This window comes from Lasioglossum baleicum, chromosome 4 (genome assembly GCF_051020765.1).
Source record: "Lasioglossum baleicum chromosome 4, iyLasBale1, whole genome shotgun sequence".
Classification (NCBI taxonomy): Eukaryota; Metazoa; Arthropoda; class Insecta; order Hymenoptera; family Halictidae; genus Lasioglossum; species Lasioglossum baleicum.
In genome coordinates, this window is record NC_134932.1 from 11946902 (window position 1) to 12018990 (window position 72089).

General features: G+C 43.7%; 2 protein-coding genes across 5 annotated transcripts; one reads left to right on the forward strand and one right to left on the reverse strand.

Annotated features, from left to right (window-relative positions):
• Positions 1-10512: 10512 nt before the first annotated feature.
• LOC143208032 (uncharacterized) lies at positions 10513-21148 on the reverse strand. 4 transcript variants are annotated; one of them, XR_013008814.1, is made up of 4 exons: positions 20616-21137; positions 20496-20552; positions 13886-18527; positions 10513-12541 (listed from the first exon to the last, which is right to left on the reverse strand). XR_013008814.1 is itself a non-coding variant. In XM_076422051.1 (4 exons), exons 1-4 carry the CDS (start codon positions 20873-20875, stop codon positions 11442-11444), a joined length of 726 nt encoding a protein of 241 aa, XP_076278166.1. In that variant the 5' UTR covers positions 20876-21148; the 3' UTR covers positions 10513-11441. The 4 variants fall into 4 exon arrangements, 2 of the variants coding, with proteins under 2 accessions (XP_076278166.1, XP_076278167.1); XM_076422051.1 differs by having other exon boundaries at positions 10513-11571; positions 18249-18527; positions 20616-21148; XM_076422052.1 differs by having other exon boundaries at positions 18249-18527; positions 20616-21146.
• Positions 21149-52658: 31510 nt separating this feature from the next.
• On the forward strand, positions 52659-53773 carry LOC143208486 (uncharacterized). Its single transcript, XM_076422957.1, has 2 exons — positions 52659-52782; positions 52836-53773. The coding sequence occupies exons 1-2, from the start codon at positions 52659-52661 to the stop codon at positions 53645-53647; spliced, it is 936 nt and encodes a 311-aa protein (XP_076279072.1). The 3' UTR covers positions 53648-53773.
• Positions 53774-72089: the final 18316 nt, after the last annotated feature.

The following is a 72089-nucleotide window of genomic DNA, read 5'->3' on the forward strand; positions in this document are numbered from 1 at the left end:
ACGATTATTGAAATTATGAAGTTGCTTACACAGAAATTGATTCGATAAATTTCTTTATCCGAGCACATATTGTGATCAAAATTGCACAAAATCTAAATAAATAGTCTTGTCAGTTTTGTGAACTAAAACATTTTAGTCAATTTAGTGCTCGGTAGGTTCAGCGTTAGCCCGCTTTCACATACAATTCCAACGCTGTCGACCGCCAAAAACCGTTGGTAATTCCAATTACTGGACCGAAACGATCAAAAGCCACCCCATTTTCAAGTTGAAAGCGTCCTGCACTGTCTCCACTTCATTCCGCATCAACATCGACTAATCCCCGTTGATTCCGTCGGCGACGGCGATCATCCTCGCGATCATCACGCCGCGGGAGCTGACGGATCCGCAAGCCCGCAGAAACAGCCGAAGCTTTTAATCCCGGGTGTGTCAAAGAAAACGCGGAAATAGAGTTCGGGCTGGGAGGATGGCCGCTGTCAGCGTCGCGGCGTCGCCAGGGACGCGTCGCCATCCCCATATCCCATCAGCTCCCGGTTCGCCGACGTCCACCCCCGACATCCCCCACCCCCAACATCCACTCCTCGTTCACAAAAGGGGTTGATGGTGGCTCCGGATCATCCACGAACGCCGAACGCCGACAATACGCCGGAAATTTCACCCCCGAAACGCTCGCACCCCCGTTGATTTCCGCGGGGAGCACTCTCTCCTATTTTCTACCTCCTCACACCCCCCCGAACTGCTCTTTTGGGTACACCTTCGGCTGACGATGGCCGAAACTGTCGAAGGGTGCGTTTGTTCGACGCTGGTGAATTATTTTCGCGAGTTTGTTCACGGAGAATATGCCCGTCGTAGGTTTAGGGGAAATTGAAAAGGGGTGGTTGGAGATCGAGTCGGTATTTTGCGATTTTTAAGCAACCAGCGCGGAAGAAATTGTTTTAGTTAGAGGTTTCTGTTTTTCGTGGAATTTTATGTTTTGTGGATTAATTGAATCGAATCGTGCGAGGTTGGTGGAGGTTAGTAGATTTGTCAGAAAATACTTGGCGAAAAAGAATTTCTAGTTCTACTGTTAAACGAACCTGTCCAAGACAGAGCCGGCCCGGGAAATTAAGAAGTCACGAGGGGTCGAGGAAGAAATCAGTCAGTGCCTGTTCCAAGCACGATGACTTTGATTCTATCGGGCTCGCTTCCCGCCTATCTAAATCACTTATCGATATCTCCGTGATCGCAGTTTCCTTCAATATCCGAATGCCGTCGATCTTAATAATCGTAAGACGTTTTGGCCTCGTGTTCGCGGAGCAGGATTCCTATTATTCCTGTTTCCTTGAAGACTCTGTTCGAGATTTTTACATTTGAAAAACGCCGGGGGTGAGCAGAATAACCTCCCGTTTAGAATAATGAATCGGAATGAATGCATTATTCAAGCCTGACGTTCGGTAGCCATTTGGCCCGCGAGCGTTTAGGGGCGCATGGCCGCCAAGCATGGCCGCTGAAACTAAATCTGTAGACTCTCTTCTTCGATTCCATTCAAATAATAGCTTATTCTGAACGTTCATGTAAATAATATTATCTCTTTTAAATCGAAGTTGCTTGTTGGTTAATACTTAACCATTAGATTGCACACTGAAATAGTTCTAATTATGGTAGTTGTGGAAGAAATCACGAAGCAAGTGATTAATAAATATAACATGATGACTACTCTAGCCTATACTTTCTGAATTAGGAAGAAAACTTCAGGATTTCTGTGTTCCACGCATTCTTGTTAACATTTTTACACGTGGTTTGTGTAATGTTTCAGTACAACAGAACTCTATCAAGCATAGTAATCCGAGCCGGGAGTTCGTGACAGCATAATCATTGACTACAAACTGCTTGCAAATGGCGGACGAGGAGCGAGCGCATATTTCTCGCAGTATCATTCACACTTTGCGAAGCCATTAATATAGTACCCCAACATTACGAAATGAATATTGTGTAATGACAGAGCGCAAAACACATGCTAAAAGCACGCACTATAAAAATGATAATAAAGATACGTTTGGAAACCAGAAAATTGGAGTTGAGTTTCCAAATAGACGACACCGCACCGGCTCGATTAAGTAGCCGGAATTTCAGGCCGAAGAAAAGCAGAATATTGATAGCAAGTCGAATCGTATGTTCACGGTAAGCAGTTGATAATTACGGTTTAGTTGTCTGATTGACGAGATCATTATTATTAGAAACGGTATTTCTCTCTCTCGGGGGAAATGATATCGGCGATCCGTTTTGCGTGGAAGGAAATCTTAATGCAGGAGAGGAGATTGAGAGTAATGAGCATAGAATGATTGCTAGGAGTCAATAATTACAGTTTAGTGAACATGTTGCATGGATTATTATGGCCGGTGAAGCGGCCTGGCGAGGCGAGGACATTAATGAGCAATTACAGTCGGGGGAATTTAGAAAATTGAAAGTGCTGTCTTACTCGCGAGCGAAATGACTTATTGCCGGCAGGCGAGCTGGAATTTACTGAAACGCGATAGGGTATACCTATTTCGTGATCATTTTTAACTGTTGCTGCGAGCTATTTATTTCGCGGTTCTTTTACTTTTCGACTGATTCCTGAATCGATTGCACGTCCATCAAATCGTATCTGATGCTGAACGCTTAAATCCTTGCGCATTGTTTGGGAAAACGGCACACTTCTATTTTTCAGAATTATTTATCGTTGCAGCTGATGCTCAATTCTGGAACAAAATATATGTAGTTCTTTACTTGTTTGCAGTGCGTGTAACTTGCTGGTGCTAAATTAATTGATGTATTATATTTTTTAAGCACGAGTATTTTATATCAAATTAATCGCAAAATTCAGTGCTTTCCAATGATATACAGTTCAAAAGGAATGGTCACTGAATGAGGTTATAAAAGAATAACGAAACAAAAGGTCGCGAATTTAGTTGCCAACGTAATATTATATTTTAGAGAACAGTGCATAAAAATTAGTTCATAGATTAGTCTTATAAATGAAGAAGTTATGTCACGTAATTCTAAAAGAATTCTCATAGAGAAAGAATTTTTTCTGAATGGGGTAATCGTGTTATTAGAAATCGATAAGGGATGCAAAAGGTAGGAAATCTTCACAGACTTGTCGTCGCCTAAACTCTACACGCGTCCATGTTGGTAACACTTGCAACGGCGGCCGTGATGGCCGGCGAACTCGGTTCCGTCCGGGGGATGAAATACTTGATGATATTAAACATGAATAATGTAACGGCTCGGGGGCAAGGAACAGCGGCTGCCATAAAGCCTTCTAGAATACAACATACGCAAAATCACAACGTAACATCTGTCGAGTCTGTAAGACCTACGAGAGATCAGGTTCGCAAAAAATCTAAAAAAATGAATTCTAATTCTGTTTATGAAAGCTAGAAAACTCGTCTGGAAAATATGTTTTTATAGAACCTAGAAAATTGTAACTTGTAAGCGTCGAATAAATATTTCTATGAAAGTTGGAAGAGCCGTGCAGAGAGAATATATTGCGATTACACAAGAATTCTTCTAGAAAGTCACAATTTGTCCTGTCGATGGAAAATAAATTGTTGACGCGAGGCTACTTAATATTATCGAGGTTGGTAGGTCGACAAGAATGCGAAACTTCTCGCCGAGCAATCGGAACGAGGCTTATCGACGGGAATAACGACAGCGGAGTAAATTGGTCGAAACAAGAGGGCCCGGGAACCGGGAAAAAATCAGTGCCGGATGACTCGTCGGTTTCTGAACGAACCGGAATGACTAAGTGTGAATTCAATTAAGGGTTTGTTTTAAGCATCTATCAAACCTTGTTTACAGGCGAATCATTATTTACGTAACAAGATGAGATTGACAATTCCGTCTTGGTTAATTAATGACTCGGTGTCGGGTCATCGTAATTCGCGCGCTACCTTCGCTGAAATTAGCTTAATCAAATTAGATCTGCTGATCTACTCTATTCGCTTCTTCGCTCAATTAACTTTTTCTGGCTGCGCGAACAAGTTTATGCTCGGAATAAATTTAGGCTGGTCGAAAGAAACACTAATTTGACACACACCGATGGCTTTCCCACTCGAACACAGTGTCTCCAATCTCGCAAAAACCTCGTCACGTGGATCTTTGAAACTTGCAGTAGCCACTCGGTGTCCATTAAACCTCCGGGCTCCGGCACCGAAAGAATTATTCAGTACCGACGGTGCTCGCATAAACATCAACCCCTTCCTCGGGGGGGGGGGCAGATATCTGACCCTGTTCTCGGAGCCTAGAAGAGGAAGGTAAACGCAAAAGGAGAGAACGAGCATCGAGGGAAAACCAGCTGGCTGCTTGGGCAGCGTAGAAAATAGAAGCGAGAGATGATGGTCGGAGAGTGGAACCGCGTAGAAGAAAGAAGAAAGCTGGCAGACAGTCAGATTGCAGGCTGGGGCGAAGACCAGAAAGAGAGTGAGGAAGAGAGAGAAAGAGAAATGAATCTAGCAAAAGACGAAGAAGAGCAATTTCAGCGGCAGCGAGAACGTCAGCGGCAGCAGCAGGGGTTGCTGAAAGAGAGAGCCTGCGTACGAGGGAAGAGAAAACGCGGACGTCCAGGGAAGAAGGGAATCGACTTCGTACTGGAAGAGGAGCGAGAACCTTGGTCACGGTGATCGGTAGAGAGGGATGGCGGGACCATGAAGAGGTGGGGCGGAAAAGAGAGGAGAGAACGGGTGTACGGTGCACGGGCTCTCCGTCGCGATCATTAATCACATTCTCGTGTCACGGCTAGCACCGCGCCGCCAGGGGTACCATGGGTAAGGGTATACGCTCTTTCCAGTGGTATGAGACTACTAAAGGGAGGACCAGGATGCTGCCGCTCTTCTGATCATGAAGACGAGGGCAGCCGCCGCCGCCGCCGCCTGCTGCCTCCGCGCGGCACACCATCTCTTTCTCTCTCATTCCCTTTCGACCAACGCAACCGTCTAACATGTATACCGTTATCGTCTCCTTGCCTAGAGAGCCCCGGACCCGCTCTCTGTTGCTGATGATACGCCGCTGATCGAAGAGGTATCCGTTTCTTTATCGGGGGCTCTTTTGTCTTCGCAAGGTGATCGATGATCCCTACCGGCACGCAACTGACCTAGGTCCGGGTTTTCAGACTTTCGCAACTCGACGGAATCCGCCGAGTACCGATCTTGACAGAACTGCAGTTCAACTTCGCGGAGAAGACTCGAGTTTTGTTGCAATTGATCGTCAGGCTTTGGCTTCGATGGTGAACTCTTTTGGAAGGTTGCCTGTAGGACTTTCAATCCCGCAAAGTGGGATCCCGCAATCACGCAGGATCCCGCGTCATTTTCTAGTCTCGCATTTCTTAAACGGGTGATGCGAAATCCCGAAAATTTTGCGGAACTATGCGTGTAGTAAAAATTGTGCGAATTGTGTGATTGAAAATGGAATAAGTCTATTAATAACGAACGTATCTAGTAAAATCTGTTCAGGATCGTCGCACAGTGGTCCAAACGGCGGATTGAGGAGTGCATAAGTCTAAACGCTACTAATAAATAATCGATACGTTACATATATTCTATACACATTAAGTAAGTATAAAGAAGTCTAATAGAGTTCCGTAAGTTTATTCAAATATTTTTTCTGCTTAAAATAGCGCAGAGGAAACAACATATTTCAATTTAGAATGCCAGTTTCAATTTACAATGACAGGAAAGAGAAACTTGTTTCTTTTACAAAAGTATAACTTCCAGAAATGAAATTTACAACGAAAACAATAATAATAAAAATAAATAGAAAACAATATTTACATCAAATAATAAGCATTATAATTATTACTAAAACAATTATTACCTAAGTGAAGTTTTTGTATAAATTTAATTTTAAAGTTATGTTAAAAATTAATAGAAGCTTTTATAATAAACTTTTATATTAATTTTAAACGGGAACTACCAGTGGCGCATGTATTCTTGAGACCGATGAAAGCATAAACTACATATTCCATTCCTTATATTCCGAATATCATAAGTATTTCCTACAACAAACTTAAAAAAGAAAAATACTTCTTTAAGAAACACAATTTAAACATTTCCGAAAAATTGCTTAATTTTATTTTTATATCTTCCTAATGCTTCTGAATACGGCTATTATAATTAGAATCAATATTAACGTTCTAAACAATAAATTACAGGTAAAAAGGATGTCCTTTATTTCGATGCTATTTTTCATACTACTAATTACAACATTCGCCACGCTTAATAATGATTGATTTGAGAAGTAAAAATGTCAATTTTAACTTCTACAGACATGTGTGTTGATGTATCAAATAGTATTAAATGCCTACTCCATGTTTGGTTTTTTTATTTTTGCACTCCTAAATCGGCTGTTTGGATCATTGTGCGTCGTCACGAGTTTGACTCGATGTGCAAGGGGTTACTACGGTAGCAATCATCCCAGAATCAACCGGAGAAGGCTTGAAGAATTCAACATCTCCGACTCGAAAATTATTATGATTTGCCTGGCAACGATGGAACGCAGAAACGATTTCTTTAGGAACACACGCTCCGGCCAGGTCCACAGGAAAGTAGGAAATCGTCGTAGCGAACGCTACCGGGTAGCTTTCCCGTTAATAGAGTGCGACAGGAGTTCTGCCATTAACTTTCTAGTCCCGTCACGGCAATTTGCAAAGTACCTGCACGTGCGAATAAATCCTCCGGTGTGGCAGGAGTCGCGAGACGTCGCGCCGGGTGACTTATTTATGATCATCCTCTCGGCGGGGCCCGGGCTAAAGGGTTAACGGCGAAACAATGCGTTGGCCTGCGTTGTTTTGATGCGGTCAGAACCGAGGAGATCGTTGAAAGACTCCCCGAGAACCCTTTCCGACGTGTGCCAGTGGGGAAATGTCCAATGGAAAATTCGCAGTGGCACTTTCTCTTCGGAAAAGGAAATCACCGAGACGGTGGTTCCTTCGGCTACCTTCGAAATTATGCCTCGTGCATTATCTGCGGTCTGCTGCTGTGCGCGAGCATGAATAAAGATCATAAAGCTCAGTGTATGGATTTTCACAGTGGAGAATGAAAGGTTTGTAAATCGACGCGATTTCTTGAGCACACGAGGCATTCGCGAGGCGAAATGGGACTCGAAATCAATTCCGAACGAGCTGGAACGAGCACGATACGTCTCGAGCCCCCTAATTCCTTCTCGAGCACGATCTAAAAGCGATTCAAACGTCCCGAGTGACGAATCACTGAGCTTTTTCCGAAGAATCAGATAAGCCGGGCTCTATAAACGGTAAGTGCCGCGGAAACAATGTTTGCCGAGGTTCTTCGGGGAAAAAGAGCGAGGAGAAAAACACAGAGAGAAAGAGAACGAGTGAGGGAGAAAGGCTCTGACGTTAGCAGCACGCTAGCAGAACGACAATGGGGGAGGGGAAGTGTATAATTATTATTGGCAGCGTTACGGGGCGAAAGTTATCCTGGAAGAACGGCGAAAACGGTGTATGCGTGATTCCAGCCCCGACTCCTAATTACTTGCAGATAAATATCAAGCCGGGCCCCGCAAATGGCGTGCTCCTGCAGCGACGTCTGAGAGCTCGTCAGTCAAACCCGTCGACTATGCTCGGATGTTATCGTGCGCTGTAATAACCTTTGTATTACACTTACCGCGAACTATGATGCTCTCGAAACATCAGAACGAAAGAAATATGATCCGGCCTGTCAGTTCCCCGCCTAGACAGCGATTTGGACGCGCGCCTGATCCTGATCCTCGATCCTGATCCTCGAACCCGGCCCGATCCGGCCTGTCGAAGTTGCGTGCGCGACTGCCATGCTGATTGCGTACCTTGCTTATGCGATCTATCAGTTATTCTGACCGACCGGCTGATCGCTGCATTGTGATCGGTAATTGTTTGTCGACCGTGCGTTTCTAATGGTCTGTGTACCTACTCCAGTGTGTTTGCGGTCGTTCAGCTGGTTGAAATACTTTTTCTCGTGTTCTCGAGTACGGTAAATCACTTTGCATACACATCTTTTCGTTAACTGTTTATATTCTTTATCATGTTTTATACTTTTATATGTTCAAATTCGTCCGACATATTAGCGGAAGGTTTAACGGGTAGCAAGCCCCTTCGACGATCGAGAATTGTTGAAAACACGGCACGTACAGGTCGCGTTTCCTGCGGCGCGCAATCAGCCGCGTTTCGGAGCTACCGGGGACGGAGATAAGATCTCTTTTCCGGCTAACCGCGCATTAGATCGTCAGGGGGTGTGCCTGGTACACAACGACGAACTTCGAGAGAACAGGAGAGAGAGAGAAAGAGAGAGAGACGACAGATAGATACCAAGAAAGTGAATGAGAGAGAGAGAGAGAGGTTGTTGAAGAACAGCGTGCCCGATACTCCGCCGCCAGCACGTAAGATATTGTTCTCCCGATGAAATTAATAGTGGGCCCGTAAGCCCCGCCACGTAACATTAATCCTCGCGGTATTAGTGACACCCTGAAGAGCCCGCGGGCTCGGACGGCTCGAGGGGGTAGGACACGGACGGAACTCGAGGAGCCCAGAATCGTGAGAAGAAGACAACGAGAGATTCGGTGTTAGAAGGCTCGAGCCATCCGGAGAGCAGAAAGAGGGAGAAAGAGATCCTGAAGTGAGAGAGAGGGGGGAGATGCTGAAGAGAACGAGAAGAGCCCGGCAGGATATTACATTCGCGAGGCTGGCAGACCGAGCGGAAGAAGACGAGCAAACTCCCGTGGGGTGGGTGGAGAAGGGTGCAAGAGGGGATCGGTTGAAGAGACTCTTCAAGTTGTCCACGGGAAGGAAGATTTGTGCGGCTCTTCTCTTTCTCCGCCTCGCCCCGCCACCCCTTTCGCTCCGGTCCGTGGATCTGAAATAAATGGTTATCGTGGATTACCCCCGGATGCTGACACGTCATAATGGCGGGGATTCGCCTTAACCCACTGGCGCGTCATTGGAGAACGATATTTCTTCATCTGTCGGTCATTATCGCGCGATTAATGCCGCGGCGACCTTACCGCCGGCTTCCGTGTTTCTGCCGTGCGATCACCCCGCCGGCGATTTTGAATCTGGAATTGAATCTGGAAGGCTGGGACACTGTCTTCGAAATAGATAAACAATTATTTAATCGGCTTTACTCCACTCTATGCATTCATTTTTCGCTTAGTCAATAGGCACACTTCACAAATAAGTGAAGATTGTTTAAATTTAAATATACAGGGCGATTCTGGGAACTGGGACGTGTTATCATTTTTCTTCTGTTTTTACTTAAAAAACACCTCGAGAAAAACATAAATGCATTAAAGTTCAAAACGCATTAAAAACATTTCTTATGCGATCAAAAATAAAGGAGACATTCAGGTGGCTACATTTAGGTGGACCACATTGAATGGTCAAAGCTCTGCAGAATAATAGTACATTGAAATTTTTCCAGAAATGTTTTTGAGGCAGCAGCAATTTTAACAGCACCTAGCAGAGGTGGTAGAAAATTGTTACACGCTGAGGGAAACAGGGTAGCGAGGTCGAGCGTTATCCGGCTCGTCGAAGAAAGAAAAAGGCGTTCTCGTGGGGGCACGGTAGATATGCATCCAGCTTGTAAACGTTTTTTCTTCCCGCAGCCAGTACAAAGGTTAACGTGCAACCCGGTAGTACCAGGAGAACGCCAGGGATCACGACAGCTGATGGGGACAGAGCTCGAGGGACGATCAATAATATAATACCTCGTCGCCCCGGGTACCACCATGCTATCGCGCCATCAAACGCTCCGGCCTCCATGCACTCGGATCCGCTTATCGTCCGCCTTTTCGTGAACGTGTTTTGTATTTCTTTGCGCCTCGACCGTGAACGCTTTTGCCATCTTGTGACCTGAAAGGCCATTAACAAAAGAAACAAAATTAATATCAGAAGACAGTGAAAAACGAAATCTGTTCGCCGAGAGAAATCTTGATAAGAACAACGTGCAATCTGCAGTAAAGCAGCAGGAAATTATTTTTCCCTGGTGAATTCATCGAGTTTGAGAACGATTCAGACAGGAATTAGGATTTAGAGGGTTGAAACGTGGATTTAGGAAATTGTTCACCTATGTTGGAGCATTGTTTAGTTATTTAGTAGAATATATATTTGTGTAGAATGCACGAGTGGCCTCTTGACAGAGGTAGAATGATTCTAGCTGAGTGCAAGAGGTTGATACCCTTCTCCGTTAGGGGTTGAACCTCGGTTTCAAAATGCATCGTGCTGCCATCTAACGACGCAGGTTCTGAACTAAATACATTACCCTAGGAGATCTTTAAAATCATTTAATTCTATGGATTAGGTGAAGCTACGCATTACAGATTTGTGTAAATCAATATTTCCTTAAAGTATTGTAACGCAACTTGCTCTATTGTTTAAAGAAAACGGACATTTTGCTGCAAACTTTGTTGGTAACGTCGAAACCTGCATAATTCTCCTAGATTCGCAGATTCCTTCCGCAGCGATCGAGGAAAGTCACTGGGAGTTTCAGCAAAGCTCCGTTAGGGCACCAATTTAAAATTTAAATTCAGACACTATTTTTTCTGACGCTAAATAATTCATACGGTATAGTTTGCCTAACCCAGAATTCTAATCACTAATCAATATCGAATTCAAACAGCTCTGACCGAGTTTACCTATCACTATCGATTTATCTAGCAATATACTAATATTTCTGTTACGTGTAGAAGATATGGGTTTAGGGGATGAAATAAGTCGATTAGATCTAACGAAATACTTCAGAGAGAGGTTTGTTTATATTTCAAAATACCACATAATACATAACTCCTTACTTATGCACTAAAGATGTACAACGAAACGCCGAACCACTGTCCAAAGCGCCGATCAGCTTACTCCGTAAATTATTTATTCAAAGTTTTATTTCAGGTCCTAGAATACAACTGATGAAAGAGGAATAAACAATGGATACGCTCTAGGGAAATGGTGAAGCTCCTAAAAAAGAAATGGAACAACGCAAACTATTTTCTAGGTTTTGGGTACAATTCACAGGTGGGCCTATTACAACTACACATATTAGGTTCAAGAGAAAGTTCTGTCATATTTTAAATAAGCAGGTAATTTTGCTTGTAAATGAAAAACACATGTTGCAACAGGAATTGACAAAAATTATATCATTGAATAATATTAAATATATATTTTTGTAAGTTGAATGAAATGTTTTCTTTAAAATACGACACAGAACTCTCCCTCCCACCTAATACATAGATGATATAAATTCTAACGTCGAGTAAAGCGGAGAACGGCCCCGTTCTTCCTTGCTATTTATTGCTTTTGCAGGTAGACAACAGCCGACGTTCTCTCGGCCGCTAAGCTAAACAACGGCTCCCAGTGGGATTGTTTAAAAAGCTCGGGGCGACAGGGTGATTTATAAACGTACGCGCGGCCGACCGCCATGCATTGCAATCTAGAGTCGCGTGGCATGTCATCCGTAAGATACCTGTAGAGACGAGCTTCTGATATTTACAATTCTACAAAAGCCCGGATCTACAGGGTAGATCACGAATGTGCCTATCTTATGCAACCACGCAGGCCCCGCTCTTCGGTAGCGATATCTGCAACACAGAGAAGCCCAGTTTTTATTCTCGGGCGCCATCGGCAGCACCAAGAGTTCCAATTTTTATTCAAAGTTCGAAGAGACACATTGAATTTTGTGCAAGAGATAAGAATTTATACGATCGTGTGGAAGATTCATGCATACAAAAAGAACGTCGTTGAAAATTTTATAGAAAGTCGCAAAGAAAAATTTGGCTTCACGTTTCTCCAGTGGTTTCGCTTCCAGCAGCCAAGAAAATAAACATGGAATAATGGTCCTGCTAATTTTGAGTTCATTCTTGCTCTTTTATAGAAAATTGTGAAAGAATATTTAATGTACTAAATTGTATACAAAAATGTCCCAAGATATTTAATTGTACATGACAAAATTGATTAATTGTATTTGTATAAATTTTTTTGTATAGAATATAATTTTCTTGGTAGTCTAGAAGAATGATTAATAACTAGACAGCGGATCTTTCTGCAAAATAAAAATTCTCTACTTGAATTACAAGAAACTAAAGTGAGATAGAAATTTGTCTCACTTAAAAAAAATAATATAAGAGTATGATTAAAAAGTCTTTTAATGTTTTTACTGTTTTAAATTACACTTACTCAGTTTTGTCATCAACGCATAAAATCCGCTGTCCATTAACAACGTATGTAAAATAAAAGTTGCTCGCTGAAGGAATAGCGAAGTTAATACCAATACGGCGACCGAGTCGAACAATAGTCGTCCGATCGAGTGATCCGTGAGCATGACCGCGTCAGAGCAACGAGCATGACTATACCGAGCTGGCACGGATTAGAAATTTCGTTACGGACGTCGTTCCGTACGTGACGTCGGAAAACCTCCGCCGAAACCGGACGTGACCTGGCATGCACATCCGGACTACGGTTAAAGGAAGTCGTGAATTAATGCGGTGTCCTGCGCACGGTTACGTTTTCTGCGATTTTAGCGGCCGATCGGATGAGCTCTACAGTGCGATACTGAAACCGAATGAAACACTGTTTTAATGATCATAATCTAGCGCAAACAAGCAGACCACAGTACAGTACAGCACATTAGAGGACCAATGGTACTAGTCTCCTCTTCAATGAAAAAGAAAAATCAATTACTTCCAACTGGTACAGAAAAGAATTAACAAAAAGATCACAGAGATACCTGGCACACAACAATAACAAACAGCCAATTAACAAAAGCCAACTGCGCAAAATTCGAGCTCCGGTGAGAAACCTCTTCAACGAGCACAAGATGGCAGAAGCGACGATTCCATCCAGAATCACCGAAAACCGAGAGGACAGATGAGAGAACAGTTACCGACACGAGACGCTAAGTGTTAGTCACTTCCAGTGTTGATGAAACGATCGACCATCGTCTGTTACTCGCCCGAGCAACAGGCGAGGCAAATAGCTTGCGTGCAACACTGCTGGACAAAGAGCTCGAGGCAAGAAAGCGCACGGAACACGAAACGGAAGCCACTCGATTTCACGAAATTCCATGGGTGGCTGTGACGCGCGGTCGTTGGTGCGCGCGCGCACCTCTCTGCTACGCTCATGGAATCCAGGTCGTAGTATTGACACGCGGAGAATACGATTAGGCGAGTGAAACGGGACGAGGCTGCGAGCTACGCGATTCTACACGCAAAAGCGAGTGACCACTCAAGGTCAGCTCCGTGTCTGCACACGCGCGGCCCTTTCGAGAAGCTTTTTGGCAGATGGAAGATCGTGTTGGCCGTTCTAGATGATTCAAATGGGAGATGGTAGTCGGCGTCTGAAGGGAATAATGCTTCTTGTGACTTTAGGGACAATGACTCTAACAGGGAGTCGGTAGAATTTGCTCTTTGTCGTCAGACGCCTATTTCCACGCTTAGAGAAGCTAGCTCACGGAGACTAGGAGGACATTGGCGTCTGAAACAATGAGATTTCTATTGGGTAGTTTTAGGTACCTTGATCCAGAAAGTCTTTCATTTGGTAGTGCATTTAACCAACGAAACTTGCAGTGGGTCTACTTATCTTGTTCTCTTCAGACGTCCACTTCAACGTTGTTTGTAGTAGCTAGCTCGTGGACATTAAGCTTGTAGGTGAATGGTAGTTGGCGTCTGAGAGGAATGAGTCTGTTATGAGCTTCTTTAAAACTTGATAGTCTGTGAACTAGGTTCCATTTAGAGACGCCAACTACCACATTGCTCGCGCCATTCGTCCACGAAGGAAGTACACCCAGTCTCATCCACACGTGCACTATAGGACCCTCAAACAATCTGATCTCATGCAAAACCCGATCGAGGATCGTCTCCATCATGCACACTTAAAGAAAATCATGCGTGAACTCACGGATCCATAATGCGAGGATGATGGTGTGGTGTGCCACCGCGTGGCTGATGTGCGTGTATATGTATATGCGCGTGCTAGAGGCTGTCTCCTCTCACTGGCGTCTCGGTTTCCACTTGTCAGCGGCACTCGTGGCGTTGATCGACGGGATGAGGAAAATTCGCGGGAAGCCGCGAGAGAGAATAACAGCAGAAAACACGTCGGGTCAACGCCCTAGCGAAACGCAACGGGACGAAACGGAACGGAACGCGCGGGCCGACTGTCCTTTTTGGCCATGAGCGTGCCGGAGAAGGCATATTCGGCGACAAGCGCGAATCCTCGAGTCGCGGGGCGTCTCTCCCACGGCTGCCCGGCCGAACCCAGGGGCATCCCCCGGATTCTGCGATGATTGGACCGCGCGCACACCCCCGCCCTCCCCGCGAAACCCCACCAACGAGGGACAGGGGGATGCCACCGCACAGGGCTGTATCAAGTAGAACGATCGCCCCAGGAACCCGAGGCACCCGCCATCATCCCCCTTTGAAATGAGTATTGATAACACATTATTCCACGACCTGGCGACGCACGCGTCCTAATGCCGCGAGCCCGGATTAGCGGATAGACCGCCTGGAAATTTCGGCTTTGCGATCTGCCGGAACCTTCAACTCGCTTAATAGATACTCTCTTCGTTTTATCGCTTGCATCAGAGAACACCGAAAGTTTGCTACCTGGACGAAGAGAGGTTGCTAGAAAGATCGATGAGCGTGTGCATTTGACTCTTTGCCTACGTGTTTCCTAGACGCTCTTCAGCTTCTATGCGTTGTATTTAATTACACAGAGACTCGAGAAATTTGATAAAAATCTTCGTCTCGAATTTCACTCGGCTTAATTCAACAAGAGTTTTAACGTCCGAGGAAAGTTCGCAACAAATAAATAAGAAGGAGTAGATAATTAATATGGATATCATAATTAGACAGCGGATCTGTGTGCAAAAATGGAAATGTATGTTCTTTCTTAATACGTTTAACAGGTTGAAAATTGTACAAGAGTATTTTCAAATTCTCGCAATGTTTTTACTGTTTTAAATTACACCAATTCATTTTCGTCAGAAATGCATAAAATCCGCTGTTCAATCATAATGCGTACATCTAACCGGAAACGAATCCCCAAGACCCCGTACTTGTGCGTTTCGATTACCATCTTCCGCTCCAAATTACCTGATAAAAATGTCCATGCAAAAATTGTAGGTTTGTACACGTACACGCGCACACGTACACAGAGGAGCCAGACTCGAGCGTTGCTTATTAACGAATGCATCTTATTAAGGAATGCAACATTCGTTGTTTCTTCGTTTTCGACTGGGAATACTGACGCGTAATTAAGAACCGCCTGTGCCGCTGCTGCCTTATGTATTATGTAACGTGATGGGGAGGTAGTGATTAGGTATCTGGAATTCTTCTTATGAAATTCTCGCGCGCGTATTCATGCATTATTTACGTCTTCGTGCCACACGAGGGAGAACTGGATTCATGTGGGCATGTGTTCAAGAAACGAGCCTCGACGGCTTGTCGCTTGCATGTCTAAGCAGAAAGTGGTGTTAACGCGATTGCTAAACACCGATCGTCGGTGTCAATGCTCATCCCTGTGGAGGCGGCAACTTTCTACCGAGGATGGAAAGTCCGCTTAACCCTGACATTACTCGACCATGTTCGTTCTCAGTGAAAACACCTACTCTCCGTGCCTCACAAGTTGTCATTCCACACTTTCGGTTACAGCCGAATTATTGGCTGAAGTGTGTGACGTCAAAGCCCAACCATTGGCTGCGAGCGATGACCCCCTTTGCTCTTGAGCCGTCTCGATGGACTTGTTGTGACATTCGCGAAATTCTGACTATTCGAGAAGGCGACGATTGTTCTGCTTGCAATTAGTAGATTCAGGATTTTGAGGAAAGATGAGCACAAGAATATGAAAGAAATGAAGATCCTCACATTTGGTTGTAACCAAATGTTTTACAAAACCAAATCTTCAACAAAAGAAAGGTCGAAGCAATAACGTGAGAAATTTCTGAAGAAAGAGGAGCTCCAGTAGAACTCTACGAAGGCTCAGCTGGGACACGATTGTCGGTGGCTACAGCCCTGGCATCGTTTCTATTCGGCCAGGATCGTGTGGCCTCGGCCCGGAATCCCTGTCAACTGGATCACGGGCGAAAGAGAGAGAAAGGGCCAGAAGCAGAGAAAGAGAGACAAAGCGAGAAAGAGAAGAGGAGAGGGTAAAAGCCAGGGGCCACCCTTCGTCTCATCATCTTTTCGCGCTCATAGCCGGGCATATCTGCCTGGAGCCAGGGCTCTGCTCCACTCTGCTTTCTCTCTCTCTCTTCTCTCCTCGAGGAATCGCCTGGAAAACCTCCGTTTTCCCTCGGCCAACCCCTTCTCCAGGGGTCCTCGTCGTGATCCTGCAAACCCCTCGTCGACCAACTTCTCCCCCCATCCACCCCCCGCGGCAAACTCTCCCAATGACGTAGCTTCCGTTCCTTCTCTACGTTCTGGAGCGACGTATTGATCGTCTCTCCGACTCTCCTGAAGAGCAGAGGAGCCACAAGCCTGACACACCACCGCGGAGGGAAAACGAAGAATGGAGAGAAAACGTGTCTACCGGAGAGAGTGATGGGGGGTGGCGAAACTGGGTGTACCTACCTACCTACCCCTCTGGTTCGCCACTGCTGCTCCGTTACTGCTGCTGCCTCTGATCTGCTCTGCTCTGCTCTGCTGTCTTTGTTCGAGCTGGCCGTCGGGACAAATAGAGAACCGAACGGAATGGAAACAGTCACGTAGCCGGCTGCCACCGCCGGCAAAAACACCGGCCGACGACGATGGAAATCGAGAACCAACCCCCACGGTGCCGGCCACGAATTTTCGGCTGAATTAAAATCGTGCGGTTGCGCCCCAGGCTGTTCGGCTCTGGATGATGGCCGATCCTTTTCGGATCGCTTTGGTTCTTCTTTTAGAATTTCGTGACAGGTTGATCAGAATTCTTTGAACTACACAATTTTGTATTTAATAAGGGTATGTGTCCTTCTCTTATCTTGTAAACGGACTATTAAGTCGTTCGTAAAGACATCGCAAAATCTTTATGCATTTATGAAAAAATTAGTTGGGTGAAATATAAAACAGTAATAGAAAATTCAAGAATATTGTAACGTTGTTTTTAACGTAACAAGTCATTAAGGGATGAAATCAATTTTTTAAATTCAATTTCATTATTACTTTTGAGTTTGAGAGGCTAACATATCAAAAACTATTTCTTCCTGTCAAATTGGATTAGTATCTGCAAGAGCGTTAACAGATTAATCACTACGACCAACTCCAGCTTTTAGCGTCATCTTTACAGCTTCCATTGAATCCGTCAAAGAGAATTATCACCAGCAATAAAAGATCTAATTAGGTCAAGAGTCCCACCCAACAAGAGTGTCCTCGTCAAAAGCGAACAGTCCTAGCGAATCTCATAAAACGAATTAATTCTTTGTCAGCGGAAAATTCACGATTCATAGAACCACGAACTATTGCACATGTTATGTTAAATCAGAGATAATTTTGAAAGAAACTGCTACACTATATTCATTTATATAATGTACGCAATAATGGATGAAATTGCAGTTACTTATGGTAGATAAATTGTTAAAATAACCAAGCTCTGGTTTTAGACTGCGGATCAGTATGCACAAAATTTGTAACGGACGCGTGCCAATAATTTTGAACATTCCGAATTTCCATACAGTATCGCAGTAACAAATTTATTCTGCCGCAGTTTCCGCGGGCGTAATAGAAATGTAATTTGGCTGGGAGCTCGAACAGGAAGAGCAGCTTTTAACACGTTGACTGCCACTGTATGGATGACATTATTCTTCGAAATTCAATTCTGTTGTGGATAATTCAACTAAATCGAGTCTCAGTGAAGTTCTTGAAGCATTTGAGCAAGACTAACTAGTAACAATGCTATTGTCAATGCGTTAATGTGACGGCTATGTATTGTATTATAAAAATAACAAGATTAAATTTTATTATAATATAGGTATACTGGAATAAAAAAATTTGTTCAATCAATTCCCATGAGAACACCTTTATAATTTGAATAATTATAAAATTAAAAGTCTAAAACCGATGATTTGACCGACGGTGGCAGGTTTAGTGTTAATGGCTACAAATTCTGACCCATAGCGTCGCGAAAAAAAAAACAGGACAGAATCCGACAGCGACTGGACAACTGATAAGGGCGAGAGGATCGCAAGTTAACTCGATAAATCGCCAGCTTGTCGCTCGGACCGGTGTGTAACATCATCCTCGCATCATACGGCACTCGACCAACATTCTGGCTGTCGTTCTCTACTCACGTGCAATACGTCTTCCACGGGTTTGCTCGGGCGTGTCGTCGCCTGCTACCCTCCATGACGGCGATCAAACCTCTATCGGTCGTTCGGCAACTTCGAAGACACATTTTTTCCTGGCCGCGGCGCCGTGCGCCGGTGTTTGTCGGTTTTATGACGAGTGCGCCGACCCGAAACGATCCGCCGAATGGACGATAAATCGTGTCGGTTCTGCTGGCTTCATCCCTTTCTCCGCTTCCTGTTGCGCGGAAAAAAACCCGTTCGAAAGCCTCCGCCTCGGATCCGCTGGAAATTTCAGACCAGAATTCATCTGGAACAGAAATTAGTTAAATGTATCGTCCGAGCTTCCTTCGGGGAAGCGAAACTCCCGAAGTCATCCATTAATGAAAGGACTGCGAATTTTAGGACTCTATTTTGTCAGACGATTTTAAGAATATTGTAATTAAGCAGCGGATTTTATGCATTTACGAGAAGAATGAATAGGTGTAATTTAAAACTGCTATATTATTTCCAACCAATTAAACGTATTAACAATGATGATTCAGGTAGAAAATTTTTATTTTGCATAAAGATCCGCAGTCTAATTATAATCGTATCTATATGAATGTTTGAATAAATGAATTGAATATACACATTATATATTCTCAATAAATGTATATCTCTGAATAAATATAGTATTTTTTGACAACTAAATTTTGAAGGAACGAGGAGAATGACTGCTGGAAACGTTTCTAAAGGATGGCTGAGAAAATATGATGAAAATCGTCCGCCAGCCGAGTGTCAAACAATAAAATCCAGTCTCGCGAAGTTCTGTATGGGAGTTACTGCATAATTGTTTGAAAAGTGTCGCCATTGCGGGTCCGGGCGAAGGACTCGGCTCGCAATTTTCCCCGGCGGCCGTTCCCAGGGAGAAAGAAACGTTAACGACGACGGGTCGGGTTGGATGCATTATACATTAACCCGGCTGTGCAGGAATTATGATCAGTTTATGGGCAGCGAGAGTGCCCGGGCCGAGCTCATAGACACACCGTGGAACATGGCGGTTCGCGGGCTCGCGTTAGCAGACATCGTTTACGAGCAAGCTCTACCGGTAGTTAACGGACTGGCCCCCGCCAGTATTTATTGATTAATTCACGGTGGGTCATCGGCGTACAGTGCAATTTGCTCCGGCCGGCTCGACAAATAAGAGACCGTGTTTCGTTAAATGAAATGCCGGGGATGCAGGCCGAGCTAAATGGACACGATCGCCTTAGGGGCAAGAGCTTTAGGAAAATAGCTATCTTGTGCCCCCGTCGTTCCCATCGTTTCACTTCAAATATTACGTCCGATACTGGCTTTGGAACCTTGGAAAAATTCCTCATCCCCTCGGGAACCCGTAAAATCCACCGTCTTTTAAGCACGAGCAGTTCTTTCCTATCTAAGGTCAGAGTTGGGCAAAAATTGAAGCAGCGATTGACGAATAAATTTCTACTTGAATCGTTAATCGCAATTAAGTAACAGTTAATCTCCTAGTTTAGTCGATAATTACGGTTAACGGTGAACGATTAAATACTTAATGGTTAATTGGGAATAACAGTTAAATTTCTACTTTAATCGTCAATTGCGATTAACGATTACATTCCTTTCAATTGTAATCGTCAATCGGATAATTGAATAATGATTATCTGCTGAAACTTCGAAATGAAATACGGAATCAAAACTGTACAAATACTGAAAAATATATAAACTGAGTTTTTGTTGAGATATATTTCTGTCAATTCTCCATCTCCACTCTCAGTCTCTATCTCCCTCCTTATTACAATTTATGGATAGACCGTATGGCGAATAACTTCATCAATCGATTGAATCAATCGCCGATTTTTCGGTGATTTCTTCTTTTAATCAACGATTGACGATTAACTTCATCAATCGATTGTATCAATCGCCGATTTTTCAATGTGATTACTCTTTTATTCGTACACATTAATCAATCAATCTTGATTAAAATTTCAATCGATTGATTCCCAACTCTGTCTAAGGTCTACAATTTTCACTAATTTTGGAGAAGACTAAATAAGTATGTGGGGACGATTAAAATATTATGTTCGATAAAAGTTTTGGTACTCTAGAAAAAGTGCACTCAACTTCAGCGTACGCAGTTTCTTTCTAGCTCCGTAATTTTTATAAATGCAAGAGGACGCAGTGCTGAATTCAATATTGAACAGAGAATAAGGGAATAAGAGAAGGGAGGTGTCGAGCGAAAATAAAATTTACCTGCACAGCTCCAGAGGATCCCAGCTGGAAGGTTCTTTCTCTGGACTCGAAGGTTTCCTGCGCACCGGAATTTTTGCGGCCGATTAGATGAAAGCGAGTGCCTTGCTGAGATGTATGTACCTTACTCGTAAGACTTCCGGCACGGAGCCACAGCTATCTCGGATGAGGCGCTGTCTTCGACTGTGGCATCGCCTGTCGTATCGTGGAATGCTTCTGAAGGAAGGAACGTCCGGACACCGTGTCTTGAATAATAAACCGATCGCCAGTCGATTTCCTTTTCCATGCTGCCACGCCGATTCGCATTCGTGGCTCGCCGGGCTTTTGAATCTCGGATCGGCCACGCCATAAAAGAATCGAGTCGGACTTCCTCCCAGCAACATTCGCCAGGTCTGGGCCCCGATGGATTATGTCATCAACGCGGATCGCTGTCGCCTGAATGGACAATTTTTTCAGGATTATTACAGGTACTCTCGAAACATTTCATCCGTGAGATATGTGCAGCGTACCACAGTAATATTCGGACACATTCAAAAGAACGATAACTTTTGTAACATCAGGATAAAATTTTGAGAATATTGCAATTGGTCGGAATTACGAAGAAAATAATATAAGTTGTTTACAACTATTTTATGTGGACCAATATTGAAAATTTAACAATTCGTTTTGTAAATCTTTGTCATTTATGCATACATATTCCGAAATTTCATGAAAATCTTAATTTTAATTTCAACCAGTGTATTTATTGCTCCAATATTTTGTTGACGCTGCGAACAATTATATAATTGTGCAGCCAACAAAGCAAAATTCTACTTTATTCTACTCCACAAAGAATTCTTCAAAGAATTGATAAACGCCACAGACTTTCTGCAGGGTGTAAAAAATGAAACAGCATCATGGAGAATACTACACGCTCCTCCCATACGTGCACATAGAAACCAAGGGAAGCGTATCAACGATTTTAAAGCGCCGTCAGTAGAGGTAAAGAGGAGGTAAGACCAGAATCTCAGAGTTTCGTACAAGGGAGATTTGTTAAGGTGAATAGATTATATCGAGCTGGATGGCAGAGAAGCCAAACAAATTGCTCTCGGCCAGCTCTCCGAATAAATACAACTCCCAGCAATAAAAGCTTAAGCGACTAAGCTAATGTTATTGAGATGAAGCCGAAAGCCAGGGGTGGTGGGCGTGTTGGAATCCTCGGCAAGGAATTGCAATGCCGCCCACTTCGGCGAAATTTAGCTTTGTTCGTTTTCCTTCCCTTTGAAAAATACACCCTCGCAAATTCAATTGCGGTCATGCCGCGCGACGCTCGCGGATTATACTAACTGCGAGCTGATTAATCGTTCTCGGAGGTCCTTTAACATGCTAACCGTTCAGACACCGGAGATACACTAAGAAATATTCTCTAACCGTTCAAACTTCAAAATCAATTTTGGCTCGAATCTATTAATTAAGTGCTACGACACTAACATTTTGAACATGTTAAAATCAGCGTCTAATAAACTGCTTTTTATTCCTGCATGTTCCAGGGAACGCGATACAGCTTCCGTGAATGATTATTTTGACGGATGTATGGATATTAATATTTCGGGGGAAAAATATCAGTGAACTTCCGTATTTTTCCAGCCCTAACGAGCAAAGTCGGCGTGCGCTCGCGCGCGGAAAGTTGCTTACTTGAGGGACCATAAAATTTTTTGGCGAGTGGTTCGCTTTTAACGAATAAAGCCCCGGCGAAAGCTCGCCTCGTATAAATTACCATGCGGCCACGCGGAAGTAACGGGAAACCCAGACGAATTCTTTTTCCGCGGCGTGGCGTTGCAGCTTGTAAATAAATTGCTCGGTGCACCGTCGCGTGTGTTTCTGATACCGCGGAAAGTCGCGCGGTACGGCGAGAGTTCAACCTAAACGCGCGGATTCAGATGATTTCTGCGAAGGCGGGGGCCGCGCCGCGCCGGTGAATTTCCGCCTCGCGGAAACGCCTCGCGCTCTTTCGCTATTTATGAAACTCGAGTCGAATGAATTCCCCTCTTCCAACCGATTTAATCCTTGTTTGCTGAATTATCTTGGCCCGGCCCCTCGGGGAATAGGGTCTGCAAATTGAACGAAACTTTGCTTTTGGGACGAGCGCCGTTTCAACGACTGTTCCCAATTATGTCGTGTACACAGCGCGGCTCGCGATTTTTATTGCTCTCGTTTCGCCGGTCTGCGCAAGAATATTTCAGATCGCAAGATTGTGAATTTTTCGTGCAGGTTAACAACGTCTTGCATACAGAGTGTCTCAAAATTCGGACAATGAAACCGTCAAAGAACAGAATCGACAAAGCAATCGATCGTCGAACCATCGCCATAGCTGAGGTCTCCGGTGAACCTTGTGTAAAACACCCCCCCGCCCCCCCGTCCCGCATACCGGAAACGCTGGCTGTCGCATCGATTCGTCGATATTGGCAAAGTTGACCGGTTAATCCGGTCGGCGCGTTACATCCGACGAATTCTTGCGGTAGGTTGCATTAACGGGACCATAAATCATGGCGGGGGCAGAAGAATGGAGGGAAGTTGGAATCTGAGTGACGTCTAGTCAGAGAGAGCTCCTTGTCGTCGTTCGGGCTGTCCGAGTGCTCGCGGTGCCGAGAAACGAGGGTGGAAGAGCGAGAGTCGGGGGTGGTAGAAGAGAGAGTTCTCTCTCGCAGGACGTTGACGCGGGTCCCGCGGGGCATTTTTGCGGATGAAAGGTCCGCCCTATCTTAAACTCGACGTAACAGGAGATTCCGTTTTCCTTCCTCCGGCCGCCCCTTTCATTTCCCACCCCTTCGCCATCCCCCATCTCCCTCTCTCTCTTCATCCCTGTCACTCTTCTACCTCCGTCTCTCTTGAGCTCTGTCACTCTTCAATTCGTCTCTCCTTCTCTTTCTTTAGGCCTGTCCCTCTTCCTCACCCTCGCTCCCATTTTCACCCGGCGCGCCCTCGTTTTTTCCGGGTTTTCTCTCGGCGCGACCCCTTATTTCGCGGCCGGTCTCTCGAATCGAGAAACTAATATCGCGCGACAGGCATTCGAGGTTACCGAGATAGCATCCGTGAAGCGCTGGAAATCTCGCTTCTCCTTCTTCTTCTTCTTCAGGGGGAGGGTGGTCGGGGCAACTTGAAAGCAGGACGATTTGCAACGATGTTACAGAATGATACCGAAACCTCGACAGTCCCGAGCTGCTACGAATATTCCTCTCCTGGCATGGAGAGAGTCGAGATAACCGCCGCGGAATTTCGGAGACGGTATCTCTGTTAACCCCCGTTTAGCCCCTCCATTGTATTTGTCGATGCGATTTTTATTTCGACGAATTCTTACGGCAGTTCTGCACTCTTGTTCTGGATCTAGGTCTGGTGTATGTCTGAGAAATTGTTGCGGAGAAAATGAAATCGGAATTTCGGAGACGGAATCTCTGTTTCCCCCGTTTAGCCCCTCCCTTGTATTTAGCGATGCGATATTTATTTTAACGAATTTTTATATGAATGTCTGAGAAATTGTTGTGGAAAAAATTAAATAGAGCAGTCTGGTAAAGGTGTATTTTACAATATTTGAAAAATCTAAATTCTACGTAATATATTTTTCTAGTAGCAGAAGTTCGTGTACAGAATTGTTGTTGGTCCCGATACCACTGCGGGGTTAATAATGAATCGTGTGAACAAAATGGATCGAGTAGGGGATGATTCACCCCGGCAATAGAAAAAGGTCCGTCGTAGTCCATTCTAGCCAGCTAGAACTGCTTCCGTCGGGAAGTTTTGCTTAACAGACACAGAAAGAGCAACAATATTGAGTTCGTGCGGGGGTGGTTGCGGGGGTGGAACGGAAGAAGACGATCATTTGTCAGGACGAAGTGGACGCGAACGCGAACACGTTATCGCGGCTTTCCCGGGGCAATCTATCGCGTGTCCTTTAACAGAAAGAGATTTCTGGCGAAAGGAGACAGCCGGCCGTCAATAGGAATACACGTTGCCACGGGAATAAGCTCCTCCGAGCCGATGAATTTTTGAGCGGGCGTGTCTCTCGCACAGAATCTCTCGTAACTCGCTGCGACGGTGGTGAAACTAGCAATTTTCATCCCCTTAAAAATTCTCGCAACCTCGCGGAGAAATTAGAAAAGAATTCTTGACGGTAAAAATATGTTTGATGTCTGAGAACATTGCTGGACTGATTTATAGTTGTGCAAACAATCTTTGTCTCCTCAGAAATTCGCACATGCTCACGGATAAATTATAAAAAAAATTCTTGACAACAGAGTCGTATATTATCCTCCAAGAAATGATTAAACAAATACAGAATGTTATTTGCTTTTTTGAAAGATTAACGCGTTAATCTTCCAGCAACGCGGGGCAGCCTGCAAGACTCTACCAGCTGTAAAAAAGTTCCACCTCGCCAGAGCCATAAGAATTTTACGCTCTAATAACTACTGTTATGGTCTGAGATAGCCCGAAAGTGGAGCTTGCAAAATTGAAGATCTACAGTCGTGTTTGTTTAAAGTCTATAGTTCAAACTTCACCGACACATGTTCCTTCTAATAGAATCTAGAAAAGTGGAAAGAATAGTAAAATTCCGAATGCACGAGGATCTCATTAAGCACACATTAATTCCTTTCGTCATCGTTCTGCCTGTTCCTGACACGAATACGATTTACAGTCGCCGATGCAACCTTACGGCTTGTTTATACCGAGTTCCGGAACTAATTTAATAAAGCCTATTCACGCGGAAAGTTTGAAGCGGCCGTGCGGGGATGGCGCGCGATTTTAATTAAAAAAGTGGACGTTCGGTCCGGAACGAGGGGAGCAGAGTAAACGAAAGTGGAAATGGCTGTTCCGACCCGCCATTGCTCGATCTCCCCAAAACCATCCTCCAAGTTCCCAATCATTAACCCACGCGTCACGAGAGCGGGGCTGTTTTGACCCTACTGCATCTGTTGCCATTTATTTAGTCCCACAATTATTTAGGTGACGATACTAAGAACATACACGCCGGATTTTGTACTCGCACAGTGGAATTAATTAAATAAAAATAATTTTGCGTTTGTCTTCGTTTGTTTGAAAGCCATCTTTGTAACATGAAAGTAACAAAATTTTTTAAGTGGATTCTAAGAATTTAGTTGTAGTTGCAAGTAAAATACCTCTGTGCCAAAATGAAATAATTTGTACCTTCCAGCATCGAGTCATTTTTGCAAACGTTTGATATCAAAGTGAGATACTCGAAAGTTTCCATCAATGATAGTTACCGAAAACAAACCACTTCCTTCGAAGACATATATTGTTTCACTTAAAGCAACGCATCACAGGGAATATCCAATATGGCTGTAGTTGGTGGCTGTACACGTTGCAATATACTATGTAAAAGATTGAACCACTCCAATATTCCAAGCTGGTTCTTTTTGAACATTTCCCACTGATGTAAAATATATTCCGGACTTTAGACGTTTCCGGGTCACAGTTACTCTACGTCCTACGCCAACGTACAAACGTGAACAATAACTTTTCATCCTGCAGAATGGGAACTTTCTTGGAAGACACATTTTCACTCGAATTGCATACCGTGCACCACACAGTCAGACATTTCAAAACATTCGTCTGCACAGTAAAGAGATTTTATGAGACTGTGTAAATTCTTCATAAAAATGGTTAAAATTGAAAAAGTTTATAGAAAATATTTAACAACTAGCAGCGACGTAGTATCACTCTGTACAGCGTCACAAAGCCTCGCCGATCAGACGACAACCATTAAAACCCCCAAAATGAAGTGCTCGGTCAAGCCAAATATTTCTTCGGCGTGATAAATCAAGAGATCCTAGGAAAAAAGCGGTTTAATCGTACCGTATCCTTCACTTCGATCAAATGGTCGATCATGGGTCAATTTATTCCGTCGAAGGGGACGAATAAAATCGGCGACATGCACGTCAAACACCCGTCGACCGGCATTAAAAATAACTGCGTCGGCGAACAGGGATCGTTCCGTGAACGCGAAATGTAATCGTTTCGCGCCGACAAAAAGCGGATTAATTTCCCGGTGGTCGTGGAAGAAAAAGGGGGGAACAAAAAATAAAGCAACAGAGAGAGAGAGAGAGAGACGGAGAGAGGAAAACCCGGTGAAATCCGTCGATCGCGCGCGCGTCGCGTGTTCGATTTGCAGCGCGAGCAGCAGGAGGCAGGATCGCGCGCCACTACTCTCTGTCACCGACAAATTCATTTATCGCGGCGGCCGCTGAAAAAGATAAGTAAAAACCGCGATATATCTCAGGTACATACCTAACCACTCCCTGTTATTTACATATTCTTTACATATCCGGCCGCGCACGTATACGAGTTCCACGCAGACCGCGACGAAACGACCTCGCGACGATCGCGGATCTGTTACTTTGCTTTTCTCACTTCTACACGGTGGATCTGGTTCTAGGATAAACTCTAATAGCTTAATTTATCTTTTTAGAGTCTGGGAACAGACATAAAAATTGTGCAAAAATTGTACAGGATGGTCCGAAGGTCATTAAATCATTTTAACTTTACTTTTCCGACTTGTACATGGCTCTACAATAAATTCTAATTCCTTAATTTATATCTTTCTACTAAAATTGTACCCATAAAAGCTGTAAATCATCTTAAAGTACCTTGCAAATAATGCAGAACATTTTGTTTTGCACAAAGATGCAGTGTGTAATCATTCCATACACACAGAGCTGGGAAAAATAGTAAATAATCCTATTTGTTTTCAAGTATGCGTACAACTTTGAAAATAAAATATGTTATTTGATGTAGTAACTTTTGAAAATAAAATAATTTATTTGAGAGAGGCAGTAATTTTTGAAAATAGTATGTTATTTGAAGAATATATTGCAAATATTTGTATTTTGTCTTTATTTTTAATTTTAATTTTAAATATTATTGCTGTAAATAACGGTTCGGATTGAGTACATTTATGAGTGTAAATTGTTTCTTAACGATAAGAGATAAGATCTCAGAGTATTATAACAATGCAAAAAGTAAAATATTTTATTTTGAGGTTCAGATTGTTAAAATAGAAATATTTTATTCTCGAAATTGTATATCTTATTGAAAATACTATTTTCTTTAGGCAAAATAAAATATTAAATAGTATTTCAAATATTTGTTTCGCCAAATAATGCCCATCTCTGGACGAAAGGGAAGAATTGGGGGACAGTTTCTCGCGAACGCCAGTGAAATAGCCAAGTTCGAATTTTTATATTTCGTCCCAACATCCAATATTATCAAGTCACCCCTGTTCACGAGAAGCACAAACGTGCGCGCGCGCTATCATGTTGGTAGAGAGACGGTTGCCTCGGCAGTAGGTAGAGGTCCGTAAGTAGCCGAGCAGAAAGTGTACATAGGTATAGGCGGAGACGAGGGGTTGGCAGGCAGTCCGAAGCATTGAAGGGGGTTGGAACGTGGTGGCAGTTGGCGGAAAAAGGGGGAAGGGGAAGTTGCGATTCCATCTGCCAGCCTGTCATTCTGATACTACGTAGAATGTCGGCTGTTGGCGGAGACGATCAATACATTGCAATCTATATAAAATGGCTGCAGTATCTGGAGCGTCGTGAATAAAACGCGCGGCAGCCCTCTCCCTCTCTTGCTCTCTTCGGCGTCGTGGAAACGAAAACCGATGCCAGACGGGTTACGCAGACCTTCCGGACCTTTTTCCCACCCGTTTCCCTCGCCCTCAAAGGGACCACTACCTCCCTCCATGGACAGCTTTTCTTTTATTTCGCTGTTCCAAATTTTTCCGGACGCGAGAAACGAGACTTCCGGAAATTCGATTTTCGGAATTGAATCTGATACCACCGGTGCTTGCTGGCGAAGTTATCGGGCTTGTAATTTTTCCGGTGGTTCTCGTTTCAGATGTGCTATGGCTGTCTTTGGGATTGTCTACAGAGAATTCGGGACCGAAAACAGAATATTGAATTAGTCGAGAGCACTTGAAATTTTGGAGCACACATGGCAATCTTGAACCAGATAATTGGAGGAAGTTTTTCCTCTTCTAACTGGGGGTGCAAAGATATGGAATAAGTGCCTTTATTATTTATAAGGCCCTTTATTATTTTGATGAACTTGTCGAAACGTTATCAAAGAAATATAAAAATCGAAATATATTTTTGCGAATATCTAAAAAACCGAAGGAGACCGCCTATTATTTGTACAGGAAAAGGTTGTTCAGAATGTCGAGATTTATTCATAATATATTTCAATTTCATCAAAATCCGCGAGGAAGTGACGTTCCGACAAATTTACCAATTTTAATCTCTATTCCTATTGATCTAATTCTCTTTTTCCGAAATGGGGGTGCAGTAATGTGGGGTAAGTGTCCGCACGACTCGCCTGGTTTCTTAAAAAAGACTGTAGCAGTACATAACAGTGTCGTTACAGTGTTTAATCGTCGCCGGCAGCTTCGACTTAAATTCGACATAAAGTAATGGCGCTTGGGGGAAAGAGGGAGGGCTGGTTTACACGTTAACGCGTCTGTGTTACGAAAAGATGTAAGAAAAAGAAAATACACGGTCGAATCGTCACCGTAGCGCCATCTCCGAGGAACACGGTGATCTAACAACGTTCACGGTTTCTCCGTTAGATGTCGGCCACGTTACCTTCTCGTTTCATCTCGCAACTTCGGCGAAACATTAATTAACGACACTTTCATTTAAGCGGAGTTTAATTTGCGCTATAATTTTTGCAGCTCTAAAGAAAGGTACAGAAAAGTACAATAAAGAAGCTTCATCTTTTCGTCTGTTATCAATTTCCGGGTCTCGGCGAGTGGTTCACTACAGTAATCAATGTTCACTTGGGATTTAATTATTCGAAAATATTTTACCGATATTGTAAATGGATAAAGTATAAAAGAGATTGGTAGAAATGTGACACAGTTGATAGGTTAACAGTAATTTCTCTTACCCGTTCATGGTGGACGTCCGCGACGAAGAAACATCAATATCGAGTCCAAATTATCAACTGAAAAGTGAAAACTTTTAGAAAATTGTACAACCACTGACAACCATTCGAATTCAATTTATCTGAACACTTTGATACAGGATAAAATAGAAGGAAGTCGAGATTGAATACAAAACTCGCGTGTTCGTTAGAGGACGCATTCTTTGGTGCGGCGACTCACATGGTACGAGTACGATTAACATAACACCACTGAGAAAAAAAAAACAAGAAAATCTGTCCTGGCGATAGAAACGAGGTGCAGGCTGATGGTTCGACTGTACGGAGGCCAGGTCGAAGCACAACTAACCCGGGTTTCGTGCAATAAAGGGGATCATTTTGAATCTGTGTGCTGAAATTTATGGTCCCCCACCAGCACAGCCTCTACTGTAGGGCCGCGCAGTAAAGGACGGCTATTAATTTTACGTTTGCCGTGAACTGTTCACGCTCTAAGAGCCGAAGATCAGGGGTCGCTTCGTCGTCGACGCTAGGGATCGATACGGATCGTTGCAGCATCGGAAAGCCAAAAATGTTCACTCTACAAACGCACGACACAAAATACTTTCACCGAAATTGAAAATTTGGCTTTCTCTTCTTGTCCTGTTAAAATTTTGTTCAAAAACTTCCGGGACAAAGAAATTACTCACAGATCAGATGTCCAGAGACTTTACAGACACGATGAAGTCACCCTCGCCTGCAGTCGACTCGCAATCGATTGGTCAATCAAGGCCACCTGGCCGTGTACGAATGATATACGTCTTCCTTCCGATCTCTTCAGGATCGATAAACCGAATCTACATGTACCCACCGACGCTACAACCCCTCAATCACACCGAATAGTTGATTAGCCTCTAATTCATCCCCTCCATCATCACCATTAACCTCTTAGAAATTCGTACATAAAGAAGAAACAAGAAATTAGAGACTCACTTGTCCAGTCCACTTCGTAAAAGGAATTTGGGCTACACGGTTGTAGGTACATTTGAAAAATTAGGCCAAAACCGAGAGGCCGGCCGCGAATATGATTACCACGAAGTCAGAAACCGTCCAACAATGCACCACTGCACTAGCGCGCAAGTTCGTGCGACCGATTATACGTATGCACTCGGGATCGGAATCGCGTTTTCGAGGAACCGGACCAGCAGAAGTTCCAGGTGATGTTGGCTGGTAGCCGATCGCCGGGATTATGCTGCGGAGAAACGCCGAGGGGTAGTATCACGGGGAAATGATTTATGACCTCGGGGACCAGGTAGGGCGCCATTCAGCATCAGGCTCGTTCTCTTCTTCTCTCCTACTCCCCCCAGGAGGCACCCGGTGACTTCTACCGTGTCAATGCGTTTTCAGTTGGCCTATTTGCGCGATACGCGTAAGATCCGACCGCCGGGTCGCAGATAAACATGATACTTTACGATGTGAACGCGTACGTTCGGGCCCGGTGCTACTCGCCGAGAGATTTTCGGGCCGGTTTTGGTGACTCTTCAGGGCGCGTTCGACCGAGCGACGATGCGGTGACTTAGGGTACGTTGACTCGATTTATTTATTTTTTGGAGTGGATCTGGCGGATGGACTTTATGTTGTTTTACTTGTTGTATTGTTATTTCTGGAGTGGGGTTGATGGAGTGATGCATTCAATTTTAATTTTTCGGAAAACCTCTTTTTCGTTCGTAAAATATGGAACACAGCTCGTTTACTCGAAAACGAACCGTACAAACTCATCAGAAGCAGATCACGATCTACTAACGAATGACCAAATACACGTATAAAATCGTTGCGGTTCTGAACAATTCTAATATTCCACGGTGAAATTGAAGATGATACGTCCGCCGTGTGTTCGGGTTCGAATCGCGGCAAAAAACGCGATTCTCGTCATGAATTACACCCAGTCCTCATCGAATCCAGGTCCGAGAAGGTAGCGGAAGACAAAAGGAACGGTGGAAGAGACCCGCTTCTACCTGCCACGAGGGAATTAGCCCGAAGGAATCAGCTGCAGTCGCGGTCGCGATGCATAATGCAGGGGCAGGGGCGTGAATTTATGTAACTTAATTTGTAACAAGGCGACGTCCGGCTATCCACGGTGTCTAAGAACAGGCTGGGGGGTGCGAGAGGCGAGAGGAAGGATCACGAGGGCTACGAACACGCGAGACAGAGTATAATAATGGTCAACCCGATGGGCAACTTTTTCACTTTGCATGTAATAACCGCGGCACCGGGCGCGAAACGCGTTCCGACCGCGGTTTAATAAAATCTCGTTGGCCTAAGAACGCGTGGGCCGATAAAGAAACCGCGGGTGAAAAGCGAAAGAGAAATTGTCCAGTGCTGGGGGTGTTGAGCTAGCTCAGGCTGCTACTTGATGATGGAGAAAGAAGAACTTGAAAAAATGGTTCCAAATGTACAGTAACTCCCACTATTACAATCTGAACTTTATTGAAAAGTTAGAATAATTGGTTTGCTACGTGAACAAAATTTTTTGAAAACATTTGCAAATTGTCGGAGAATAGCAGAGAAAATACTAAAGCTGTATTTTTCAACTTTTTGATGTGGGCTTATATGGAAAATGTATCAGCATCGGAAAATTGTTATTTTGAATAAGCAAACAATTTTCATCCAGCAACGAAAATTAGGAGAAGGTATTTAGTAGTGACCGAATTCGACCGAACCAGCAACCGCATTGTCCAAATTGAAAATTGCCAACCCAATAATTTTCGAATTCGGAATGAACGGGGGTTTAAACAGCGACGTGGGTGCGATTACGGTTTCCGGCGAACGTTTCTCGCCTCTCTCTCTCTCTTTCTCGCTTCCGGTCCACGTTGTAAAATCGTGTGCCGAGCGAAATTCCGAAGGAAGCTCGGTATTCCGGGCTCGTATATCGACCGGCTGCGTTGCACTGGAATCGCCGAGGAAACGAAAAAAAGCCGGCGGGAAATGAGGGAAAAGACAGACGCGGTGTCAAGGCGGCGGCAACGGCAGCAGCAGCTACCCCGAACGATCATCAATCATCAAGAGCGAGACAATCGAATAGCGCAGCCAACCGGTGAACAGCTGTCGCTTCGTTCAGCTCTAACCGTACACGTTACACGTTGCTACCGTGTTTTCAGAAAACTCCTCCCAAATCGACGAACAAAAAAAAAACCGTGCGCCGACCGTGTGTGCGGTTTTCATCCTGCGATGACGAAATAAATTAATCCTGCCGGTCGCCGATGATGAATTCGAGATTGATACGACTTATCAAACGCTCAAAAATTTGTTTTTGTTCAGATGAATATTTAAAAGGGAATATTGTCACGATGAAAAATGTTAAAGCCCAATTTCTAAGAATACAGCAGCGTGATCCGATTTTATTGTGTTACGAGATCTTTTTGTTTAGTTACGAAATATTATTGTGTCAACTGAATTTAGTGAATATTGTGATGACGAAACTTAGTACTGACGATCAATTTGTGTACGGGTAGCAACGTGATTTGATTTTATTGCGAGCTGAGTTCTTTTGGTTCTTTATAGAACATTTTGCAGTATGGTCGGCTTCGAATTTCGGGAATATTGTGCCGGTGGATGAAGGCTGACGCGCACTGTCTGCATTTCAAGGAGGCTCGATCCTCTTCACATCACATCGTATCATATCGCGACGCCGCGCCGTCAGATTTCGCCGTCATCCCCCGGCCGTGCTACTATATTGCCTGCTACGTTTCATAAATAACTCTCATATTACGAAAGAATACAATTTCAATATTACATCCGATGGATACGCCAATATCGTCCGTACGAGTGATAGATAGAGGAGCGTTATTGTCTTTAGAAAAACATAACCATTTATCCCAGAAATCCGCAATAAGAACAAGAAAAATTACCGCGTGAAATAAATCATTCTTGGGGCGTCGATTCTTCCACGAATATTCAAATCGTTTAACCCTTTGCGGTCCGGACAGGAGGGAAAAAATTTTCTATTTGTGTCTTACAGTTGATATAATTCGAATTGTTAAAATTAGTCATTGTTGCTGTAAAAATTGAATCTGGCTCGATATTAAATCGTGGAGGGTGAATCGCACGGTTTTCCCCGTTTTTTAGTAGGTTAAAGAATTGTATGAAAATGTATGAAAGTCTCGCGGAAATGTGTCGAAAAGCCGGGAACTCGGAATACAAGAAGAAATTTTTATCCCCCGGACAAATGCGCGTGAATATTCGCGATTCGACGGTGGGAAAGGCAAACTGAAATGAAACGTAAGATGTGTCCTTTGGACAGGACGAAAATATGAACGCTGGAACCGGAATTATATTAATAACGTCGTGCTTCTCACTCTCGAACGGACGAGACGACACCCCCGCGGAACTTTAATTAAATTTTCGTGCGTTTTATACCGTCCGTCGCTGTCATTCTTCCTTGCCTTTCAAAAAGGGTTTTATAAGCGACCTAATACACAAGTTCTCGGGAGGCGTTCACATTTTCCGCGATGATTGAAAGAATCAAAAACAGCAAAATTTCATCAAGAATTGTTCGTTTTATCGACTTGGGTAGGGACAATGAGGAAATCTAGGGGAAAAGCGGGATTTTCCTTGCAATCTGACCTGACGCTGGTAAGGCAGGATCCTGGGGAAGATAATATTCGATGGGAATGCTGTTAGTGAGTGGCCGACACTGGTAGATGGCAGCTATGAAATATTTGTCACCCCTAATTGTCGATTTAAAATTATGTTCACTTTTAATTACCCGCATACTTTAAATTTAGTGTTCCAAGCATAATCAAAGGTGTCGACTACACTAGCAAATATCTATTTTGCATTGAAGTAGTTATTTTATTAAATAAAAAATTAGTAAATTAATAAATTAGTAATATTAGTGAATATTTTTCACATAGGGTAAGTAAAAATAAAATTTTTGAAGAGTGCATCATAGCCTTAAATCGTCCACAATTTAGCGAATAAAACTGTTTTCAAGCACAGTTGAAGCAATTATGTTTATTAGAACGCATTAAAATAATGGTGTGTATCTGAATTTTTATTAAAAACGCTGCGAATTATAAATTGAAAATAAATGTCTTCCAGTCTTCTGTTTACCAAAGAAAGAGAAAGATGTTGTGTTCGAGCATTTAAGCCCCTGTTTACACTAAAGACAGAGGGTGGCACAGGAAAATATTTGCGAATGGAGGTGAAAAAGCCAGAAAAAAACGGACGAGGTGAATTTCGGGGTTGTCAGTGCACATTCTTAGCGTTAATGCAGTTTACAACGGAGAGAGGCGTCTCTCCAAGATTGATATCTCCGTAACACGATTATCAGCGAAGGCGTAGACGTAGCCAGTCAAAAGTAGCAAGCAGAGGCGGGAGGGTTGTCACCCTTGTCTCTCCCCGAGCCGCGTGAGAAGCCAGCCATCTTGAATGATGTATGGCGCCGGTTACGAGGTCGACTGAGCGGCCATCACTCAACGCTGAGCTCCATGGCTTTTGGGGACACACGTCCTCGGGACTCTGGTTCTACTTCTGGCCCTGTCCGCTCCTCTATGGCCTTCTGTCTGTCGACAGTGTTCAGGCTAACTGTTACTTCGCGATACTCTCCACCATTTCACGCGTGCTTACCCCTTCTCCCCTTTTTCCATTCCGCGAATCCGAACAAACTTCCTGATGTAGCACCTAGCACCCCGCACCAGAAACTGGATCTTTACTGATTTTTATTTAACTTTTTGAGTTAGGTCTGGGTTAGGGTTAATATAAAAAATATAACTGCACTTTTTATTACATATTGTTCTGAATTATTATTAATAAAAACTGAGATCGCGTTGCCCTTGAAATATGTTGTTGAACAAGTTGTTTAGAATTACGACCAACATATTTCAATCTCATCGAAAACCGAGAGGAAGTAACGCTTCGACAAGTTCATCCAATTATTTATCGAATAAATTATTAAATTTCAATACAACTTTACTACGATTCTATTGAAATCACTGTACAAATGGATTAGGAAATTAATTTATTATATCTAGCACACGTTGCTCCGATCCATCAGGTTCGAAAGAAGATTTAGAACGTTGCAAAAGTGAAACGAGAAATAGTGAAAAAATGGGAATCACGATTCCATGAAATTCGATAAAAATATTCTGCGGCGAGGTATATCGATGAAACAATTCGCAGATCGATCTTCGATGCAATATTCCCGAATTTCGACAAAATGGCTCCGTCGCGAATCTATTTACATATTCCCCTCGGTGCGATCGATGCAAAAAAAGAAGTATTTACAGGCAGAGCCGTTCGGAAAATAGTAGCAGAAAAAAATGCGGGGAAAAGAAAATAGCAAATCGAACACGGCCGGGAGTAGAAATTGATGGCTATTCGTGACTGAATACGGTGGCCGCGCGTACCATGAGCATATTCCTGTGTGCGTAACGAAAAACGGTCACCGTTTCCATATGACGGGCCGTCAATGACAGTGGCCTGTAATCAATAACCGCATCAAGCTTACACACATTGCTCCACACCGTTCCTCTCCGGCATCCCAGAGCCATTCTGTCTACCCCCTACTCTTCCTTCTTTCGTTTCATCCCCCTATCAGCGTATTTAATATGCAATACCCCATTTACCCCATTGAATACCCCGCTGAATCTACTCGAGGGAGCTTTGCGACCCACATTTCGCCTCTTCGTCTTCCTTCTCTCTCTCTCTCGCTTTCTCTCTCACACACATACACTCTTGCTCTCTCTCTCTCTTCCTTCTTACGTGCAGAACTTTCGCCCAAGATTCCTAATCCGTGGAGAAATTGCAGCACGAGCACCATTGAAACAACCTGTAATGGGCTGGCCATGAATCTTGCTGTCAAACCATCGGTTCGGGTCCATTTGCAACTTTGACGCGTTCCCTCTCACCATTTTCAATTGCTTTTCTATGGCGAATATGAGAAGCGTCAGTACACTCAAGCTTTTGCATGTAGATGTTGTATTATGTATGTACATTATATGTAGATTATGTACTAAAACAAACCGCACTTTATACAGGGTGTGGCTGGATGGGTGGGACAACCGAGCAGGAAAAAAAGGAATAACATTTTTTCGTTTTACGCTTCGTTTTCGAGAAAACCGAGTTTAGAGTTCCGCCAGGTTCGCGTGCTTTAGTATATGCACAGAGTACAATTGGTTGATCATGATCAGACGGGTTAGACGATTCCTATGCAATAGCACGTGTATTCGCTGCATTTTCAAACTCTGTTTTCTCGAAAACGAAGCGTCAAACGAAAAAATGTAATTCCTTTTTCCGAGTTATTTTTACATGTAGTATCAACCCTTGCTCGGTTGTACCACCCGTCCGGCCACACCCTGTATAAATAAATCAACGAAGTTTATTCGTTGTGATAGCACGTGATAGTACATTGATCTTCAGATGACCGTCGAAAGAACTTGTTTCCCAAACAGTGTAATTTAACGTTTAAAATCCAGACAGATGTTTCTTCACCACATCGAGAAAAAAACAAATTGAAAAATTAGGGAAATTTTCATTAACGTAACTATTAGAATCTTAAAGTCCGCCGCTATACTCTCGCTCCGGGACAAAAAATCTCAGACACCTCTTAAGAGAACAGCAATCTTTTCCGAGGATTCCAACCCCGTCGCGATTTTCCGGGCCAATGGCGGAGAGCCGCACGAGGAAACACTTCCTAAACTGAATTATACAAGCCATTGCAATTAATTAGCCTTAATAAAAATTATACGAAGAATCGCAATTATAAGCGACCGTTAGCTGGCGTGGGTTGCGGAGGTGGTTCGTTCTCCGAGAAGGGGTGAGAAAAGAAAGGCTGGTGGAGAAGAAGAAGAAGGAGGAGGAGGTCGTGGGAAGCGTTGGCAGGCAGTTTGTGGGTAACCCAGAGAACGCGGAAAACGCTGGTACACGGGGGTGGTTTGGGGGTGTGAGAAAGCGAGAAAAGGAGTAGGATGAGTCCGGTGGTCGTTGGCGCGGAAGAAAAGAGAGTCACGAGATGCTGGGCCTATGGCGCGGGGATGGTTGAGGAAAGGATGGAGAAAAGGGGGTTGAGGTGAGATTCGGAGGGTTGAGTCGGGGGGGGGAGGGGGGATGAAACCGGAGAATCGTGGGTGGTGCCTGGGACGGTGGACAAAGCTGGAGGAAAAAGAGGAAGAAGGAAGGTTGAGGGTGCGGACCGAGGAGAGGACGCAAAAGGGGTGGTTTGGGAGGGTTTGAGGGGGTTGCAACGGCACGCGGGTGTGCTCCGGAGGATCCCGCGCAATCCCGGGGGCCGCTTTAAATGAGTCAGCGTTTTTATGCCCCGCGATGTTGTCAAAGTGCAAACAGCGCCCGATAATATATCATCCCTTGCGCAAGCAGCCACCCCCGCGCTCGGCGCTTTCGGCTCCGCGGAGCGAACGCTAGAGACTCTGACTCTGCTATGTTCTGGCCATGCTCTGCCCATCGGACACCGATGTTTGTATAGTGTAACCTATAATAAAGCTTGATAAGGGATTTCAACTGGGCCGGAACACGGCCGCCAGGTGACTGTGATACGTCCGCGTGAAATACGACGACAACGCTTGACGGAATAATTCGCGCTATCGCTGCCCGCGGCGCGGCCCTTGCAAATTTTAGCGGTTGCGGTCACTCTGTTGTGTTAGGTAATTGGCTAGTTGATGCGGGACCTGACGGTTTTTGGTTTCGGAAGATTTTAGGAGACTGTAGTTTTGGCCTGAAAGAAATTCGCTTTTTCAGAGCAGATTGTATAAAATATGTTTCTCCTCATTTTTTTAACACATTACTTCGTAAGAGATAATACAATAAACTCCCGTATAACGCGATCAAAAAACTGTTTAAAAAGACTGCATATTTGTATGTTTTTGTACTCTTACTGAGACAAGAGATATACCTATGTATACATATTTGTACAGTGACTCCCATTAATATTCGGACGCTCTCAAAAAAGCGATAACTTTTTTAGTAGTTGACTATACTTGAACTTCTTTTTAGAAGCTAAAGAAATTAGTTTACTATAGGATGCGGAAAGAAATTTTTTCAAAAATTCTAATAGATCGGAATTGTAGGAAAAATACTAAGTCACATTTTCAACTTTTTTGTAAATCTGTGTAAGTTATATGCACTTTAAACGTTTGTAGCCCATTGCAGCGTCGACCTATTTCGACAAAATGTTCAGAATATGTTTAATTAACACAGATCTACAAAACATATTTTTAAAATTTTTAACATAGGCCGACACAAAAAAGTTGTGAAATGCAACTTTTAGTATTTTTTCTACAATTCCGATCTACTGCAATTTTGTTCCAATATTTGTGTCCCAATATTTTTGTGACCGACTGTATGTATACAGTACTTTTAAACAATTTTGTGGCGCGTTATACAGCAGCCGACTGTATGTGCACAAATATCAGTATGATTGTTAACGAAAGAGAAAAGGTTATTTCACGCGGTGCTGTTCATAGTAATCCATTCAAACAACGTTTATTTTTCAAAAAGACGTACAGGGATGTAAACTTTTTGTTGTCCGCGGCGCAGGATTTGGAAAAGCTTAATGAAAAAAAGCACCAATCAGCCGGCGCCAGCCAAGCATTTTATTAAGGCTGGGGGTTGACTGCCGCGGTGGAAGTTTTCATAATTTACTGCTTATGCCCTCAGCCGAAACGGCAGACAGCCTCTTCCAGGGTCATTCGCAAAATTTAGCAGTACGCCGACCAAACAATGCGGCGCCAGTTTAAGCAGGGTAAAGAAATCTAAGCAGTCTAACACCATGGCGTGGTTCTCGTCTAAACGTGTCGCCGGCCGAATCCCTTGGGTCTCTCGGGGCTCAGACGAAAGTCCGCAGGTTTATTACCCTATTCAGCAATACGATACTTATTATTGTCCTGCGACCGGTCGAGATTCTATGAGCCTGTCGACGCGCGACACCTCGACGCCAATCGAAACGGTAACTACTTCTCGTCAGAAGCCAAGCGGAGCTTATACAAGCAAAAAATGCTCGCTCGCTGTAAAACCATGGGAGTTAAGCGGTTAATCCCCGGATTACAAAGCGGTAGTTAATGGTATGACGTTCCGGGGGTTGTGGGTTCCTCCAAAAAGTTTGGAAACGACGAATTGAAAACGCTTTTACTGCCATGAACTCGAGCTTTCATGAAAACATGAATTCTTTTGGATGCAAAGAATTGCGTCGACGTGACATTAAAACATTCGCTATATTGATTATCTATCTCTGATATCTTAATTATAAACCAATACATTTTTTTTTATCTTGGAGGTAAATGTGCAATCATTCCGCGAAATTGATCTAAGAAAGAGGCTCCTTCTACGTGAAATTAGATAAAACAACGTTCGCGAGGATCAATTATTGGTAAAGTAAAGCCTTGATCTAAGAAAACGGAAAACGTAGGATCTACGAAAAACGAGTACCCGCGAATCATTGCGCGGAATTGATCTACCAGGGGGTTTTAATGGAAAAGAGGATCGTTCCGGGCGTGGTAATTTATCATTACAGACTCGAATCGTCCAAGGCGACTAGTCGAAGAATTTGCGCGGAAGAATCGGGGGACGCGTCGTCACCGAGAGTCAGTTCCATTAAAATACGATACAAGTTGGCCGTGAAGAGCGACAGCCGACTGATTTTGTATTCAGCCAACTTCCGTTATAAAATTGCCAAGTTTTTTGCCGGTCGCTGAGACACGGGACAAGAAGGAGACGAGAGGCGGGAAAAGAAAAATGGTTGCCGCGGACGCGGACGGACGGCGAAATTCCGCGGCCGCAAAAAGAGAAACGACGCGGACGCAAAATGCACCGGATCCGTGTACACGTTTCTTAGAACACGAAGAAAAGAAACCTCGCGAATAGAAATGGAGTATTAACACGCTGACCATCGTGAGATGCGGCCAACTATCGTTTGCGACGCCATTTTGCCTCTGACACGGACGCTGCACAGCTTATTTGACAGTGCGTGACCTTTTCGAGAGTGAACTTCTTACAAAATGATAATTATTATTAGATCGTTCGGAAAATAATTTCGTTTTTCGTGTAGAGATGGCATTGCTTCCATTTGTTATTAGTAATAATAATAATATTCATTAGTTGTGAATATAATGGGAATCGATGAAATAAGAAACCACCGGTGCAAAAGTTAACGTCGAGTCTGACTCGACGTGGAACCGCAAAGGCTTAGGTTTTATGGTTTGTTTGGAGGACTCACTTGTTCTGATTCATTGCGAATTTTACAGTAATTAGTGAAGGGAAGGGACCACGTCATTGCTTGTCGCAGGAAAACGGAATTAGTACATTAGGAAGAACTATTATCTGCCGATGGATCGCTTGAAACGTCCGCAGTCACTAATGAAATTCAGTTTAGTGCACTTCGTCGGGTACTTGTATTTAGCTTCCGATACTTTGTTCATGATACTTCGTACCCTTTTAGCGGAGCGGTTGCTACTTAGCATTCGTTAATCATAAGGTGGACTGCGGATCTTTATGCAAAATAAAAATGTTCTGTATTTGTGATAAGATACAGGAGCCACTAACGAGCTTCCTCGCTTTAACAATTTTGCTGGATCTAAAGTAGTATAGATGGTGATATTCAATTCTTTCAATCTTTACGCTAAGTGAAATTGCAACTGCTCGTTTTTGTCATAAATCCACGAGGTTCGATAAAATCTTGGAAGAAAAATTAGAAACGATTTCGTTAGCCATCTGCCACGTTAAACGAGGTAAGGTGCACTCCTGTTTCCAGCCAACTCGAGATTATTAAACAAATGCGAGGGAGTTTCTTGCAAAACGACTGGTTGATCTAAATGGTTAGAATTTAGGGGTAAGGGAGGACGTAGATAGCTGAAAAAGGGAGAAAATCGACGCAGGGGATGACTATGACACGAGACGTCAACCAAAGTGTCGGTGGCGGGGCGGGGGTAGCTTCACCCCAGAAAGTCAAAATAACTTCCTAAACTTTAACCTCCAGAGTATAAAAGTGGGATGCCTTTTCTATCTGCTCGCTGGGATCTCCGTATCCGGCTCGAAGTTGACGGGCGACCTAGGCTTCGATCCTCGCCGCGGTTCCGCCGATAAAAACACGTCATATCCGCGGCTGCTTCTTGCCTCGAACAGCGAGTCCTCGCTCTGCGAAACGATCGGCAACGAACCCTCCGGACAGAGCCGGTTCTGCTTCGAGTCTTTCTACCTTTTCGTTCTATTCGACATTTTGATCTGACTGGCCACAAAGAACTTCCCTTAATTTCTTGAGCCCTCCCAGGGCTGAAATTTGCAATTTGCATTGAGCTGGTGCATTTTAAAACAGCAGAAAAATCGAAAGAATTTAGAACGTCTTTATCCCCAATAGTGTCGTAGAAGAGGAAAGAAAATCACGAGTCTGACTCGTTAACACTAAACCTACCACTGCCGGTCAAACTGCCGGTTTTATATTTTTGATTTCACAATTATTAAAATTATTAAGTTGCTTACACGGAAATTGTGTCGATCGACTTCTTTATCCAAGCACATATTGTAATAAAAATGGCAAAAAATCTAAATAAATAGAGTCATGTTATTTTTATAAGCTAAAACATTTTCATCCTTTTAGTGTTCGGTAGGTTTAGTGTTAAGGGGTAGTTTTGCTCCTTTACTAATTTGTTGGAGAGTAGTAGATATTTTTGTGGACTTCGTCCAACATAATGTGCCATATCTTGACTGCGGGTTTTTATGCAAACATGAGAAATCAGTGACACTATACAAATTTGTTCTTCGCGAAACGCACATTTCAATCAAACTTTCAGTTCACGTATTTAAATGAATAATCGAATAAAAAATTCTTTCAAGCCGGAATCTTCTGAACAATACGTCACCGCAAATTTGGAATAGAGTAACAGAGGAAGCATTTAGCGATTTCAGCATAATTTAGTGGTAATTACTTTTCTATACTCGAAATAATCCCGTGATCCAGGGGTGTCTACCCCCCGCCGTCCCGTCCCGTCGCCCCTTGAAGCTTCAGTATTCTTCGTATACCGTTTCCCTGTTTCCGTCTCTCTCGCCGACTGGCCTGACTCTCCCGTCGCCGTTGCCGAAGGCAATCCGCCGTCAGACCCTGTCAAACTTCTAGATTACATTATACAAAAGCAGAGGTACGGCTCGTCGATCTCGAAATCCGGGCACCGGGAAAATTCGCCGCCATTGGGAAACACGGAGACACAAGCGGAGACCCTTCTCACTGGATGACGAGGAATGAGAGACCCGAAATTAATTTCGTATTTCTGCCGATGAAAATTTTATCGTTCCCCCGGACGATGGAATCGATGAATAAAATGATCATTAAATATCTGCGAACACACGGCCATTTTTAGCGACGACGATCTACCGTTTTGCGAGTCTAACAAATGTGATCGTTACGCCTTCCTTTCTAGCATTAAAATCAATGCAACCATACAAAAAATATACATTTTCTTCTTTGTTCTACGACAGTTTTCGGGATACAGACATTTTAATCACTGCGACTGAAAGTGTTTCATATTGTTTAGTATGATAGGAAGAATGTATTCTTTAGACACAGTTGTTACTAAAGGAATTTCTGCATAATCATCTAATGGAGACAATGTCCGATAACGTTAGGACTGATTTTCCCCGAGGCGTTTCACCTCTTGTTTATCGGCGAGCATTAGGGAAGTGGGACACATGCAACACACGCGGCATAGTTCGCCTGAATCCCTTTTTCTTTTATCGTATGTACATACCTATAACTACTTTTCAGTTCGCAGTCAGAACGGAAAATGTAATTTAAACAATTCTCTCATTTCGCGTGCATCAAGATTCAGTAGATTCAATGACTTACGAACGAACTAATTTCGTCGACGTTCCCGATACGAAACCTGCACTTGCTGCAGAGGATTATTTCGTGCAGAAATCGAAGGTAGATCGTTCCACGGTACGTATAAAGGAGAACAAGAGCGGGCCGGAGGAATTAGGCGGCGTAATCGGCTTTTACGCAATGGCGGTTAATCCATGCCGAGGAGTTTTCCATTCGTTTGCATCGATTCGTTGCGGATCAGCCGTCGCCGTGAAGAGTCAAGCCGCTTTCACGAGGACGTAAACCTCGTTCCACGTAAGACCAACGAGGACGTAAACGCCTTATCAACCGCCAGTCTAATCCTTCGAAGGATCGCACTTGTCTGCGAGCAGTCGTCGCAGACCTCCCGGTAATTTATGGCGTTTTAACTTCCCTCCCCCGTGCAGATTAGTATAGAAAATCCTCCGTGTCGATCCTCCTGCGATTGCCACATCGCCGATTTACGAGATCCGAGTCCTCGATATTTACCTGGATACCTCGAATCGAATGCAGTCGACATTTAAGAGGGCTGACGCACAGTTAGTTGTCCTTGTTCAATTGCATTTGTTCGTGGAAGCTCTGTTTGCGCGTCGATTCGGGGAAACTTCTTGTGAACTTTCGGTCATCACTTTGATACAGCAATTGAGAAAATTCTACGGATTGAAAGTGATTTATTAAATGATATAAAATTGAACAATTCAGATCCATTAACGCAAACATCCATTTTTAAATCTGGGAAAGTAACTACCGGTCACCTCTTCACAATAGTCTTGACAGCGGATTTTATGCATTTAGGACAAAAACGAGTAAATCTAATTTAAAACAGTGAATACATTAGAGTTAAACAATTAAACATATTCACAAAGAGAATAAATGTCTAACCCACCGTTCGAGATTCACAGGTTGAAAGTTAGGAAAGAGAGTGAGAGGAGCGGAGACATATTTTTATCTAAACGCGTCTCACTGCCATAAAGCAGAGGCCGTAAAACGTCCTGCGCGAGACGCGGTAATAGAAAACCGCGAATCAACACCAGCCCTCGAGGTCGCGTCTAAAGAATTCCTTCGGAGGGAGGTCTTGGAACGTGGCAACCCCCTTTCCCTCCATGGCACTAGTCGCCGTGTAACATATGCTTTTATCTAAATTAAACAGTGTCGGCGCGATTTTCATTTCCTGGCCTGAAGCCGCTGATGTTATCCACAGGATAGCGCGTCGCGAGAGCGTTGCTAAGGGTCGGGAAAGGTTTACCCTCCCTTCGAGCGACCAACCCTCCTCTCCTCTCTCTCTCTCTCTGTCATCAGGCTACCATCGTCCCCCTTCCTGTCCTCCTTCACCCTGCACCTCAGCCGCCTTACACGGCCTTTCTCTCTATACCTATGCTCGCCTTCTCATGCTATCTCCCCCCATATTCTAGCCGATCCCTTCGCCCCCTTTTCCTGGCTTTTCCTGTTCAGTCCCTCTCCTTCTTGCAAAATTTCCAGGAACCTGCACCAGCCCGTGGTTCTGCGAAATACCGTGTTTCGTCGGGGTCGTCGCAATTGGGATTGTAATTTGCTCGAGCCGCGAATCGGCACTGGGGATCATCGAAATGGAGGTGATAACATAATGCTGAAGGCCTAGCATCGGTTAGCTCGGTACCAACCCAATAAGAGGGCAGTCTATCAGATAGTAAGATTCTTTCTTTCCTTCGGCCCCTTGCCGCATTTTAACCCGTCACTAAAAAAACCACCCTGTTTCTTTAAAATAATGAAGACAGCCTCAGTCTGTGGACTTCCATCTTCCATTGCAGTAAAATGAACAGATTTGCAAACTATTCGCAACTCCCTATAGAGTTCGTGGACAACCAAAATACTCGTACAGCAATTTCAGCTCTTCGAACAGTCCGAAAACCGAGTCGAACGGTCCGGTAGCACGGATTTCCGTGGAGAACAGTGCCCCGGGATATTCGCGTGCGAAAAACCGGTCGCTAAGAAGGGAATTAGCGAAAGAAGCAACGGGGAGGATGCCTTTTTTCCTTTGTGCCACCCCCGCGCGGCTCACGCGCGGCATTCCTTTTTCGTTCGAACGGATCTTTGTCTACAGCACGATCCAACGTTGAAAAAGAGAACGCTCGAGGAGCAGGAGGAAGCATCCACGGGGGGTGGATGTGGTTTGGGGGTTGAAACCCCGACGGTGAGGGGGTGGAGAACGCGACCTGCAGACAGCTCTCGGCGCGGACGGAGAATGGCTGATTCCGTGAGAAGGGAAAACTGGGAAGAAAGGAGAAAATAGAGCAACCGGGAGGGGGTGGAGTCGAGAAAAAGCGAATATAGGATCCAGCGGGGTTGAAGGAAAGGGGGAGAGACCGGGAGCATTCAGGAATGGTCGGACAGAATGACGCTGATCAATTTCTCGGTTTCGCGTCCCTGGACCTGCGGAAAACGAACCGATCCAACGATTTACCGATCTAAAGGTGGGATTTCCTGGCCGCCTCCAAACGAGCCAGAGGATGGTCGCCTGACTGTTCACTCAATGAGCACACTGCGCTGTTTATGCCCGACGCTATTCTATTATCTTATTCTAGCATCTAGTTTAACTATCAATAAAAAGGAAAGGGAAGTACACTGGATTTAGTAACTACTTTGACTAAAAGCGATGCCCTCCCCGACAACAGTTCTGTGTTTGGAAAAAAATGCTGTAAAATGACTTGTTGGAGAAAGTGCCTGTTGCTAGCATTTTCCATCAGATTACGACTACGCGTTTCAATGGCCGGCAAGATGCATAAAAGTGAGAACAAAAGCCGGGTCGAGCCTGGCTCCAGTCTGGCGGAGGTAAGTAACAGTTGTTAGGTATAGAGCACAGTTTAGCGTATTATATCGATGCCAACTAGTCATGGGTCTGTAATCCGTGAAAGGGGTGAGGGAAGGGGTTCCATCTGTCCTACCTCAGTCGTTTCCAGGAGTTCACCGTTATTGGACAATTCGGATCGGCTAACTGATAACGATTAGTGTGTTGTGGCTAGATCAAGACTGGAACATCCGCGCAGAAAATAAATTGTTTGAAAGAGATACAATTGTTTTAGGAACAGCAGTAAGAAATGCATATTTCTCATAAAAGTTTCAGCTGCCAACAATTTCTCCTCGATACCTATATCAGGCAGTTCCAACGAGTAGCTCCGGAGCTATTCGAGGCACCTTCCCCGCTTTGGTTCTTCCCCCACTCTTATTTTTAGACTTCATCGTTATAATTTATAGTAGTGGGAAGCTTCCCCCACGAGAGCTGCGTGCCGCACGACGCACGACGCGATGCACACGCATACATTGTAAAGAATAACATAGATAATATAAACCTAATAGTTATTAAATAAAACACTAAAAATATAATAGTTATTAAAAAGATCTTATAAAAATAATATTTAAATACTCACACATAAAAATTAAAGCAAATAACCCCCTAAAATACTCAGTATTGAATCCTGAAACTAACTCAGACTCCCCCTCAACCAATTCAAAAGGAGTTCGATTTAACTCAATTAACATTCTTACCATAAATATCAAATAAATTGGATAAACTATAAATAAAAATTTAATATTTCCCTGAAATTTTAAAAAAATCTTAATAAAGGAAACCTTTTAATCAATAAAATTAAATTAAAAATAATCTTACTTCATAAGAAATCGATTGAGCTACAGACCGTATAGCCTATAATTCTTACTACAAACTCCTATACAAACTCCTATAATTCTTAATAGAAAAATAATTCCCATATTTATTATATAAATATTAATATAAAAAGGATAGACCAATCATAACATTATTGATAATATTAAAGATAATATAGGTTAACCCTTAGCAGTCGAGGGGTGGCTCAGAGAGGCACCACTAAAAATTGCTGTACCATTATTCACAATATCGTTTAAAATATCGTATAAATAGGATTTTCGAGGACGATCGCGGACTAGATTGATCTTTTATCTAGCGCTTTTGACTACTGAAAAACCCCATCTTTGCATTATCGCGAAATGAGAAGGCTCATTCCACGCTTGCATTCCTAGAAACGAGTCAACCCCCTCAACTCTGAAATATCTTGGGGGGAAAAATAGGTACGCCCTGGACGAAGCAAGTCGAAGAAGAAGGGATGGTTATCGAGTTTCCATCGCACAGAGAGACTCTTCTTCGCCAATCAGAAGTCAGGTGCATCGTTTACCGAAGTCGACACAGCCCAGGCTTAACGGCGCGGCAATCGATATTCTTGATTTATCGTGTGGCCTGGCCCGAAAATGGGGCCTGGCTGCTCGGTGACTAGGTGGGCAGTGGTGGTGCAATTCGGAAAACAATAGAGATTTAAAGCTCTGGCGGATGGTCGCACGCCTATTGGTCGAGACTGACCGCACGGGTACCTATAAATTGGGAAGGACTCGTCCTGGAGGTATTATTTGTCAAGAGCATACCGAAGAAGTAATTTTGTGCAAACATGGCTTTCGCCGAGTTATCTCAGTATCCTCAGCCTCAGAAAATTGTCAAGTCTACGTTGGACACTGTCTACTCGCAGTCTCTGATCAGCGGGGATTCCTCTGCTTCCTCGTCGAGCTGGAACCAGGAATACGCCAACTACCATTACAATCCAATGGCGAATACTAATGAAAATTGCTTCTGGGCGAATGCTGGAGGAGCCGCATGGATCACTGGAGAGCAACACGGGATGGCGATCCACGAGAGTCCTAACACGAGCCAACAACCAACCGTAGGGACCCAGAAGCCAACGCCCGCTGCCGAGACTCCTGAAGCGAATCAAGGTAGATATCCTGTTACTTGTTGATTCCTTTGAAGCGCTGATCTTCCTAGTCTATTGGTTCGGCATCGATCCTTTTCCGATTTTAACGGCGGAATTATATCCAATATTGATTTTGATCCTCTAGATGAGATAAGACGACGATCGGAAGTATTGATTAAATATTTATCCCCTAGAAGTTTTGTCGTTGTTCTATCGAAGCCTATATCAAAATGAAACGTTTCTTCTGACCTAGAATATTTCCATTCTATACGATTTTTTTTTCATTTTATGCATATTTTCCATATACACAATTTCTTCTTCTCATCGTTGGGTATATCATTCATAATTCTGCCGCTTCAAACTGTGAGAATGTCGGCTTCCTGTTTAACGCGTCTCTTAATCGTGTTATTGACCTATGTAGAAGTTGTTTTGACTTGTACGTCCCTTGTTCGTCGAGCTGTGGCACTGCGTGCCTTTGGTGAGACCGTTCTTCTTATCGAGTACGTCGAACAGTGAACACGTGTATTAAAATATCGTATCATTAGTGTACGCGAATAGATTGTTCAAATCACATTCCTCAGCAAGTTCCAACATGAAGGAAATTCTCCAGTCTCATTTGGTAAGCCTTGTTTAAATATTCGCTTAGAAATATTAGTGCGCTTGTACAGTGGATAAGAAAAAGTCTGTGACCACTTGATAAACACACCGGCCAAAAAATTTACCACTCCGCGAGGTAGCAAGGTGAATGTAGATCGCGTTTAAGAAAAACCTGGACGGATTTTTAGTCGGTGGTGGGCTAAAATGACGCGACAATGTTAAACAAGAACGTCCCTCCGCCGTCACGGATTCTAGGCAAATAGACGGTTCTCCCGTAGACATCATTGAATCAAGTTTGATTAACGAGCTGCCCATTTAGGAGACTTTAGTCTCGAGGGATTATAAAACGGCGCTCGGCCCGCTTGCTCGTCGATGCTCTACATAGGTTTACATAAAACAGAGTCACCGGATGATGGACTGCTATCCTCGGGTCAGTGCTGACATGTTTATTGGTCGAAAAGTCCGATCAATCTGCCGCTCATTCTGCTTTTTAACTGCTCGTTGCCCGTATTCCATAATTTACGTTTTCTGGAAATTCGACGATTCACATTTTGTACAAATTCCACCAACTAGAAAATTGAAATTTATATTTTCACTAAATAGCACCGAGGTGACTTCAAAATCAATTTTTCCGAAACATCTAAATCCTGAGCTCATATTCATTCTTATTGATTCAATGAATTCAAATATTTTTAGTGTGCGAGGTGTGTTTAAAGAATAATGGGAATTTTGTTATTTTCGCGAGTTATATTAGTCGTTGTAGAAATTCCACGGTTCACATTTTGTAGAAATTCTTCGAACTAAAAAATTGAAATTTATATCATTTTCAATAATAAATGTCAGTACCGAAGAAACTTGAAAATCAATTTTTCAAACATGTCTACATCCAGAGCTCGTATTCATTCTTATTAATTCAATGAATTCAAATATTTTTGTTGTAATATAAATATCCAGCATTTCGTCCAGGTGTAAAGCTCCTGTAACATTCTAGCACGTTCGATTGTTTCTTATATTTCGACTGTTTCGATCAGAATGTGGCAATCGAGGCATCTATTCCCGCCGATAAGGAATACTTGGAAACGGTTCTCGTGCCCTCCGGGCACCGATACGTCCTAAAATACCAGGAGAATCACACGGTTTGATCCTCGTGTCACAATACGCGCCTTATCTCGTTCGGAATGGAGAAAAAATTTTGAAAAGCGGGACATGCATTTCGTAACGTAAGCGAATTCCAATCGGCTGAGTCGAAAGTACATCTACATTTCCGACACAAAACTGTAAATTCACATAACAAGTTGCATTATTTGTTTTTCACTAGTGTTCTCACATACAAGAGTAATGGTATTGTTTAATGTCTACCGGCACGGTGTTAATTAGTTTTCTCAAAAGTTCCATCATTAAATTTATACATATAATTCGTTTACACATAGCAAGTATGTCAAAGTTTTATTGGTATTACCCGGTTTTGTTGAACAATTACTATAGTTTACAGTATTTTACAGACGCAAAATTTCTCTTGAAAATGATCCACATTTGGATTGAAACGTCGAGAACAATTTCAATTGCAAAATTGTAGCGAGTAACATTTGATCAAACCTGTGCCGCCGGAAACATTAAATTGTTTATTTTACAAACCTGTAAATGTTCCAAATTCTGCTAATCCTATATTTCACGCTTTGTCTACCGAGTTTTCTGCTATAAATGCACAAAATCTCGCAATAATTTGCATGGGTTTGTGTGCAATGAATGGTACCTTTGTCGAGGAAATATAATATTTTCCATGGGCGTTACCATGGTCGCGGAGACAAAGTGGTCCGCAATTTTATTACACGTTTATTACACGAAAATATTCTACCGAACTGATCAATGCAACTAACATCCGCTCGGGCAAGTCCTTTGTAAATTGTAAAGGAGCGAAGAGCCGGAAATAACTCCGGGGATTTCCTGAAATTGCGGCGATTGCCAGTTATGAATGAGTCGATTGTTCAATTTTGGAGCACGCTCGACAATTAGACCGGCTCTTTGTGCCATTCCCAACGCTGACCAGCGTTTGGTAATAAATTCACGACAGGACCCGTTTAATCCAATAACACGGGTTTATTACTGGGCGTGTAAGCCGCACAGCGGGAACGGTAGTCTCTTCGTAGGCAAACAAGTTTCTTCATTGGGTCACCCTTGATACCTTCCTTTCACAGACCTCCTGCGTACCCATAACAGGTGAATTCCCCGATAAACATTGAGATTTTACAGGCCTGGTTCAATTCTTTTCTATTCCACTACTAGAATTACCAGATTATGACTTTTCGTCCACTCTACTCATTCCCCATCTACCTGGCAGAGTGTCTCTACCTAGAATGAGTGTAATTCCCCTCAATTCGAGGCAATTATATTATTATTACATTATTGTTATATTATATATATCCAGGGCGTGGCACGTAACTGTCGCACAGTGCATCGCAAATTTTCATGGTTGACAGGAAATATGCCGCATGCCACAATTTCGAAAAATTCGAGTTTATCCATTAAATGAACTGTACAATATAGGATTTACGTATTTATCAGAAAAAATCACGAAAATAAATTCGAGAAGCTCAAAAAATTAATGCCATTTAACCGATGTCCTATTTCAAAGCATTTAGTGATTAAAACTTTAATGAGTAAAGTACAGTTACTCGAATTATTATTTGGACGCTCTAAAATAGACGATTACTTCCTTAATATTGTACTATACGATTTGAACTTCTTTTTAGAAGCTAAAGGAATTAGTTTACTACAGGATGCGAAAAGAAATTTTCTCTAAAATTGTAATTGATCGGAGAATTGTAGAAAAAATACTAAAAGTTTCATTTTACAACTTTTTTAGGTGAGCCTATATTGAAAATTTAAAAAGTACGTTTTATAGGTCTGTATCAATTATATGCACTGTGAAGGTTTCATCGAAATCGGTTGATGCGGGAAAAACTACAGGCATTGAAAGATGTAAGAATCCTTGGATTTATTGTAGTTACAAGCCGAAAATCGTGAAAAATTGCAAAATTGCAATTTTCACAATCTTTAAACGTTTATAGCTCATTGCAACGTCGGCCGATTTTGACGAAATTTTCAGAATATGTTTAATCCACACAGATCTACAAAACGTATGAATTTTCAATATAGGTCCACATAAAAAAGTTGTGAAACTCAACTTTTAGTATTAGGTCGGAAAGAAAGTTCTCACGGTTTTCGTTATTCTGATTTTATAATAAAAACCGCAAGAACTTTCTCTCCAACCTAATATTTTTTCTACAATTCCGATCAATTGCAATTTTTGAGAAAATTTCTTTTCACATCCTGTAGTGAACTAATTGCTCTAGCTTCCCAAAAAAAGTTCAAACCGTATAGTACAGTATTAAAAACGTTATCGTCTTTTTAAGAGCGTCCGAATATTAATTCGAGTAGCTGTATGTGACATGCGCGGCGTTGTTCCTAACAACTACAGATTTTACCTAAAATGAACTTTCTCGTATCGATGTCTAATCAATGAGCCTGCAATGTGAATCAATGACTTCGGAAATGAAGAAATTAGTCGGTGTTCAGGATTCAAGCTGTGTGGAATTCGGTCTCGGTTAGCTAGACCGGTGCTCGCATTGTCACCCGGTTTTTGCCGCGTACGTCAACACGCGGATGGATCGCGAATCGCCGTTGTTCGACGCTGCTTAGCAACACGGATCATTATCATGAATCCTTCAAATTTACGAAAACAAGGATCATGAGATTCGCGAGCTCCAATTACAATGCTTCACATTCGCCAGTCCTCCTTATTTAAGGCATCTGCGATGCCTTTGTCGGCTCTCTTCGCTATCTGCTCTGTTCACAATCGTTTTCGCTACCATTGACGTTTTTGTTATGCTCTTTATGCAGTCCGACGCTCGTTGAAATCGTATTACGAAGTGTGCTCACTCCGCAATTTACGCGATACAGATTGATTCGCGATTATTACTATCACTCGTGCGCAATCGATCCACGCATCACCGACCAGAGGAACAAAAGTGAAGTGCCCAATGTGGGTGTGAAGCATTGACTACATCTCTGTTTTGCTCTATGTCCTTCTCGTACACCGTTCCTCGTGGATTTTCCTTTTCCGGTTCCGGCAGCCGGCATCTTCCGAACACGTTGGTCGTTGCCGAAACAGTCAGGTTTTCCGAACAGTTGCGTGCTACACCCTGTATACATAATAATATTATAATACCGTACTAATTCCGAATTTTCGAATTTCAGCGCCCGCAAAGAAGCAAACTGGCAAACGAACCCGCACGGCATACACGAGCGCGCAGCTGGTGGAGTTGGAGAAGGAGTTCCACCGCGGTCGCTATCTCTGCCGTCCTCGTCGGATCGAAATGGCTGCTGCCTTATGCCTGTCGGAACGTCAGATCAAGATCTGGTTCCAGAACCGGCGTATGAAGTACAAGAAGGTATCAAATCTCGAAGGCAACGCTTACACAAAAAATAGATCTCGCAAGGACACTTCGCCTTCTTCGTGCAGCGAGAAGAAGAGCGAAACCACGCACTCCTTGCCTTCGTCTGCAGTAACCTGGTCGCCTACAACTTGGTCATTACACAGTAATGTATCAAACGTTCCATGCAATGTACATCTCAACTGCAACCAATATGGCGGTCGAGTTTGTACATTGCCGACGACCGGATCGCAGAACTGCGTCGCTGATGGAAGTACTTTCTTCGATCAGGGATACGGATATTTCCAAGGATCGACGGAGCAGATAGCACGAAAGTTCCCTCAGGAACAGTCGTGCGATTATACGCAACAATGGTATGATGAACAGTACTGTCCGATCAGTCATGTTGCGTATAATTCGTACAGTTCGTCTGTCAGTGCAGACGTACAAGATGCTTCGAAGTCGCGTGGCGACCATGACGATTCGAAGCATCTGTCTCTGCTGGCAGATTTGAACTTCTGGACTAGCGAGGGAACGGAACTGCATTCTGCCGCTGCTACCAGCTTCGACGAAGCTGTACGCAGTAGCCTCGCCTTGGAGTATCCGGAGATATCTGCGGACTTGATGGACCTGTAGATAGATATTGTATAGGATACTTTTTTTTATTTGGTTATTTTAACGTCGCATTTATAGCTTGTTAGGATGGTTTTTTAGCGACGGGACCTACAGTTTTTTTTGCAAGGTGGATTCCGAACCACCTTGGGCACCACAGTTTAAATGGCACATGGAATAATATTTTTCCATGTGCCGGCGTCGGGATCGAACCCGCGACCACGGAGTCCGCAGTCGCGCGCTTTACCCACCGAGCCACTGCGCGCTTCATATCATTTCGTTAACTTCTAATTGATTATAGTAGCTTTTAATTGTTTATAGCGTACAGTTGAGTATATAACGTAGTTCGTAGCTACAGGTCTATCTTTTCCGTTCGTTAACACTAAACCTACCACAGCCGGTATTATATTTTTCATTTTACAATTATTAAAATTATGTATTTCTATGATCTAGAAAATCTAGTTAAACGGAGCCTAGTCATTTTTATAATTAAAGATTTTAATCGCTTTTAATGTCCGGTAAGTTTAGTGTTAACTTGGATACTCGTTCCTCGAAGAAACTGCGACCGTCCAGTTCAGCGTGAAAGTTCTCGTTATGGAATTAGCAATTAAGCTGTGCGTACTGTGATTGACCATGTTGTGATTAGCTAGGTTACCTAAACTTTGACAGCAATCAAGCAATTTTTCAATGTAAATAGGAGATTGTGTAGATTAGGAACTGAACAGAAAACCAGTGGGATGCACTTTCGAGACACGTGGCCGAACAAGTGCACATTACCTTGTGCAATAACCATGTGATACCGATCTTGTGTAATACTAATTATTTGTAGACGGCGACGTCTAAAGTTGGACGAGTCTCGTATCTCTCGGTCACGAGTTTAGTCGTACTCGTTAAGGGAGGCGCGGTAATAATTGCACCGCAGGAGTCACAATGAGCGCTTAGGTCATCGGTTGCGACGAATAACGGCAACGATGATCACTCGACTCGAGTAATAGGCGATTTACGGTCGATACGACGCGCATTCTTCGTTTTATCGTACACGCGTATCGGTATCCTTAAGTGACCGAAAAGGGTACGCTTCAACCGTCCACGTTTACCAAATTTAGCTGCCGTTATTAGCTGCCAACTAATTAGAAGCGGAAACGTATTACTGGAAATCGAACAATTTTTATAACTGTTTTGTTTGGTTGTTTTCCGTCGCTTCTTCAACTACTACGGTTGTTAAGCGACGGGATCAACAGTTTACGGTGGGTTATGAACCACCTTGTGCACTTCAGTTTAATACTTTTTATACCTAACAATTTTTATACCTAAATTATTGTTTTACACCAATTTTAACTGTAATGTAAGTGTAATTACTGTAAGTGTAATCGCAGTTTGTATGCTACTTTATAACCGTTCTAATGTGTATGCGGATGATGTGTGCGTGCGTGTGTGTGTGTAAATATAATTTTATTCATAATATTACAATTAAAGCGTCGTGCTCTTTTAAAACTGTGTTCTATAACTAGTCCCTTCACATTGTTTTTTGTGTTCTACATTTTATTTTTGTAAATAAATTCCATGATTAACCTATAACTGGTACACTATTCATCTCACTCCCATAAAGCGAATTTGCGCAGCAAAAGAAAATATTCAAGACGTGTCTTAGAAGATTTATACAGATTTTTTAAAAAGTAGAATACATAAATTGTACCGCTTAATGGTTAAATTGTAAAAAAAGTCTGCTACACACAAGCAACGTTATGCTGCCAGCTCGGAAACCGCGAGAGAGGATCCTTCATCGTCGGTCGTTTCGGCTATTAAATCGCGAAAGGAAAAAAAAATCGCGAAGCGTCTCCATCGCCGACGTATTTGTATTTTAAAGCACAAAAGACGCGAAAGGGGATGATACGAGATCGAAGCGCGGAATAACGCGGGGGTGGAAGTATAAGGGTGGTCGCAAACAGAATGGAGGGGTTACCCTCCCCGCTATTTCTCTCTCTCTCTTTCTGTTCCACCCTTCAACAGCTCTCGCTCTCTCTTTCTCGCGGGGGTGGGTGTAGGAAGGGAGGGTAGTCGGGTTTCAACCATGATTTCCATTCGCAAGCCATCCATCTTGTTTGAGACTGGAAACTGACAGATAGACGCGGATCCGAGTGCCGGTGACGTGGCAAGTCTTGCACGACTATGCAGGGCCCGAGTATAGCGGTGTACGTGTATAGTGTACGTGTGGGAACGAGCACACGGGCCGAGTGTACACTTGCGGTACCAACCAACTTCCGTATCCGCTGTGAAAAATTCATTTTCGACGACATTAGCGCGCAAGAAATTGCTTTTCCTTTCTGACCGGCCAGCCCTCCACCATCGACCGCTGTTAACGCCATCGCCGCACGCTTTTCGAATTTTTCCCATCCCTTAGAACACGGGGCAACTCTTTGGCTCGCCGGATATGCAAGTTCGATCGGCCAATCTCATTTTCCACGACGCTTCCAATCCAAATATTCTAAAGAATTTCAAGAAACTTCATAGCAAAGATTACTCCAGAGGTGAGCATTATTTGGCAAAAAAAGTATTTGAAATACTATTTAATATTTTAGATTTTATTTTGCTTAAAGAAAATAAAATAATTCTATTTTAACAATCTGAACCTCAAAATAAAATATTTCTATTTCAACAATTTGATCCACGAAATATTTCTATTTTAACAATCTGAAGCATGAAATAAAATACTTTACTATTACTAATTTAACCATTATTTTCAGCAATAATATTTAAAATTGAAATTGAAAATAAAGACAAAATAAAAATATTTTCAATATTCTTCAAATAAAATACTATTTTCAAAAAAATGACTGCCTCAAATAAATTACTTTATTCTCCAAAATTACTGCATCGAATAAAATATTTTATTTTCAAAGTTGTACACATGCTTTAAAATAAATATAGGACTGTTTACTATTTAAAATACTATTTTCCCCAGCTCTGTGTGGATTACTCCAAATAATCGTCTTCCTATAAACGCCGTTTTTTATAAGAACGATCTACAAGTACGAAAATGATTACTGTTTGCTAAACGCGAAGCATTTTATACAGCGCGGACTTTCCAGTTTCGAATAAAAGTTCGGGACAGGAACGGGTTTTCGGAAATGGTCGATCCGGAAGCTCCGGGTAGGAATATCGTTCGCTGATTTCGATTCTATCGAGACAGTCGAGTGTACAAGCAAACGCGTGGTCGTCCCGCGATGTTGAGGTAAACTTCCGCAAGACTGTGTTTGATCCAGGGTAGCCTGTCTCCGCCAATAAATACAATGGGCTCCGAGATGGCCGCGGATCTACAGCGGGATCTATGGGCATTTGAATCTGAATCAGACACTTCTCGCCATTCGCGTCTACCGCGAATACGATTCCCGAAAGATTCCGCCGGTGATCCGGGATGAATAATGGATGGATAATATTAAGAGAGGGCCGGCTGTTACTTGTATAAATGGTATATAATACAAGGTTTTTCCCGTGGCCGGGATCCACTTTCCCAGGCGAGTTTCTCTCGGAGGTTTTATGCGATTCGATGGATCGAATGTCTGGGACTGTGTCTGGCCGAAATTGTTTCCAGATACTATTTCCAGTGTGTGTGAAACTTACAAATTACATATTTGAGTTGCGACACATTTCGTCAGAACATCTGAAGAGTGAGTGTTCTGTCTATTTCAGTAAAATGAATGCTTCATTTCCAAATTCCTTCTCGTGACGGGCAATCCGGACATTTGTCCGGGGCGCCAAAATTTAGGGGCGCCATTTTGGCTGTAGGTGTGAGAAAAATATTGATGTGTTAAATACCCAATTAATAGAAAATTTGATTTTATTACAATTTAAATAAAATGATTTGATTATTGTTGAAAATAAAAGATATGTACCTTTATTTTAAAAATATGTATATATTCTTAAGGGGCGGCAATTTGTGTTTTTGTCCGGGGCGACGTAACCGCTAGAGCGGGCGCTGCTGGTGATCTTGCATTTCGGGACACGGTCAAAAAAGATCGGTAAAAAATCGCAGGGAGCTCGGATGCGCGAAAATAGAACGGCATTGATTTCCTCGATCGATTTCACAGGAAAAGGAGCCACCAAGAAGGATTGCGGGTCACGTATAGTTCGGATACTTGCCGCGGAATGGCGTCCCCTTTCCTCTTTTCCCTTCGCTGCGAGATTCCACCCCCGCAGCCGGCCTGGCCTCTCTCTTTCCACCCCCTCGAATATATCAAAGTTCATGCGTTTCTACCTAATATCATTCGCGTGCACGGGCCTCGCCCCTCCCGGCCACTTTCAACAGCAAACCGAGTTGCCGGTTTACGTGCTGCCGGCAGAGCAACCCCCCTGCAACCCCCTACCGGGGGGCTTTCTCTGATCTTTATTCATTCTTTCGCCTCGCCCATTTCAATTTTTCTACAGTTTAGCCCGAAGAACAGTCGGGCCTCGATCGGGGAGGGCCCGAGGTGTACGCGTGCTCGATAAATTTCGCGGCTCCTAATGTTTCGCTTCCTTGGCCCGACAGCCCTTGCGTCGAAAATCTGCTCGACTGCTGCCAGGCTATATCGCCGAGCCCTCTTTTGCGATTCCGGGATCCGACTTTGAAACGAGCTTGATTAACTATTTCTGACCTGTATCGTTAATGAGAGTACAATTTTACATGAGATACTATTCCCAAGATCGTGAACGAAAACACAATTTGAGCTAGTGAAGCAACAATCCTCGAGTTCGTAGACTGCAAAAGTCAGTTTTAGTTACTCAATCAGGGAACAGGGAACAAGTTCGTTGACCACAAAAGATGCTTAATAGCCAGTAGGAGAACAGTCTTCCCTCTCCTGGTCATTTAATAGAAGTTTTGAGGAATTTATTGCAGGTAAACTAAATGAGATAGAGCTGCAAAATCTTTTGTAACGCAATCGTTCATAATTCAATACTGTAGACAAATTTTTTGCGTGCTGTGGTTAATGGAGGTTGTTACAGTCGAGTATATATTATTAAATTAAATGCAAAAATGTTTACACCAACACGAAGAGACCATCGACGGGACAAACGGTCAAAGCGCAGCCGATCAACAGTCCAGAATCCAAAGTCGTTGGACCGATCGAGAGAAGTTGGTGGAGTCGGGGCCAAGTGTGGGGCAGACAGTGAATCAGCCTGATGATCTTTAAACACGGTTAGAAGCGGAAGTGCCGAGGCAGAAGAATCAACGTTGGTGTGGGTGGTACCCGGAGGAAGTTCTTCAACTGCGGAGAGAAGCTGAGGAAAATGTGGCCGTTAGTTCTTCCGGTCGAAGTGGGATGCATCGAAGAGTGGCCGCGGAAACGGCGCGAGAATTCGGTGGTTGCGAAAGAAAAAGAAGCTAGTCGAGTAGGAAGGAGGGGAGGGAAGGGGTTGAGGATCTAAAAGAGAGAGAGAGAGAGACCAGGAGAGAAAGAGAAAGTAGAGGGGTGGAGGGAAGAGAAACAGCGGAAGGCGGAAAACAACGGAAAATAAAGCAGCGGAAGAATCGCGTCGCTGGAAAAAGAATGAGGGCGCTGTCAGCTGGTGGAAATTATTCTGATTATGCTAATTCCGGTTCTGTTCCACTCCTTTACCCAACCGTCCCCCAGACCCATTGCCTCCCTGCTGCTGTCTGCGCCATCTTTCATGGGTGATATTTATAATATAGGGGTGCCCGAGCAGTTTCAAACTCTTTTTGGCCCCCTATCCCCCCGCCGGCCCGCCACCATTTGGCCCTCCATCGAGCGGCACCACTGTCTTCGGGCTTTCGATAAATTTATTCATATTCTCGGCAAAATTTCGCCCAAGCCCAGCTCCTCCAGAACTCGGTCACCGAGAAACGCTTCCTATACTCGCGAACAGTTTAGAATTTCACCGAGCGAACTCGTGCACGGGAGTAGTATGCGCGCCAATCGGTACCATGGCCGCCTTACGCTCGCAGAAACGTGCATTCGTACAGCTATCGATCATCTGCGATCTAATTCCCATGCGTCCTCGATCCGGATGTTGGCGCTCTTTAAAACGTTTAATATTAAAAATTAACACTTACCACCTTTACAGTCTTAATAATCAAGAATATTAGGTTGTTTGTTAGTTAATGCATATTTTTTGTTACTTCTTCGGACTAACACATTCAGACCGGAGCGCATCAATCGAAAAGAAATGTAAACGAAGCGAAGGTCGTGAGACGCTCTCGGTCGAACGACGCTCTCTGTCCTTGTGTACCGTAATCTTCCTCAAGGTCGTAAGTTTTCCTTTTTAATTAAAGGTGCTTTCTATTCATGCCGGAGAGTGGCACGCCCACGGCCAGAAGTTACGGTACGTTATTTCGTGCATTACGAAAAAGGTTATTCGCGCGGGCCCCGCAATTTTGCGGAGAGTATTGCTTGATCGATCTCGGTTAATTGCTCCGCGTTTCGTAGGAAACGTTTCCTACAAGAATATCATGCACCGGAGCTGCCGGATCCTCTTCAGCAGTAGATTCGATTATGAAATCAGAACGCCTCGTGGACAGCTTGGAGAGACGATCGTCAAACATCCCGCTCCGCAAACGTGAATATGTAAATACACACTAATGCTCAAACAGAGTGTGTTTACCGTGGGGAGTCGTATGAAAGGATCGCTTTACCCTATCCTCGGTGTTAACTTTTCAATAAAAACCGATCGAGCCGAGCGATATGGGATTTAACCTCTTATTATCGTGCCGATGGGATTGCCTTCGAATTTAGTGGTAGCCGATTGTTTATTCGTATAAAAGTTAGCTCAACTGTACGTCTTGATCCTCAAACTGAAATTCTATTTTAAATCCAACTTTCTCCAAAACCACCGAACCAAAATTCTCTCGCGCCACTGGTCCAAAAAATTCTGATTCACTTCGAAATTTAAATAACCCGAATGACGTATCTCCACCCTCGACACACGAGCCCTGGAAAGTTAGCCCACGACTCTCAGCCTGCGGGAAACTTAATCCCCTCGAACCGTGTTCAATTCACAGGGCCACGGAATATCGAAGATCCTCTCGGAATCAGCATAATCCACGTCGCCTAAACTCGGGGAGCTCGAGAGGGACAAGCATAAGCTATAAGCATATGGCGAAAGGCGGTGTACACATCCGTGGAGCAGAGAGCGAAGTTATTAATCGCGGTGGTTGTCCCTTCGAGGAATCAAAGCTCGGTTATTACTCAGCTCGGTAGAATGCTCGTGTATGTGTATGTAGGTTAGGAAGGAGCCGGACAATGGCGAGTAGAAAATGATCCTGAGCGTCGTAGGTGGGCGGCCCTGGTTCACCGTCACCTTTAATTAATCACGCGACTGTATTATTTCCCGTTTAAGCTTCCCTTTTCGTCGGCAAACTCTGGCGCGACGCTCCGAACGACGACAACGTTTCGAACGTTGCGTTGCGTTTGCTCCAACAAAGAACCAACGGGAAACCAAAGCCACCTCTTCACAGACAGCCGTCGTATAAACACGTCAGCCGAGACTCGTCCCGAGAAACAGGCCCGTGTTCATCCATCACTCGGCTGGCTCCCCCTGATCCGAGCTAGCCTAGCTATCTTCTGCGACCCCGGAGACCCGTACCGCTCGATTCGCGGGCTAGTCGACTACACGAATTCTTTAGGAACGAGCCTAACTGCCCGCGAGAACCTCCTCGATGGTCTACGTAACGGGAACAGGACAGGAGAGAATCCTTATTTTTGTACGGGGCTCGGTTTGTTCGCGATTGGTACCGTTATGGGTTCAGAGATGAGGATGATGGGTTTGATGGTGGAACTGTTGTTTCACGGTTTCTCCTGTTTGAAAATCGATTCGCTGGAAGTATAACTCCAGGCTATCTTGGAGCGATATTCACGTTTTCAGGTCAGACGCAGACGTTCAGTTGGCAACCATCCTCCAGATTGTCTTATTTAGCTTCGGAACTTGAAGACATTAAAAACGTCCTTATTTTGAAAAGTGCTAATTTTAACCTGTCTGGAAAAACGCTTCCACGTAACCTCTGACCGCTCCTCATCTCCAAACGTGTCCCAACACACCTCCAGTCTAAATTGAAACTGCCCACCCTCCTCACCCCAGCCGATCGTAACTCAAACTCGAAACGACCCTCTGATCGGCAACCGAGAACGTTGGAATCGTCTCAGGGGATGCAGGAAAGATGCACACACGAGGAATCGGGGGTTGGAGGTAGCCCGCGTTGAACGGAAGGTTCGAAGGAAAAATTCTCGGTGAAAAAAGCGCGAGCGCAGGCGACGAAAGGGGTAAGTAAATGCTGGAACGGACGGGAAGGGGGTTGAGAGGAACCGGGGGGTTTGGCGCGGTGACGTATGGCTCGTCGTCAGAGAGCGTCACTTAGAGTGGCGGATGAGAAAACGTCGCGGGGGCGGGAAAGAGAAAACCGGGGGGCCTCTAAGAACGCCGGGGAACCTGTCTGCGACGGTGACGGCGCATTGTTGCCAGGGAAATCAGACGAAAAGACGCGATAACTAACCGCATAATAAATGAACTGTTCACGGGAGTGTGCGACGCCGGCCCCCTCCCCCGCCCCGTCCCGGTGATGCGCACGGCAAGCCATCCCTTTTCGTCTTTCTTTCAGATTATCTGCGGGAACCCGAATTCTATGGAGCCCTGACAGCCGAGACGTGTGAGACGCCGCCGCACCAAAGAGAATCCCGCGGACCGACGCGATATGACCTGATTTTTCGCGCGAACTATAAGCCACCGGCGATCATGCTGTCCTCGGAGCTGGGGCTGATCCATTATGACCGGTCTTTAGCTACGAGAGATACAGATTTTGTACCTTCCGCACAATTCCGTGATTAAAATAAAAATGATTGGAAGGTAGAATTCATTTTCATTTCACTTCTGTTTCTTACAATTAATAAATTCTATATAAATTTTATATAAATAATATTAATCCCCCACACAGTTAATATTAATTATATAAAATTTCATAACATTTTAATGTTATTTTAAAGCAATATTAAATTCTATATAAAATTTCTATAAATAATATTATTCCCTCAAATAATATTGACTATATAAAATTTCATATTAATTTAATGCTATTTAAAAAAAACAATATTAAATTCTATATAAAATTTCTATAAATAATATTACTCCCTCAAATAGTATTAACCATATAAATAATAGTAACTATATAAAATTGACGTGAACAGATTTTATTTTGTACAGAAAATAATGAAGAAGATAACTAAGTATGCAGTCTGATTAATATAATTATTTTGGAAGATTGTTTTGTAGAAGATCCGATTGAAACGTCTTTCTCTCGAAAAATATCGTAGGAGGGAAGGGAAAATGTATATTTTTTGAAAGGCGTAACGAGTCTGACTCGTTAAAATACGGCAAGGGGTTAAAGCCGGTATCCACACGAAATTATTAGAGGGTGGTTATCGGGTAGAAGGCAGATCTCGTTTTCTATCAAAAACTCATCCACAGCATCGGTGTAGATGGCCGGTGATTGATACCTGTCACTTCCTGGGCATTCTCCCTCATCAGCATCAGCGCGGAAGAGGCGTTCTCCCCGAGACCAGCTCTACCACCGTAGACTGCTAATTTACTGATAAGAAACATTCAGCGAGCGTCTCGCTCGGCTTCTCTCTCCCCCGGCTCAATACTTATTGGTTCGTATCTCGGCCGGCGGAGACCGATAGCGGTAGAAACGGGGAATTACCCCACTGCGGGGGCGGCTGTAAACCGAACGACGGTGATCTGCTACGGAAAAATATCTGGGGCTTGTATTGTCTTAGGTTCGGATCTTGGAACCTTGCTTCGTCCACCGTTTTCACGGTTTCTCGAGAATTTTCCCATAAAAGATCTTGACCGTTGAAGACGCTAAAAACGTCTTTATTTTGAGAAATGCTTATTTTAACCTGTCTTATTAATTGACGGCGGATTTTATGCATTTATGACAAACATGGGAAGATGTGATTTAAAACAGTAATTACTAGACTGCGGATCTTTATGCAAAATAAAAAATGTTTGTATTGATTGCAAGACGCAGGAAACAAATAAAATTTTCTTTCTCCTTTTAATTAGCTGATTAAGCTGAAGCCAATATGCTGACGTCTTTAAATCTTTTTATTATATCCACTGCTTTAAATTTTGCTTACCCATTTTTGTCATAATTGTCAAGCCATTAAACATATTCAGAAAGAAAATATATTTGTATGTCGCTCCTGTTTGTTTCAATTCCGATGGAAAATTTTTATTCTGCATAAAGATCCGCTGTCTACTTATTAAACATAGAAAGATAAAATAAAATTTCATTGTGCAACCAGAAGACCTCTTCGAACAAGAATAAAATAAAAAACTGAATAGGAAATTGGACTAAAGAAAAACAAATGGACTAATCGTTTGTCTTGAGCATATGTAACCGTTTACGGACCGTTCGCACGATCCCGGGGGAATAAAGTCGTCGTAAAAGAGATGTAAAGAATTTGTCGTGGTGGGACAAGCATTCGACAGAGCAGATAATCACGCGAAGCGTGCGCTCCGTTTTCCTATCAAGGCCGCCGTAAATTTAATGCGATGCGCCGCGATAAGGATGAAAGCGTCGAAAGAAGAGAAGCCGATGTAGGGTGGCGAGGGCCGAGATGCTTCGGTAATGCCCGACTAACATTGTCAATTGATCTATCGACCAAACGGTGGATGAAAGTGGAGGGAGAGAGGCTCTAGATTCAACCTTAACGAAATCTGGTAATGGCTCAGATAGAAGGTGCTATACGGGGGTGGAATCGTGGTGAAAAGGGGAGGGAAACTGTGGCGATGAAGAAACCACGATTCTTACCTCTGATTTCACACAAAAAAGAAAAATGTTGTGCTCGTTCGACTATTTTCTTTATTTCTTAAAATGAACACAAACAATTTGATCACGTAAATTTTTAGAATACAATGATACGTGGTTTGATTTATATATTTGTACAAAGTTTGAAGATCTCTTGTGGAAATTTCATTAGTCTAAAAATAAGAATAATTTTAAATTTTACTTTAAATAATTTTAAATAATTTTCCATGCTTCTCTCTCTCTCTCTTTCTCTCTCTCTCGTATATATAAATAAAGAATCAGACCACCAATACACCAAAGGTAGATCTGTGACTGAAAGATGAGGGGAAGGTGCTTGTTCGTTTAATGAGAGGCAAAATAGGACTTCCCAGAACGAAAAGGAGCAAAGAGGATAGAAAAGGGGTGGTAGGTGAGGCAAGGGTGTACCAAAAGCCACCACAACGGTGTCTCGATGGGGGGTAAGGACGATAAGACGGCGTGAGTAATGAGCAATGCCGCGAGTGATATCAGCGACCGAGAATGAGACACTTCTCGACGCCTTTAAGGGGCTTGGAAAAAGTTCCAACAGGAGAGAGCGAGATAGGGAGAGAGAGAGGAAGGGGGTGCGAGAGAGGACGTTACAAATCAAGTTTTATACCGAGGAAAAAAAAAGTTCATTATTGGTTACCCGTAAAAAGCTGCGGCCGAGGATCCACCATGGGGTAAGGGAGTACTTTCTCCCTGCAGAGGGTGATGCTCGGGAGGGGTGGTTTCCTGCGAATATGAAGCGAGAGAGAAAGAGGGGGAATCTTGAGCATTCTCGTCAATTCTTCTCATCACTGCTGATAGCGGATACCTCGACGGGGTGGAATTCTCAGCATCGAATGAAGCAGCCCTTAAACGACACCCCCAATGCACCTGGATCAATTTTTTAGACCATGTTTAATTGACGAAAGTGCAGAATTAAAGGGCAAAGAGTCAGAAGTGTTCGACACGATGTACGTATGGGAAGCATCGTTTTATCTATCGTGTACAATTGATTATGAAATACAATCTATAATTAGTTCTTAGTATGTACAAAGCGTCTAGTTCATTTTAACCAACACAAATACAATGAAACTGTACCAGAAAAATATGTGCAAGCCAGAAATACATAAAAATCCACCGTCTGCAACCCTCATCCCCTAAAAATACGGAACTACTGAATCAACCAGACAGATGAGACCACCGAAAACTTTGGTTCCCCAATAAATCGTGATCTTAACGAATTAAAAGCGCACGTCAGGACGCTCCTCGTTCTTCTTGCGGGGTCCAAGAGACACATGTTCCCCGAAGACTATGAAACGCTAGGACGTAGATTAGCGACGGGACTATGAGTCTATGGGGGTGGCGGATAATTCTAATTGCCGGAGGAGAGCGGTTCGTTTAAAAATGTTCTTGTCGTAGCACAGGGCACCCCATTCCGGCCACGGCGCGTGCAACCAGCCCCTGTAAATCTACGCGGTGTCGTTTCCACATCCTGTTTCACTGTTTTCCACCAAATAATTTCAGCTTCATTCTTCATTTAGCTTGGCACAAACTGCCGCAAACAACCGGGCCCTCCCCGCGCGGAGAGGCCAAGTCCGCAGCCGCATTTATATTAAAATACTAAGAAAAACTTCCACCCACACCCCCGAACGCCGCCTCCAGCCGAACCAGACCACCCCCCAACTCTCACCCCTCAAACTCACCCTCTCTCTCTCCTTCCTTGGGAATCGTTAATTTTCTGCTTCCATTCGCTTCTCGTAAATCCCCGTGCCCCGCCGCGGAAAATAATACGAGCAGGAAATGTTGACCATTATTTTCGGAGCTCGTAGCGCTTTCATTAAAATTATGATTTCGATTCGGCGCACCCACCAGCCGACGGACTGGAACCGTTCCTGGTCAGAGATGCGCTGGACGTTCTTTTAGAAACGAAGAGTACACTCGTTTTTACCGTAAACGTGTAAAATCCGTAATTTTACTCATTAGTGACTATAGATTTTTGTACAAATTACGTAAAAATAGGTAGACATTTACTTATTTGTTTGAATTTGTTGGAGGAGATTTCCAGGCTGCTAGAGAAGAAGGTTGAGCTGTACAGGAATAAGCAGTGTTGGAGAAGACGTGTATCGACCTCCGTTCTCCTTTGTGCGTGTTTCTTTCGCTCGGTGCCACGCAAGAAACGTCGGTCAATGTCTGGTCACCATGCACGATGAGAGCGGACTTTTCGTGAGATCCGACCGGGTGCATCATTAAGGTACCCCACACGTAAAACTTTCCTACCGGGTGGACGCCGAAGAAACCCGGGATTTTTTGTAATTACCAGGCGAAAGAACCGGTCCCGTAGTACACGATGGGATTAAACCTGGCAAGAACGAATTTGACTATGCTTCGTCCCGGAAGAAGCAACCTTCGAATTCCCTGCACTTTTGCACTAGCATCTTTTACCTGGTATCTACAAAAATTCTGCAATATACAATCCCTTCTCATGGAAAGAATAATTTCAATAATTGCAGGATAAAATATGTTGAACTTCTATATTGTTCCTCTGCGTACACTAACCCTGGGGGTGCAATGTCCTTCTCTTGTCACAGAAGATTACATCCTTCATTGGAACATGAGTGTATCTAGTTGTAGAAAATTGAGAAACATTTAGATCAGAATTTGGATTAAAGTTTAACTATCCATCCAGTTCCACGAGCCTTAATTTTAAAACGACAGTGAATTCTCACACCCAGAGGAATTTAAAAATGACGAGACCACGGATTTGGGAAATTTTAAATCGCAGGGTATCATTGAAAAACCGATCGACTTCGGGGACACCCAGTGTAGCTAGCCGCGAAGCAGCTAGAAGTCGACGCGAGGTAGCGTCGCTTTCTGCTCACGCTACATTACGTTCCATTATCTCACATTCACTTTTTCAAAAAGAAAGCCAGCGGAGCGGACCGTACATAAACCCGTGACGGTCGTCCCGTCGCGGAATTAAAGCTCTTCTCCGTTACACGTGTCCTCCGGTGGAGATCTAAAACGTCCACCATAGGAGCTTTCGTATAGTATACAAATGCGGTATACTGTATACGTGTGCTGGTCTCTCCACCTATGTATAGCGAAAGAGGACCTACCGCGGTGTTTATTCCGACGAATAAATACGGTTGGTTGACAAAGGAGCTGCGCCTTCGAAGAGACAACGCCGGATGATTAATGGCGTAAAGACGCTCTCTATTCCTTCGTCAGAATCTCGCCGGGGAAAAGAAATCGACCACGGCGCTGGGAACTTCCGGTTTTGTCGAACTAGAAATGTACTTATCACTGTACACAAGTTCTACAATCGTCGCAGAACCAACAAAATATTCTGTGAACAAGTTGCTGATGTTTATATAAAGCGGCCCCTAGACGATCAATATTATCGTCAAATATTTGGCACAATATATTGCACAATAATATTGCTGTCTCTTAGTGCACGACTCATGATACTGCAGTTCACATGTGGAATAAAAAGAAAGCAAGTTGCGTGGCCATTGCATTAGTTATAGCTTTAAAAAAGAAAGAGAAAGATGAAGGATTGGTTTAAAAGTAGAAATGAGTACACTCGTGAAAATTTGTTACGTGATCTAAGAATAAGTGAACCAACTGATTTTCGAAACTTTCTTCCTCTGTTTCCTTCGTAGCCATACTTCACTTTAAATGTTCACTTTGCCACTGTGAAGATAGAACTGAGCCAATATTGCGCAATATTACCCACAGACGAAGCAATATTTACAAGATTGTACAATAAATTATTTAAATAAAAAAAATTTTTAATATACCACGTTTTTAAAACGGACTAAGAAGTATAAAATAATTTTTCTAGTGTGTGTGAAATTTTTTCAGTCTATTTTAAACATCTTGAGATTATAACAGAGACTTGTAGTAAATTTCAGGTTTATTTCAGTTTGGCATATCGAAAACAAACGCGAGCGGTTGCGAGAACGAACAGCGGGCGTTCAGACCGTTTACCTCAACGTACAGCTTGTCAAATCTAGCTGTGCGGTTGACCAAAACTTAGGAATGCGCAGACAAAAACAAAGACCGCACTCGACGAGAGAAGGATGCAACATATGAACGGTAAGGTACACACCTCGTCAAAGGTGCGTACTGTCCATTATTTCTTACAGCAGTAAACATACAAAACAACTGTTTATATGCTTGTGTGAATACACTTGTGTATACACTTTACTTTTTAACTGAACCGTCGCCACGTGCATCGTTTGACAGGTGACGATCAGATGATGCAATATACTGACAATAATATCGATCGTCTAGGGGCCGCTTAATGTTCATCGTTTTTTTCTGAACTGTTAAACCATACGCATCATGCGTCGTAATCAAAAGTGAACCAACATTCTCTTAGCATGCTGTATGCAGCAATTTCAACAATTCAGATGCATCTATCACTTGCCAATCGGTGTTCCAATTAAATCTCGGCAACTGCACCGAACGCATGCGAGGATGCATTTCCCGAGCGAATCAAGGAGCGCGCTCATACAGGGCCGCAAGGGGGTGCGGGTGCTCGGGGCCGAAGAAACAATAAAAAGGAGAAGAAGAGGGTCCCGGTGGAGCCGAAAAGGGCATCCGTGGCGGGGCCGGCCTCGGCGAATGAAATTGCCCCGGCAATCGGTGGTTGCTTATTAGCGTTTGACGTTCGATTAGTCAAGTGCACCGGCTAAGATCCGCCGTTTGAAGGCTCCGTGGCTCCTCCCATTACCGGTTCCCGTGGGTTCCCCGGGCCCTCTTTTCTCTGCACGGGCAAACCACGCGTCCACGGATGCAACAGGCGATCTGCACAGGCACACACACCAGCCAGCATCATCATTCTTCTGCCTCCGAGAGAGTCCTCCGTGTTCACCAAGCCCCAGCGCATACCTTGTAATTACGTTAACCGTACTACTGCCAGCCGGTAATAGCACGAATTAGTTGCACTTCAATGTTTTCCCTCCCTTCCACCTCCGCTCCCCAACCATCTCGTGTTCGTCGAGCCCCTCTGCAGAGATCCAGCAGCAGCAGCGGCAGCTGCATTCCTGGTGCAGCGCGTCTCGGCCCCGATGATGTTCGAGCATCGACGCCGGCGATGGGAAGCGGAATCGTGGATCCGGGTAACAGCCGCCTGGGAAATCGCGGATTTTTATTTGCATTGTAATCCGACCGAGAGATTATTCCGTAACTGCGCTATCGCGTGAGCTCTCGGCTCCGAGGAGGATTCTGGGTAGATCTCTCGGGAATCGACGAGGTTTTTGAGCACCGAGGGCTCTGGGAGTCGGCAGGAAAGATTTTATGTTTGTAACCATTTTTTCGGAGCCTTTCTCAAGGAATCGCAACCTGGTTGATCATTGTTCAGTCCATTGTGAGGATTGTGGAGTTGGAAGCGGTGTCGATCCTTCTTTTAAATTATGCATATTGAAGGGTATGATTTTGCAAGGAGTCTGAAAGAGTTTTATTCCGTACGATAACAGAACGAATCACGCTGTTAAAAATGAAATATGAGGGGAGGATAATAAGAAAGAAGCGAACCGAGACTGTAAAAAGGAATTGGAAAGCTAGGATCGTGTTATGGGACAGTGTAGATGAAGTATATCAACGGAAATTACCATCACTGAAGTAGGGACGGTCTCCGGCTTATACATAGCAGAGTGTTTTCAGGAAGTGTTCAAAACTCATTCCCGCAAAACATGTTCCTCCTCTCAGCAAGTGATGAATAGCAGCACGCAAATTGACTGCATTCCAATCAAAAATCACTTGCCACTCGGACAGAATTGAATTCTCTTAGAATATTTCTTCATGCTTTCAATGAGTCTTGAATAATTTTTGAACTTGTTCTAAATGCACAGAAATCCTCGATTGCACGAGACGAAATTTCTTAATTAATTTTTCTCAACTTAATGATAATAATTATACACAATTCTAATTGTAATAAAAATAGCACAAAATCCACATAAATTCGATTTGTCATTTTTGACGCATAGTGGCGATTTTCAGTGCTCGGTAGGTACAGTGTTAAAACGATTCTCGCTCGTAAAAATGTGCACCTCGATCAAAGAAAAAGAGGCGCACGTCGCGACGGCGATTTCGAAAGATCAAGGGGAGCAAAGAAATCAGCAAGAAATCTCCGGCGACGCAATCCCGGTTTATTAATTTCGTTCGGGTCGAAGTTTTCGCGAGCAAACGGCCCCGGGGTAGGAACGAGCCGGGGTACGCGGTGCGGCCGAATCACGTATGGAGACATTAATTTCTTACTTGAAAACTTGAGACATGAATTAATAGTGGTACGACGGTGTTCCCCGGCAGGCGTGCCGGCGACAGGATTCCCTGTTATTACACCGAACATTCTACAAAATAATTTTTTCGCCCGATCCCCTCCGCGCACGCCGCTCTCGCGCAAGCCCGAGCCCCCGGATAAGATTAATGAGACCGCGGGCAAGAACTTCAATAGCGACTCGTTTCGCAAATTAATCTTGGACATTTCTTTAAAACGTATTAATAACGCGTTGCGCCCGCCGGAGCCTAGGTTTTTCGCTGGCCGAGCCTCTTCGGCTCTATAAATTATGTTCGAACAGGATTTTCCACGTGTCTCGAGGCGTTGCCGGCCAGCCACGAACCGAATCGGTCAGACTGCAGTAACCTTGCTAAAAAGTTGATATATTTACCTGTTTCTCCCCCGGTCACCTGAAACGATATTTTTGAAACGTGAGAAATCATTCTCTCAAGATTTTCTCCGAAACATTTGATTTTGTTTAGTGACAAGACTGACGAGTGTCGCTCCAAAGTTGAAATTTCGCAGTGTGGATCGAATGAAACGAAGGAAAAGCGGGAGCACGACTCGGCGAGTGTAGAATCGAATCAGCCGAGGTCCGCGGAACGAAGAATGCGCCTCGAACGTACAGAAACGAGAAAGATACTGCTCAGAAATCCAATTTAAGTTATCCGTGGAGCGTGACGGGCTCCCGCGAAAGAGAAATTAGTCTGTTCCACGATGGCGGCGACGACGTTCGGAGTGAACGCGAGAGCCCATGTTCACCACCGTGTTAGCGCAGATAACGACACAAGGTTTCGTTCCATTAAGTGGATTTAGACGGAAATTAGCTTTGTTAACGCGCATCCCGGAGTGGAACGGCCGCTGTTCATACATGAAGAAGGATACAATTAGGCTGCTAATTACGCGGCGCGTACCACCGCCACAGGCCAACGTACTACCCACCTATTTTCCATGTGCAATCTTTTTTCTTTTTCACTGTTTCCGAACGAGTGAACCCAGACCGGCGGCTTATCTGATGGAAATGCGCACGGAACGTTGCATAGAAAATATTTCGCCTAGTATCTTGAATCTCGGAGAAAAATGTTGCTTGCGATTCTAACAGTCTATCGGCGCTGCTGCGTTGATACGTGGCGAGAAAAGTGCGAAACGGGTGAATATGTATGAGCCTTAAGTGCGAACACTATTTGGCATGTCGCTGGGCCTAATTTGGCAGATACTTATCAATTTTATTTATGCACATCATTTTTCAGAATTTCGTTTCTGCGTTTAACTTTAATTTAATTCGACGGACATTCGTCTTCGGGGTTCGTTCTCGTTCTCTGAACACGCTCGTGGAAACTAGTATTTATTTTTGCGATGGAGATTGTTTACGACGA

What these genes read in the sequence shown, in the direction of transcription:
- LOC143208486 (XM_076422957.1), top strand. Translation starts at nt 52,659, where the DNA reads ATGTCCTTCTCGTACACCGTTCCTCGTGGATTTTCCTTTTCCGGTTCC. An exon ending in ACAGTTGCGTGCTACACCCT is followed by an intron (nt 52,783 to 52,835) that starts GTATACATAATA and finishes TTCGAATTTCAG; the next exon opens with CGCCCGCAAAGAAGCAAACT.
- LOC143208032 (XM_076422051.1), bottom strand. Translation starts at nt 20,875, where the DNA reads ATGTTGCTGGGAGGAAGTCCGACTCGATTCTTTTATGGCGTGGCCGAT. An exon ending in CCGGAAGTCTTACGAGTAAG is followed by an intron (nt 20,553 to 20,615) that starts GTACATACATCT and finishes TCCGGTGCGCAG; the next exon opens with GAAACCTTCGAGTCCAGAGA. An exon ending in GATCCTCTGGAGCTGTGCAG is followed by an intron (nt 18,528 to 20,495) that starts GTAAATTTTATT and finishes TGAAATTTCCAG; the next exon opens with CGGATCCGAGGCGGAGGCTT.